This window comes from Labeo rohita, chromosome 16 (genome assembly GCF_022985175.1).
Source record: "Labeo rohita strain BAU-BD-2019 chromosome 16, IGBB_LRoh.1.0, whole genome shotgun sequence".
Lineage (NCBI taxonomy): Eukaryota > Metazoa > Chordata > Actinopteri > Cypriniformes > Cyprinidae > Labeo > Labeo rohita.
Genome location: NC_066884.1, coordinates 4,069,538 through 4,141,626, shown reverse-complemented (window position 1 = coordinate 4,141,626; position 72,089 = coordinate 4,069,538). Strand labels below are relative to the sequence as shown.

The following is a 72,089-nucleotide window of genomic DNA, read 5'->3' as shown; positions in this document are numbered from 1 at the left end:
TAAAAAATGAATTTATTTTATGTTCTACATTATATTTTTTTTTCTTTACAATTTATATTTAAAAATGTATTTTTTATGTAATTTTTAGTTTTTTATATTAAAACATTTTTTCTATTTTTTTTACAATTTGTTCTAATTGTGTGTATCTGAAAAAGACTACAAAATGAGCTTTCAAATTTGATCCTAACATGACTTTATCCTAACATTTTAATTGTGACTGTAGTCTGTATTTTTTTACAAGTTATATTTTAAATTGTAATAATATTTTAACTGTAAAACTCTGTTAAAACTGTAGTATAGAATTAAAATATATATATATAAAAAAAAAAATTTTTTTTTTTTTTTAAAAAAATCATATTTTACGTTGAAATTTGGATTTTATTCTAACATTTTAATTGTGACTGTAGTGTAAAAAATATTTTAAAATATTCTACATTGTTTTTTATTTTTCTACTTTTCCTTTTTTTAAAATTTATATTTTAAATTGTGGATGTATATATCTGAAAACAAGACTACAAAATGAGCTTTCAAAATTGAAATTTGCATTTCTTCCTGACTTTTTTATAGTAATTATAGTAAAAATATTTTTTTACCATTTATATTTCAAATTGTGTGTATATTTCTGAAAAAGACTACAAAATGAGCTTTCAAATTCCTTACTAACATTTTAACTGTGGCTGTTAAAACTAAATTATTGTTTTTCTCAATTTATAAAAAAAATTTAAAAAGTTTTTTTCCTAACATTTTTACTGCTATATATATATATAATTATTTTATAGTATTTCTTTTACAATTTATATTCAAAATGTAATAAAAATTCAAAATATTAGTAATTTATATTTTACAAAAAACTATAACATTTTTTTCTTTTTGTGCTTTACAATTTGTATTTAAAATTGTAAAAAAAAAAGTATATATCTGAAAAAGGATTACAAAATGAGCTTTAAAAACTCAAAATTTCAGTGTTTCCTCATGACAATTTTACTGTAATTTTAGTGTAATTAACATATATATATATATATATATATAATATTAATTATAATAATTAATAATTTATATCTAATATAAATATAATTTTTATATATATGTATATGTATATATATATATAGTAATTTAATATGTATTTTTGTACATACGTTTTTGAGTTTTTTTAAGAATTCATTTTTACTTCTTTATTTTTTATTTTGCAATCTGCTTGACAGAAGGACACAAAATGTTTGCAGTAACAGTTTGTATCCTGGGGTTGCTCCATATGAGCACTGCCTGCAGCTTGGTGAGTTTGATTTTAATAAATTGCTTCTTTGCTTATGATGTTTGTAGCTGATTATTTGCTATGAATAACATCGAAACACAATTGACTAAATTTGTTTCTAATAATTTTAAACTATGTTGTGATCTAAAGGCTTTTGCTTAGATGCTTGAAATCAGTTCTATAGTCAAATATATATATATATATATATATAAGCATGAACATTTGTTATAGTTTTATTATAGATGGGATTTTGTTATCAATAAGCAATAATGATCATTTTTAATATTTATCTCTTTTCATGTGATTGGATTTCCAGTCAGGTAAGCATACTGTCTGTTATAAATCTGTTTAATATGCATCATCTGAAAATACATCAGACTGATTGTTTTGCTTTTCACCCTCACAGGCGTCTGTACGGACCTGACTTCTGTCCAGCAGGAGATTGTGGATGTGCACAATGCCTACCGAAGAGCTGTGGTTCCGTCTGCCAGCAACATGCTGAAAATGGTAAATCACACTTTTGGATTTTAAACCTACATCTTAGTGAACTGCTGTCATACACTAAATGGAAAGTGTTTTGTGTCATTTATAGAGCTGGAGTGATGCAGTGGCACAGTCAGCTCAATCCTGGATTGATCAGTGTAACATGACACACGGACCACCAAGCAGCCGCATGATTGACGGTATGTTACCCACAATTACAGTCAATACATTTATTTATAGTGCACTTTTTATAGTACATACTGTTCTGAGCAACTTCAACAAGAATAGTGGTTATAAAAACCCTCAAACAGCAAGCCAGAGATCAAACACTTATTCAAGCACTTCAGTATTTAAATACTTAATCATTTAGAATATTGGATGTATCTGTGTGTGTGTTTTATATATGTGAGTGTGTATGTATGCGTGTGTTTACATTGTACATTGAAAGTTAAACAGTTCTTTTAAAATCTGTAGATAACCAGAAATACCTGAATAAATATTATACACCCTTTCTAGGTCACTAATCTAATGGAAGTCACCAAAAAATAAATAAATAAATAAATAAATAATAAAAGGTAATTGAGACTTTATTTCACAATTCAGATTATTTCCCCTGCAATTCTTAATTTATTTCTCACAATACTGAATTTATCTCACAATTCTGAGAAAAAGGTCAGAATTGCAATATATAAAGAGATGAGAACTTGCAATTCTGAGAAAAAAGAATTGTGAGATAAAAAGTTGCAATTACCTTTTTTATTCCATGGCAGATTCCAACAAAAAAAAGTGAGATGAAAATTCAGAATTCCGAGAACAGTCAGAATTGAGAGTTAAAAAGTTGCAGTTACCTTTTTTATTTTTTAATACATGACAGAAAAAAAACAATTGCGAAATGTAAAGACAGAATTTGTGATATTGAAAGTTGCAATTAACATTTGTATCTCCCTGCCCCCATGATGGAATAATGAAAATACAAAATAAATAAAACACACATAAACACTATTGCGAGATTACCTTTTTTATTTTTTATCAAAACAAAAAAAAAAAAAAAAGAAAAGTCAGAATTGTGAGATGTAAAGTGAGAATTCAGGAAAAAACTCATAATTGTGAGATAAAAATGTTGCAATTACCTTTTTTATTTTTATTGCATGGAGGATTAAAAAAAAACAATTGTGAGATGTAAAGTCAGAATTCCAAAAAAAATCTGAATTGAGAGAGAACTTTTTTAATTTTTTATCCCATGGCGGAAAAAACAACAAAAAAAAAACAAAAACACTGAATTGTGAGATGTGGATTCAGAATTTGATAAAAAGTTGCAATTAACTTTTTTTTTCATGGCGGTATTAAAAAAAAAAAACACAATTGCGAGATGTAAAGTCAGAATTGTGAGTTAAGAAGTTGCAATTACCTTTTTTATTTTTTATCCCATGTGGAAATAAAAACAAAAACAACAACAACAAAAAAACACAGAATTGTGAGATTTGAAGTCAGAATTGAGAGAAAAAATTGCAATTACCTTTTCTATTTTTTATTCCATAGCGGATTACGAAAAGGAAAAAAAAGAAAAGAAAAAAAAACAAAAACAAAAAAAAAAAAAAACAGAATTGCGAGAAAAAAGTCAGAATTGTGAAATAAAAAGTTGCAATTAACTTTTTTATTTTTTTCCCCATGATGGAATAAAACAACAACAACAACAACAACAACAAAAAAAACAAAAACAAAAAAAAAACAAAACACAGAATTCCGAGATGTCAAGTCAGAATTCAGAGAAAAATGTCAGAATTGTGAGATAAAAAGTTGCAGTTACCTTTTTTTTTTTCTTGACAGAATCAAAGAAAAACAACAGAATCGTGAGATATAAAAAATTGTCGGAATTCTGTCTTTTTTTTCCTAAAAATTTTAAATTTCCAAAGAAATAAGAAGTCACAGTTACCTTTTTAATTAATTAGTTAATTAATTAATTAATTAATTAATTAATTTTAATTTTCAAATTATGACAATTAATGACACTAAGTCTCATTTGGATACTTAAATCAGTCATAACAAACATAAATATTAATGTATATATAATTAATTTTTAATTTTTTGTGGTCAGTTCATCACAAACAAAAAAGTCATACAATACTTCTTTCGACTTCAACACTAGATCGTTTTATCAGTTTTCACTGTGCAAATTTTTTATTTTTTATTTTTAATTGACTTGAAAAGCATTTTTGTACTATATTACTGTCAAATAAATATCACTTGCTTCTATATTTTGTTAGGATTTTTTTTTAAAAAATGGCTTAACTGTCCAAATATGTTCTGGGGCCACGGTATATACGACCAAAGCAGTTTAGATCTGAGAAAACAGAAGATTTCTTTGATGCAGCACACATGCCTATAGACCCAATATTTATACAGGAGGATTATGCAAGCGAGTGATGACGTGCTGACTAGTCCATACAGATGAAGGACAAAACGCTAATGTGTGTCAGTTACTTACAGTGCATTCTAGATGACGAACAAACCATTACAGCACCAAAAAGAAAGAAAATTTGTTAGATAAATTCATTTAAAAATGGAAAAGATTCCATCAAGTTTGCAATGCATAGTTCAAAATACATGTAAACATTTCTGAAAATCAGTATGGAAAATTCCTTTGTATTTACACAGTACATCAGGCCCTATTTTTACAGGCTTCTGTGTACAAAATAACAAATTGTCCATAAAATCATTAAAAACAACACATTCATTTCAACCAGCCTGCAGCCCACCAGATGCAGTGCTGTAGTTTCCCTCATTGAATGTTTTCTCTCTAATGGACAGGATATGAAATGGGTGAAAATCTCTTCAAGGGCTCTGCGGATTATTCATGGACTGATGTGGTAAACGCCTGGCACAGCGAAGTCAACAATTATAAATATCCCACAGGATCCACCAACGGTCAGCCTATTGGACATTACACACAGGTGATTATTCAGCTGAATTTCTTAACTACGTTCAGTCATACATTTATGAATTGTTTTGTTTTTAGTAAAAATCCAGTAGCTTTTAGTTTACATCAGTCATGTACTATGACTTGCTACTTGTTATTGCATGTCAAAAAAGGGGAATTCATTTTCATATTTCAATATTTCTCCTTCATTTTCCCAGGTAAGAATAATTAAATGTAAATGTATTTTGACAGCTTGTAGGAGCTCTTTACAGGGATACTTCACACAAAAATGAAAAATGTTGGTAACCAAATAGGGAAAAAAATATATTGACTCCACCGGCAAGTGTTTGATTATATTGTCATTTCTATGTCACTTATGCACCCCTGGTGAAAAAAGGAGTATGTTTTAACATACTTTAAAAAGTCTATTGCTTACTTATTTTAAAAATAAAATACTTTAAACAAATATACTTAAGTGCAAACTTAATGTAATGTTTTTGGACTCGTAATTGCATGTTTTGCAGTTAGTTAACCTTGTAGAGTGCTTTTTGGACCCACTTAAGTAGGATTTAAGTACATCTTTATTAGGGCTGTCAATTTAATGCGTTAATTAATTAGTTATGAAAAATAATGCAATCAAAATGTTTTAGACCTGTACGTCATCTTATATTTCATACAGCTGACTGTTGACAAATGGACCTGGACAACAAAACCAGTCATTAGAAACAATTTTTTGAAATTGAGCTTTATATATCATCTGAAAGCTATACATAAAACTGTAAGATACAACTATTTTAAAATCTGGAATCTGAGGATGCAAAAAAAAAAAAAAAAACGAAATATTGAGGAAATCGCATTTAAAGTTGTACAAATTAAGTTCTTAGCAATGCATACTACTAATCAAGAGTTAAGCTTTGACATATTTATGGTGGGAAATTTACAAAATTTTTTCATGGAACATGTTCTTTACTTAAAGGAGAAGTCCACTTCCAAAACAAAGATTCACATATAATGTACTCACCCCCTTGTCATCCAAGATGTTCATGTCTTTCTTTCTTCAGTCATAAAGAAATTATGTTTTTTGAAGAAAACATTTCAGCATTTTTATACATAATGGACTGATATGGTGCCCGGATTTTGAACTTCCAAAATGCAGCTTCAAACGATCCCAGATCCCATAGCGTAACGATCGATTATTTAAAAAAAATAATACAATTTATATACGTTTTAAAGTCAAACACTTGTCTTGTCTTACTCTGCCTGGACTGTTTTTTTCTGGTTCATGACAGTTAGGGTATGTTGAAAAACTCCCATCTCATGTTCTCCCTCTACTTCAAAATCATCCTATATTGTTTTTCCTTTTTTGTTAAGGGTGTTTGATCTTCTTTGCATGTTCACTTTGCAAAAACTGGGTCGGTACTTCTCTGCAGCGACGTAGGATGATTTCGAAATGATTTTTGAAGTTGAGGGAGAAAATACAATTGGAGTTTTTTGACATACCCTAACTGTTTTGAAACAGAATACACAGAGCTCAGGGAGAGCAAGACAAGACGAGCGTTTGAGATTAAAAAGTATTTAAATTGTATTTTTTTAAATGAAAATAACCAATCGTTTCACTAGATAAGACCCTTCTTTCTCGGCTGGGATTGTTTACAACCGCATTTGGGACCTTTTGGAAGTTCAAAATCGGGGCACCATTTCAGTCCATTATATGGAGAACAATGCAGAAATGTTTTCCTCAAAACAATATTTTTATGACTGAAGAAAGAAATACATGAACATCTTGGATGACTAGGGGGTGAGTACATTATATGTGAATCTTTGTTTTGGAAGTGGACTTCTCCTTTAATATAAAAGAAAAATGTATAATTTTGACCCATACAATGTATTTTTGGCTATTGGTACAAATATATCCGTGCTACTTAAAAGTGGTTATGTGGTCCAGGGTCACAAGAGGTCAGAAATTCTGAGGAAAAAAGTCAGTGAGAAAAATTGTCTGGGTTCTGATTTTTTTTTTTTTTTTATTTTGAAATTCTAACTTTTTTTATTATTATTATTTTACATCTTAAAAGACTAAGAAGTCACAATTACCCCTTTTAATTTTTTTTCATGAAAGTGTACTCAAAGTGCACTTAAATGCCCTTTTAATATTAGATCATCTGTACAGTTTTTTGAAAATAAACTTTTATGATTTAAAGTGCATTCAGTACAAATCAGCACACTTATTTTTCAACAGAAATGCAATGCATTTGTCTGTAGCTTTATTAAATGCCACATTGTGAGATGGAGGCGTCTCAATCTAAAATAATGCTTGTGTGTAGGTGGTGTGGTACAGCTCGTATGAGGTCGGCTGTGCCGTAGCTCAGTGTGGAAGCTCCTACTTCTACGGATGTCATTACTACCGCGCGTACGTTGCTGTTCTCTATGATATTTGAACGTTTTATTCCCATATTTGAGTGTTTTCCTCATTTCGGTCTCCATTTCTCTTTCTTCCACCATTTCAGAGGGAATTTCAGAAGAGTCTCGCCGTACTCTCTGGGTGATCCGTGTGCCTCCTGCCCGGACGACTGTGAAGACGGTCTGTGCAGTAAGTGCATTTCTGTTTTTGGTTTCAAAATGATCCCAAACGATGACTTGGTCACGGTTTGCATTGCTTAATGCAACTCTGAGAAGATATTATGCTTTACTGACTTTCAATTCTCTCTTTTTCTTTTAGCAAATCCCTGTCCATACATCGACATGTTATCCAATTGCGATAAATTGAAAAAAATGGCCACTTGTGACCACTCCTTTGTGAGCAAGTTGTGTCAAGCCAGTTGTCTGTGTGAAGACAAAATCGTTCCTGTTGCAAGGAAATGAAATCTTCTATGGCCACATCATATGAAGTACGGCCCTTTTTGGATAGTTGTAGCACATCTTTCCTATAATGTGAAATATATATTCTAACTTTTCTTTCTTTCCATTTCTATTCTTTTTATGTGAAATCTCAAATATGATGGTTATTAAAAATAAAGGGTATTGTACTTTGATAATATGATGGAAAAGACCAGTCTGCATTGTTTTGCATTATTACCTCAACCTTTTTTTCAGTAAAGCTTATACAATCACATATAAGTAAAGCTGTTTGTGTTTTATAAGCCTTGTATACTCAGTGAAAACAATAGCTGGAGAAAGCACAATACTGTGAAAACAGGATACGTCACAAATGACGGACTGCTGGCAGAAAAACATTTGGGCACTGTATTCTCTACAGCATAGTGTGCTGAAATGTGCATGTTACGGTCTTTTCTGCAACACTGCTCTTTAATCCTGCAGTTTATAATCACAACACTTTATTAAAATCATTGCAATGCATTGCATTAGGGTTCACAGAACCATACAGTTGAGGTCAAAAGTTTACATATACCTTGGAGAATCTGCAAAATGGTAATTATTTTACCAAAATAAGAGGGATCATACAAAATGCATGTTATTTTTTATTTAATACTGACCTGAATAAGATATTGCACATAAAATACATTTACATATGAAGAGTTCAGATGCAAAACCAGCTAAATCCATCTGCCGTATTTCTTTAAAATGAGCATTTCTTTCTGGCTACTTTGTATAGGTTTCTCTGTAAGTACTGGTACTTCTGATTGGGCTGAGGCTGGAATTTAGCGAGTTTAAAGTAAAAGTATTTGATGGACGTATGTCAGGAGCATTCACTCAGTATCATTATCTCATTTTTGTCCAAGATAGCTTTTAGTTGGTTTTGCATCTGAACTCTTCATATAGTCTACAAGAGAAAATAATAGTTTCATTTATAAAAATTACCCTATTTAAAAGTTTACATACACTTGATTCTTAATACTGTGTTGTTACCTGAATGATCCACAACTGTGTTTTTTTAGTGATAGTTGTTCATGTCAACAGTTAAACTGCTTGCTGCTCTTCAGAAAAATATTTCAGGTCCAACAAATTCTTTGGTTTTCAGCATTGTTGTGCATTTTAACCCTTTCCAACAATGACTGTATGATTTTGAGATCCATCTTTTCACATTGAGGACAACTGAGGGACTCATATGCAACTATTACAGAAGGTTCAAACACTCACTGATACTCCAGAAGGAAAAAACGGGGTGAAAAAGGGGGTGAAAACTTTTGAACAGAATGAAGATGTGTACATTTTTACATTTTTCTTATTGTGCCATTTTTTTTTTTTTTTTCATTTAGTGCTGCAAAAAGCTACAAAAGATACTTACATGTTTCCATGTAATATGTTATTTAGGCAAAATAAGAGAAATGTACACATCTTCATTCTGTTCAAAAGTTTTCACCCCCTGGCTCTTAATGCATCATATTTCCTTCTGAAGAATCAGTGAGCATTTGAACCTTCTGTAATAGTTGCATATGAATCCCTCAGTTGTCTTTAGTGTCACAATATGGATCTCAAATCATACAGTCATTGTTGGAAAGGGTTCAAATACACAAAAATGCTGAAAAACCAAAGAATCTGTGGGACCTGAAGGATTTTTCTAAAAAACAGCAGGCAGTTCACCTGTTCAGAACTAACAAGGAACTCATGAACAACTATCACAGCTTTGGCTCATTAAGGTGACAACACAGTATTAAGAATCAAGCGTATGTAAACTTTAGAACGGGGTCATTTTTATCATTTCAACTATTATTTTCTCTCTTTAACTATATGGAAACATCATTTATGTAATACATCTTATTCAGCTCAGTACTAAAAACATAACATGCATTTTGTATGATCCCTCCTGTTTTGGTAAAATAATTAACATTTTGCAGATTTTGCAAGGAGTATGTAAACGTTTCACCTCAACTGCACGTCCATATTAAATCAGTAAGTCATGAGAGGCTGTAGATACAGTGCTTTCACTCTGGTTAAAGGGTGTTTTAATGTAGTGTTTACTAGTTAGTTATTAGATTACAGGCACATATTGTTTTTTACAGTGCAAATGTACATGATGTTTCCTGATATGAGAACATTTTTGTAATAACCTGCTCATCCAGCAGGTGCCTCTATTGCACACTACATGAACAACATGAACGTTTCGTGCTTCCTGTCAGAAATTTTTAGAATACTCTCTTTTCATATCTGCTGATGATCTGTGTTCAGTGTGCTGGAAATGTGTATGACCGCACATCCGTGTGTTCTGTGTTCCTCGAGCGTGTGCAACTTTCACCTGCTTGAAAGCTACTTGTTGAAATGTGCATGTCACGTGTATGAGAACACAATGTGAGGAGGCGGGCTTAAACTGCTCAGGGTGGTCAAACAACAAGCAGCCTTTCATGTGTCACACACACACTCCAGACTGGATTCGGTGCTGGGGAAACAAAAAGGGCAAAATCAGGCAGTCATGTGCGCCCACAGTCTCTCCATTTCCATTTATAGTTATACAGTTGCCGAAAATGTACTCACCCTCAGGCCGTCCAAGATGTTGATGAGTTTGTTTCTTCATCAGATTTGGAGAAATGTAGCATTGCATCACTTGCTCACCAATGGATGCTCTGCAGTGAATGGGTGCCGTCAGAATGAGACTCCAAACAGCTGATAAAAACATCACAATAATCCACAAGTAATCCACACCACTCCAGTCCATCAATTAAAATCTTGTGAATCAAAAAGCTGCGTGCTTGTAAGAAACAAATCCATCAAGACGTTTTCAAACCTTCAAACCATCATTTTCAGCCAAAATGGGTCCATAATCCATAATAACACTTCCTCCAGTGAAAAGGTCACATCAAAATTCACATACATATTTGTTTAGAATGTGTTTCTATCATATTTGGGGTTTTATACAAAAATGCACACTAGTTTACTAGATATTCTCTATGAACTATAAATGTGGCCACAAAGTACATATTTTTAATGCATGAATATTTATGTATAATCTCTACAAACTGAACTAATATACTGTGTCTTTTGATGTAGTCTATTTTAACACACTTTAACATCCTAGCTAACTCACATTTACTACTAGATGTCATCTTTTCATATTTGTTGAGATGATTTACTGCACAAATAACAGATTTTTCACCACATTTTTTGAGCATTAAGCAACAGCGGCAAGTTGTTAACAGCCATCTGTTTTGACATGCATGCATATTCCTCTAAAAGCACTTTTAATTGTTATGATTATTAAGTAATCTGTATAAATTCAACTACCTTACTGCTGCCTAATTTGATGACTTAGAAGCAAAGCATCTGGTTAGCAATACTTGTTAACTTGCTGTACATCAATTACTATGAATATATAAACATACAGCTAAAATTGCTAATATTTTGGGATGTACGGTGTGATTTTTTTTCTTTTAATTTATAGCTTCTAAAACAACTAGCTCAAAAACAATGACAAAACACACTTGTCTGGAGAATTCACTTTCATTATACAGTATACACTACAAGTCAGTAAGATTTTTAATGTTTTTCAAAGAAGTCTCTTCTGCTCACCAAGCCTGCATTTATTTGATCCAAAGTACAGCAAAAACAGTACAATTTTGAAATATTTTTACTATTTAAAATAACTGTTTTCTATTTGAATATCTTTTAAAATGTAACTTATTCCTGCGATCAAAGCTGAATTTTCAGCATCATTACTCCAGTCTTCAGTGTCACACGATCCTTCAGAAATCATTCTAATATGGTGATTTGCTGCTCAAAAAAAAATATTATTATTATTATTATTATTAAAAAAGAGCTGAGTAGTTTTTTGTCAGGTTTCTTTGATAATTCAGAAGAACAGCATTTATCTCAAATCGAAATCTTTTGTAACATTATAAATGTCTTTAATGTATATGTATAATGTAATGTATAATGTTACAAAAGCTTTTTATTTCATATAAATGCTGATCTTTTTTAATCATCAAATAATCCTGAAAAAAATTGTATTAAAATTGTTTTAAATTGTACTAAACTGTTTTAAATAATAATAATAATAATAATAATAATAATAATAAATGTTTCTTGAACTGCAAATCAATATTAGAATGATTTCTGAAGATCGTGTGACACTGAAGACTGGATTAATGATGCTGAAAATTCAAGGAATAAATTACATTTTAAAATATATTCAAATAGAAAGCAGTTACTTTAAATAGTAAAAATATTTCACAATATTACTGCTTTTGCTATATTTTGGATCAAATAAAGGCAGGCTTGGTGAGCAAAAGAGACTTACAAATCTTACTGTTCAAAAACTTCTGACCTGTAGTGTAGTTGCCTTTTGCCTGAATGTATTACAGAATTCACACAAATTAAAGTGTGAATCTAAAACCAACATGCTTGAGGGAGGGGAAAAAATTAGTCTAACTGTATTAATAACGTGTGACTCTCAACAGTTATTGAGATAAAGTAAACGAGAAGCGAGTTTCCTGTGAATTTCTCTATGTGACAAGTTGCCCCGGTCTCCTGCAGCATATTTTCTGACATGTATGCACTTCCATGTAATGCTTTATCTGATCATGTGTGTGGTGTGCGCGGCGTTTCGGAGCAGCGGCAGTGTATTTTACCGATGTGAAGTCAATTCAGCAGATGGCAGTATCTGTCAGAGCCGTGTGAGCGCCTCAACAATGACACTTGCAACATCGCAACACTGAAACATTCGAACGCGGTGCGCGCAGATACAATGTATCGAACCCGACAGATGCTGCCGAGCCGAAGCCGAAGCAGAAACGCCGACGAGAATTAAACCCGCGATGGCTCTCCATTTCTCTCTCACGTCTCTCGGGGAGCTCCAATCGCTCGCTACTCGAACCGACAGCTAATACTGCCAGGGACAGGCGGCTGTGTGCGTTACACGGAGCTCATGGCGGAGTTTGTCGCCGAGAACTGCGGGGTCTCATCGCCGAGCGGTGGCGGTGGGAAATCCGCCCAGCCCGATGATGATGCGGACGGCAGAGCTGCGAGCGAGGTGTCGGTCTCGAACGGGGACTGTGGACTGTGTCCACCCGAGAAGCAGGGGCTTGAGACGGCCAACGCGTCTGTGGTGCTGGACGGCAAAACTGGAATACCACGGAAGGCCAGTATTATTAAGGTAAACGATCAATGCATCGGCGTTTTTGACTCTTTTGTGGGCTCGTTTTGTGTCAAACCTCGCCCTGATGGACGACTACATCCACAGGTTTGGGGGTTTATGTTATGGATGCATTGAAATCACAGCCTTCAGTGAACATGTCATTGCTGTTTCCTCCACATCGTGTGTTCTTGTGATTTCTTGATGTACATCAGTCAAGATTAACGTTTGCATTTATTCCTTTCATCTAACTAGCGTCTTCGTGTTTTAAATGACTAGTTAAGAGGTGTATCTGTGGTTCACAGGTCAACTGTTCACATGCTTCTAATCCAGTTTTAGTTTCAACTGCTCATTATTTCTGGTAACAACCTCAATAGCTATTGGTACTGAAACAAAAAAGCATCTAACCCAACTGATATCTTTTCTTATGCCACAACTGATTGCTTTTGTGCTTACTAGTAAAAGTGGAGTATGCACCAGCAACTAGTTGGGAATTTGTTACCAGAGCATTGCAATAGTTAGTTATCAATAGTTAGAAAAGGAATATGTGCTAATACTGTAATGAATGTTGAAATAGCCTCACACGTCACATTTTATGCCAATACATGTTGAAATGGACTCGTGCGTCAAATTTAATGTCAGTTTTAATACCAGTGCCGTTCCAGACTTGTTTAGTTCAGATTATGTCTGTAATATTGAATCATGGGTAACGTGAGCCCTCGTGTGTATGCCATGATTGTAGGTGAAAGGGCTGCAAGTCTGTGAATTTTTGAAGCGTAAGTGTTTATTGGGGGTTTTTATGGTTAATTTAGCAGTTGCACGTCTTCTTCAAGGCAGCTGCTGCTTTAAGTGTATTTTTACAGTCTCTGGTGAGAGGCAAATTCACCGCCGTGCATTTGAAGTCTGGGATGAATTATTCCAGTGAATCTTCCAGTGGCCTCTAGCGAATTTGTTTTGAACGTTATTGGGAAATTTTGACCGTTTACTGTAGAAAGCTGTGACAGGAAATATTGCTCTACTTCCCCATGTTGACTGTTGTGGCACCATTTTGTCAGTTCCATCTAAAGACAAAGACTTTAACCAGTACAAGTTTGCCCAAACAGACGGACAGATGACATTTATATGTAGGTCATACGGTTGCCGAAACAGAAGCGGTCAGCCGCTGTCGCTCGGTAGCTTTGAAACAGCCTGTTCTTTTACTCTGATTTAGTTTTGGTGGCTCGGTAATGTTTGTATTTGTGCCATCTGTGGTCAAAGTCCTGTGCTGAAGCTGGCAGAAGGCTACAATGTGACAAATGTCGAATGGCTTGTTTAGAAGAGAGTTTAGATGTCGAAAAGGAAATGCTTTCCCTAAAGCTAAATTTGTTTTACTCAAGTGTTGCTTTTAGTTCCTGTACCAACTACAGTGTTTCCTGTGGAAAGATTTTTCAAGTGTTTCTCAGCTCAGTCAAACCATGTGGTTAGAACGATCATCTCAGGTGAACCACAGAGACGTGAACGGCCTTCTATGAGCATCAGCAGACTCAGTGTTTCCTACATTGTTTTTACAACAGGAGGCCTGTTTTGAGTGTGACAACTTGCTTAACAGTGACAGTTCTATTTTTTAGTTATTTCTTTAATTAAAATGCAATTTATTTAGGGCTGCACAATTTGAAGAGAAAAAAATCTCTACTTAATTAATTCATTTATTTGACCAAAAATGTTATATACATTCTCTATAATTCTCTGTTTTAAAAAATACATCATAAATGTAAATACATGTGATGATTATTATTAATAATTTATTATTATTAATAGTACTACTAAATAAAAGTACTAAATTTAGTATTTTGTAAATATTTTTAAATACTAAATAAATATTTTGTATTGTAATAAAAACATTTAATATTTGTTTATTTTAGTATTTAAGAAAAATTGTGATACTCGGTTTACAATTTTGTAAAAATTACAATACTAAAATTTTGGACTGTCTTGCATTTCATTTTCAAAACCAAAACTATCAAGCTTTTATTTAGTAAAAAAAGCACTTCTCTTTTGTTGACAACAGCTAGTTCATAACACTTTTCGAACTAAGGCACTGTTTCAGTTTTATTTTAATCAATCGTGCAACACTAAATTTATTTCAGCAAAACTTTGAAGCTCCATTGCAGAAATGTATTTAAAACTACATGGAAAAACCAGTATGATTTATGGTTTACCAAGTGGGCAAATTTTCATTTTTAACCAAGTATTAATTAATGTTTGTTGATTCATTTTGAGTCACTTCTAAATTAATCAAGAATTGAGTCAACTAACCAGCAGTTCAGTGAGTTGTTTGAGCTGATTCTGTGGCAGGGAGTTCAGTTTGGTTTGATTCAAACTGATTCACCAGTAACTGATTCAGTTAATCTAGTGGCTTCCTTTTCTGATTCTTGCAATGTCTCAGTTTTAGGGCAAAGCCCATCTGTGTTCACCTAAAGATATTCAGCAGACTGTAGATGTTCAGCAGGCTGTAGATGACTGTAGATGTTAAACCTGCTGATAGATCTACAGTACAATAACCCAGTGACAGACATACTGTATATAGGTGTGAAAGAACAGTATTGAAGCCTGTGCTCTTTTGTCACTGTTGGCGCTGAACTTTGAATCTCACTCCTCCAGCAGATAGATAGTGAAGGTATTGACATTTGTGTCTTGTAGAGTCCAGGAAAGCTCTGACTGATCTTTACCCTCACAATAGCCTGTCAGGATGAAGAGAACAAAGTATAGACTGTATCATTTTCCTGCAAGTTCTCTTTCTGTTCACCCTTGACATTTCCTGCTTTCCTGTCTCATCTGAAAGACTTAAGAATCATTTTCAGTATGTGCACCTGAGTTTTTACCAAAACATTCGGATGCATGTAAAATGCCACATGGAGACTTGCAATACATATATAGTCCAACCATAACACAGGCCCAGTCTTAAATTAATCAGACGATCCATCTTATTTAGTGGTCTAATTAAAAATCCTTATCAGCTAGACATGATTGTTAATATTCAAAGCATCCCAGAGAAAAAAGGTTAAGCAAAGCTGCTGATTAATTTGTGTGTCATCAGCATAGGATGATTCAATGTTACGTCGTCTACAATTATGTTCAAACTCGCTGAGATCTGTCATGCGCTGTTCTTTTTGCCATTTTAATGATAGGGATAGTTGGACAACAGACGGGAAATGACAGGGAGAAAAGAAGGAAGCAGGAAATGAATGACACAAGCCAGATTCAACTTGTGTTGCCCACATAAGCACCTCTGATAGTATTGTATTTCTCTCTTTTGTTAGCCGTTTTATTTAGAGCAGTGGCTCCATTTTATTTGATAAAAATACAGTAAAAATTGTGAAATGTTATTGCAGTTTAAAATGACTGTTTTATATGTGAGTATATTGTAAATTGTAATTTATTTCTGTGATGTAAAGCTGAATTTTCAGCATCATTAGTCTAGTCTTCAGTGTCACATGATCTTTTAGAAATCATTCTAATATGCTGATTTGCTGCTCAAGAAACATTTCTGATTATTATCAGTGTTGGAATTTTTTTTTTTTTTTTTTTTTAAGGATTTGTCGATGAATAGAGTTCAAATGAGCAGCATTTATTTGAAATTGAAATTATTGTTATTTTTAGGGTTTTCTCTGTTCAAAATAACTCCAAGTTGTTTTTCTTGATATATTTTGCTATATCAAGATCACAAGACAAATATGTCTTGATCTCAAGAAAGTAAGACAAAATAATATGGGCTTCCATATGTTTGAAAACACTTATTATTACTATTTTTGCATTTCTGTTTAATCCTGCAATGATCTTGGAAAACATCACTGCTGTGTTATCTGGCGAATGAATCAGCGCTGCATGTTTTCACATACGATTTCACACAGTTTCACCTCCATACTGGCAACTGACATGTGAATGGAGTTGAAACGCTGCCCAGTCATCAGAAATATACTCCTTTTTTTGGTTCTGCACATGTAATGTACTGCACATGTATTAACTTCCACATCTCCAACAAGATCCATCATGTTAATTTAATAGCAGTGGTAGTTTACGTACGGTAAATGCTGTCAAGGCTGTCATTATGCCAATTTTCTCTCTGTATAAATTGCAATTTAACTTTTATAGATGCATTGTGGCTTTCAAGAACCGTTCGAATTGGACACCGCAGGAGCTTTTGTAAGCATGCAACATAGTCGTTTTCTACCAGATGCACTTTGAACAAAGAATCAAAATTAAGCGCAATTTCTACTAGCAGCAGAAAGCGAATAAGCAAATAAAAACGTCCAGTCGTGTGCATTTCTATGCTGCAGGTACAGCAGATCTAGTCAGAACCTATGAGAAGTATTGTTAATGTCCTAACGTGCGGTTTGGTGTAACATGTTTTCTTCATTGCTGTCAGAGGATGTGGTTTCATCATTAACGGCCGTGTTCACTCAGGTCTCTGAGAGGTGTCAGCTGCATTAAGGCCAGGGCCGAGTTCAGATTTAGAAACTCTAACAACATTAAATTGCATAGGTTAAGTGTGAGGTTATGAGGAAATTAGTGTAAATCTCTAATTTGAGATTAAAACAATGACCTGACAGTAATTTGAGGGCAGCCCTGTTACTATAATGAGTTGCTATTTTTACTCTTCAGCGGTAAACACCCTCGTCCTTAATATAAAATGCTACAGACTGATAGCAGGTGCTGATGGGAGTGTTGTTTTTACACATTATCTCTGCTTTGTTTCTATAGAGCCATTATTCTCTTTTGAGTAAAACAGCAGTTTTAAATGGCTGTTTTGCTGACGTGAGGCTTGTGACAAAGAGATGATTCAGACCAGTCTGTGCCCTTAAAACACTGGCTGTCGGCCTTTTTCACATGCGTTCAGGAGAAGTTGTGAAGATGGAGATGGTCGATGATCAGCAGCTGAAATCAGTCACGATCATGCATCAGCACACCACAGATGACAATATTTATCACAGGGAAACTTTTGAGGCATGTTGCATGAACTTTTGGCACTCATTTAGCTTTTCAGATCCAAGATTTGACATTAGAAATTAGCCTAGAGTATGTTTATATAGAAATATATGGAATATTATAATGGGGTTGATTAAGGTTTTTTTAATGGTTTTGAAAGAAATGCTAGTTAATGTTAATTGCATTGAACTGACAATTTATTTCTTTTTGTGCATTTTGGAATTTTGTTTTTACCCACCATTTACACTTTTGATCAAAAATGGCTGGACAGTTCTTGTTGCTGTATTATGACCAAATTTTGGATTCAGCTGGTTTTCTTTCAATTAGCACAGGTTTTGCATTTTCTATTGAGAACTGATTGATTGTATGCCTCATTGGTCTCAGTGAGCTCTTCACCTCAGTTTTTGAATGAACATTGACAAAATTATCCATAAATAATGCCTTTTTCACTCAAAAATTAAAATGCATAAACACAGATCAGTGAGGTCTATGATAATCAGTTTCAAAAAGAAATACAAAACGTGTATTAATTAAAATATTGTGTAATAGTCAAAAATTTGCATACTCCTTGCAGAATCTGCAAAATGTTAATTATTTTACCCAAATAAAAGGGATCGTACAAATGCATGTTATTTTTTTTATTTAGCACTGACCTGAATAAGATATTTAACATAAAAGATATTTACATATCGTCTGCAAGAGAAAATAATAGTTGAATTTATAAAAATGATGCCGTTTAAAAGTTTACATATGCTTGATTCTTAATGCTGTGTTGTTACCTGAATGATCCACAGCTGTGTTTTTTTGTTTAGTGATAGTTGTTCATGAGTCCCTTGTTTGTCCTGAACTGGACAAAGTTAAACTGCCTGCTGTTGTTGAGAAAAGTCCTTTAATGTCCTTCCTTTTTTAGTCCTTCCAATAATGATTGTATGATTTTGAGATCCATCTTTTCACACTGAGGACAACTGAGGGACTCATATGCAACTATTACAAAAGGTTCAAACGCTCACTGATGCTCCAGAAGGAAAAACCATGCATTAAGAGCCAGGGGGAGAAAACTTTTGAACACAATGAAGATGTGTAGATTTTTCTTATTTTGCCTAAATAACATATTTTTGTCATTTAGTACTGCCCTTCAGAAGCTATAGAAGATACTTAAATGTTCCCCAGAAGACAAAATAAGTTTGATCTTAAAATTCAAAAAGTTTTAACCCCCCGGCTCTTCATGCATTGGTTTTCCTTCTGGAGCATCAGTGAGCGTTTAAAGCTTCTGTAATAGTTGCATATGAGTCCCTCAGTTGTCCTCAGTGTGAAAAGATGAATCTCAAAATCATACAGTCATTGTTGGAAAGGGTTCAAACACACAAAAATGCAGAAAAACCAAAGAATTTGTGGGACCTGAAGGATTTTTCTGAAGAACAACAGGCAGTTTAACTGTTCAGGACAAACAAGGGACTCATGAACAACTATCACTAAACAAAAAAACACAGCTGTGAATAATTTAGGTAAAAACACAGTATAGAATCAACAGTAATGTTATGAAATATTATTATAGTTTAAAATCATTTTTATGTGAATAAAATTTAATTTATTCCTGTGATGCAAAGTGGAATTTTCAGCATCATTACTTCAGTCTTCAGTGTCACATCCTTCAGAAATCATTCTAATATCCTGATTTGCTACATTATTTCTTTTTAAAATTCTTTGATGAAACTTTAAAAAGAACAGAATCTTTTGTAACATTCTAAATGTCTTCACTGTCACTTTTGATCAATTTAATGCATCCTTGCTGAATAAAAATGTGAATTTCTTTCAGAAACAAATAAACAAAAAACATACTGCTCCCAAACGTATTAATCATGTAGTAAATTTGTTCATTCCATCCATCAGCCACTAGCAGTGTTTTGTTGGTGAAAGCGCCGTTGTGTCCGTTAATAGGTGTGGTGCGCATTAGAAAGGTCAATGTGCACTTTGTGCTAAACACTTGTGTGTTAAACGAGTGAACTCAGTGCTAGGTCCGCCACGTTGTTCATGGTCTATTCATTGGTTGTGGCGTCATTCAGTCTTGCTCTTTATGTAAGCCACTTGATATGGATTAGATAGAAACCAGGCCTAATAGGCATTGCAGAGACGGATAGCGGTACATGCTCATCTATCACCGGAGAGGAGATCTTAACTAGGTGCTGCTGTGAACTGAGGTCACACATTCAGTGCCATGTACTAATGCCTCTTGCTGTATGTGAATAAATCAGTAGCTTGAACTGCTATTTATATATTTGACACCTTTTTATAAATGCACGGATTGTGCGGCCATGTTTCTTTGGCCAGTGATGCTTAAATGAAACATTTATACATGTGCTGGAAATAAATGTCCAGATCTGTTTTAAACAGCTTCTGAAAGTAGTTTTTTGTTTTTATGAGAAAAAATTCTTTTTTTTTTTTTTAAAAGACTGCGAAAATAGGGTGAATCTCACACACAAAGTCATATTTCACTTCAAAATCAAGAAAAGAAAAATAATATTTTTTCCAAAGACTATTAAGCTGATTTTTTTTTTGTAATATTGTAAAAAAAAAATTTCATGACTTTCAATTAAGTACATTTCCTTCCAAATTCTCCTAAGTCAATATTTTATTTATTTTTTATTTTTATTGTATTTCTGGTTATTCTCAATCATTTCTTATTAGAATATTTTTTGTATTATAATAAAAAAGAGTGTTTTCTTATGTATATTGGCTTAAAAAAATTGTAAAATATAGATTGATTTATTTTATATCAAATTTACTTTTGAACTTGATCAAAATTATAAAAATATGTAAAAAAATATAAATATATATATATATATATATATATATATATATATATATATATATATATATACATACATATATATATATATATATAATGTGTGTGTGTGTGTGTGTGTGTGTGTGTGTGTATGTTTATTTATTTTATGTAATGTTTTTATTAAAAAAAATCTTTAAAAATAAATATGAAAACAATTTGAACTTGGTAAAATATACATTTAAAAATAAATAAATATGAAAACAATTTGAATTTGTTAAAATATATTAATTAAAAAAATGGTAATTGTTTTTTGTTGTTTAGATGGCAATTGATTCTGTAATCCTAACTTTTATTTATTTTATATAATTTAAACTTGATAAAATATTTGTAAAAATTGGTAAAAACATCTTAATTCTGTAATCCTAATGTGTATTTATTTTATATAGTATTTACTAAATTAAAAAAAATAAAAATGTATAAATATAACAAATAATTAGAACCTGATAGAAAATATTAATAAAAATGGTAAATATAGATTAATTTATTTTATACACTATTTACTTTTAAACTTGTTAAGAAAAAAAAAAAAGTAAAAATGTGTAACAGTACAACTAATATTGCATTAATATTAAATTATTTAAATATTATTTACTTTTAAGGATTCTTTTATAAATATAAAGTTCAAAAGAACAACATTTATTTGAAATAAAAATCTTTTGTAATACTATACATTTTACTGTCACTTTTGATTAATTTAATGCGTCCTTGATGGGGGAAAAAAACCGATTAATTTCTTTCCTAAATAAATAAATAAATAACCCACTGACCCCAAATTTGAATAGTCATCTTAAATTAAAGGCATTACAATAAATGTCACCGTGTTGTATAAATATATTTCTACTATATATATTTACTTTATTTTAAAGCATTTTTTTATACATAGATATACACTTCCTTTTGCTTTTTGGTGTAGAAAATGACCCGTTCTTGACGGGCTTTGTCAGATTCACCCCTAAACGTGTCTTTACCCTGACTAAACGCACATGTATTCTTATTCAGCTTGTGAAGAACATACATTATAAAAGCCTGCGTCGGTTCAGAGGATAAAGAAGAGCCGCCCGGCATGGTGCATTCGGATTTGATTTTCATATTCATCAGGGAACACTTTAATTGGACGCTTTCTTCACAGGGAAAGCGCTTGTGTGCGAAAAGGGACAGGCGTGATTGAAGTGCAATAGCCACCCTGTCAATTCTTTACTCTGTAATGCAGGACTTAATTAGCAATCCGTGCCACCATTATTGAGCTGAGAGGAACACTTCACATGTTTTATGAGCGTCTCGAGAAGAGCCCTGCTGCTTTGCGGTGTGCGTGGGAGGTTAAAGCTGGATCATGATTCACCGGACGCGTCCCGTAGTGACCGGCTGAAGATCCTTTAAGCTGAGAATGCGCAACTTTGGAAAGTTTTTGTCCTCAGATGTAGTTCATTTGAGATCCCTGTCGTGAAGGTCATTGAAAAAAAAATCCCCTCAGATGTGAAACTGTTGGATGACCAATATTGATTTTTGTGATGGATTATGCTGTGCATTTATAGCGGTCAACCGTTTTGGTACACAAATGAACTTATTTACCCAGTGCATTTTTATTTTTGGTATGTGCATCCCTGTATATAAACTGGCCAAAAAACTATCTTGTTTTAAGTTTGAAATGATGGAAAAAAAAAATTCATATGAATTTTCATCATCTCACAAGCATATCAGTTGCTGAATTGTAATTTTAATTAATTTTATATTTACTGAATTAGAAATAAATAATTTGAAAATAAATATGGAAAAAATAATTTTTAAAAATCATAAAAAATAGTTATTTAGATAGCAACTTTATTCTGTAATCCTAACTTGTTTATTTTATGATATTTACTAACTTAAAAAAAAATGTTTAAAAATAAATAAATATGAAAAAATAATTTGAACTTTATTTTAAAAAAAAAGGTAAATATAGATTCATTTATTTTATGTAATATTTACTTTTGGTAGGGAAAAAGTAGAAAAAATACATTTAATTATTTTATATAATATTCATTAAAAAATAATAAAACATTTAAAAATAAATAAATATAAAATTTAACTGATTGAACTTGGTAGAAAAAAATGATCAAAAATTGTAAAAAAAAAAAAAAAAAAAAAAGATGGCGACATCTAATTTATTTTATATAATATTCACTAAATTAGATTTTTTTAATAAATATGAAAAAATATCAACTTAAATACTGATAAAAATAGGTAAATATAGGTATTTATTTTATATAATATTTACTTGATAAAAAAATGTTTATTAAATTTGTAAAGAAATAGATTTATTTATACATAATATTTACTAAATTAGAAATAAATAATTTGACATTAAATATTAAAAAATAATTTGAACTTGATTTAAATAAATGATAAAAAAATATATATATATATAGATATTTAGATAGCAACTTCTTTATTCTGTAATCCTAACTTGTTTATTTTATATAGTATTTACTAAATTGGGGGAAAAAAAACTGTAAAAAAAGATGTATTTATTTTATATAGTATTTACTAAATTAGAAATAAAATATTTAAAAATAAGTAAATATAAAAAGAATTTAAACTTGGTAAAAAATATTGATTAAAAAATTCTGTAATCCTAATTTGTGTTAATTTTATATAATATTTACTAAATTAGAAAAAAATATGTATGTATATGTAAAAAAAAAAAAGATAAAAAATAGTTTCCACTTGATAAATATTGATAAAAAAAATTGGAAAAATAAATTTATTTATTTTATATAATATTTACTAAATTAAAAATAAAATAAAGAAAGAAAGAAATATGAAAACAATATAAACTTGATAAAAAAAAATTGATTTTTTTAAGATTTATTTAGATAGCAACATCTTTAATCTCTAATCCTATTATAGTATTTTTCACAAAATAAAAATAAAATGTTTGTTAAAAATGAATGTTTGTTAGATATTTAAAGATTTTTTTAATTATCTAATTGCTGACAGTAGATGAAAAATGATTGTAGCATTTGCTTTTATTACTTAGGCTAGTACTTTTTCGTATACAATCTGCTTACTTTTTTAATGGTCTGACTAATAATTTATTTCATTATTTATTATTAAAACTGTCATGCAGAAACAGTAAACTATTAATTAAAGAAATGTCAAAATAAAAGACACATCAGATGAACAGAAAAACTTAGCAATAATTTAAAAATGCCAAATATCCGGTACATTAAAATGTTGTCCATTTGGTTTTGGCACACAACTGTAAATGTTTTACAGTTTCTACCGCACTGAGGTGTTTTCCATGTGGACGGTTGCAAAAAAGTGAAGTTGGTTCTGAGAAGAGCTTTTGTTTGTTCATGCTTTATTTTTCTGTTGTTATCTAATGCATGTTTAATTGTGGCTTAGGTGTCCAAATACTTTTCAGGGTCACTTCAATGCCCACATCGCTGGAGAGGCTTTTAAAGCGATATTTCCCGGGTTTGTTGTCATGTAATTGTGATTAATGTGTGGAGTGTATTAGAATCCAGCAGATGTCAGCCCTTTTTCTCAGTAAAGCACTACAATCCGTACAGCAGTGTAATCACAAAAAATGACATATTGAAGACTAGCGGATAAATAGCGTCTCCGCGGTGGATATCTGCGAGGGACATGCAGTTCACAATGGGTGCAAAAAGGCAGAAAAAACGACTTTCAATCCATTAGGGACTTATAATCAGGTGGGAACGGCGAATGGTCTCTTATCAGACAAACACAGGAAATTTTGAGGCAAAAATACACTGGAAATCCCTCTGTTGGATTATCTTAATGACTTTGTCCCACGTTCTCTTTAATCCCTCAATTAACATGTGTGCGCTTTTATCTTGCAAAAACTTTCAGTCGCGTGTGTTTGGGGCGACCGAGGAGCTGGCAGCGAAAAGAGCGACAACCAGCTGCTTGTGAATCATTTATTTATTTGCAACCTGATTTGAAACGCTTAATTGAATTATGATCGCACAGGGCATTTCCCTCAGAGTTATTTTTGTTTAAGTAACTGAACTGTTTGTTTGATGCTCTTTTAAATCCATACTATTAATTTTTATTGCATGGTTCATAAGAGAATAATATGAAAGAGTTTTTTAAGGAAAGAAATCACAGGTGACTAGAGTAAATATTTGGACAAAGTTGTAGTGTCATACTTTCCCCACTTTATTAATCGTAGTGCATTAAGACAATGTTTTGTACAAGTTTATTTTATGTAATAATTTTGAACTTAATTAAAAATTTGATAGAATTTGGTACAAAATAGATTATTTTATAGTTTTTAATAAATTAGAAATAAAACATTTTAAAAAATAAATATGAAAAAATAATTGTAACTATATAACATAAAAAAAAAAAAAAAAAATATATATATATATATATATATATATATATATAAATTGATAAAAATAATTAATTTATTTTATATAATATTTATTAAATTAGTAAATATTATTATTAACTTTATTTTATATAGTTTTTACTAAATTACAAGTAAAACATTTAATAAATACATATGATTTTTTTTTTACCTGATAAAAAATATTGATAAATTAGAATTAAATTAAATAAATTTGATTCATTATTTGAGATAATATTTAATTTAAAAAAAATTACAAATTTGAACTTGATTTTAAAAAAAGGTTACAATAGATTAATTTATTTTAGATAATATTTTCTTTGGAACTTGCTAAAATATAGATAAAAAATTGGTAAAAAAAAAAAAAAAAAAGATTAATTTTACATTTTGTATAATGTATACAAAATTGGAAGTAAAACATTTTTATACATATTTTTGGATTTCTTTTTTATCATTCTATAAATCAGACAATACTGACAATATATATATATATATATATATATATACAAAAAAAAACATATTTTTGTAATAAAATGTTATACAAATCAGATCAGTGATGTATCAACAAACATCTAATTACATAAAATTAATTTTGAGACAGCTGTTGAGAAAACAGCTTTTAAATGTATGTACTGTAATTAAAATCTGTAGATGCAAATAGATAAACTGCAATTAAATAAATGCTAAAATGTGTATTTTGGATGACCAGTTAGAAACAAAACAGCCCAATGTCACAAAAGAGCAACTCTAAGTTTGAGGAATAATATTAAGATTATGCCTAATATGATACGATGAAATTCACAAAATATTCATTTAATGTAATTCAAATCACAGAATTCCTAAGCACCCTTAACTGAATTCTTATTATAATAATGTCATTTGACAAGGAATGTTGGCTTTCATGTGAACCGTAATCAAATTGTGTGCATTAAAACAATGAAACGGCTGACTTGATGCCAGCAGGCCTGAAAGGATCTCATTATGTAACTGGCCAGAAATAGACTTTTTAACGGAAATAATAAAACGGCTGTTGAGACGCTGAGGGGGTTTGTACAGCATTGTTTTTTCTAGCCCGGGGAAGTGAGGGCGTCCCTTACTCGTCGTAAGGAAATCCTCGGGAAGGACGCCTCGCCTGGAAGACAGAAACCTCCCCCCACTGCGTTCGACCACACCTAAAGGTCACCACGTATCAAACCTCTTCCCCAACAGGACCTTCCGCATTTTTGCCCAGATCAAGCAGATTATAAGTCATGCGGCTCGGCTTTTTCTGTGAATGTTTAGGTAGGACTACACTTAGGGAGATTCCTTCAGGTTCTCAATCTAAACTTTTTCATTAGTCCTGTTTGTTTACGCTGGTTTCGCTTTCAGTGCTGCTTGGAAAAGGGACTTTTTTAAAGGCTGTCAAACAGTTCATTGCCAAACAAATGCCATGTGACTAACCGCTCCAGAGCCGCAGGAGAAATGACGTCATGATTGGCTGATGGCAGCACAAGAACACAGTCCTGGATCCTTCACTAGTTGCTATCCTGAGGCGTCAAAGGCTCTAGACATAGAAAATGTCATACTTTTTAAGGGGACATTGGATGAACTTTTGTACTTTTTTAGGTTTTTTTGTGCATTTAGTTTCTGGCCAGCTCAAAAAGGCTGAAAAAAAAACATGCAGCCAGTTTCTTATGGGCTGTCTGGAGTGTGAAACTGTGTCATCCAGCGAACCGTTTCAATTTGCAGCCGATTTCTATTTAGATAGCCAGCTTTGAATTAGACCACCTCCAAGCCATATATGGATATATTCACGTGTCTTGTTTTGACACGGCCAATGGAACAGAGGGGGCGGAGTGAGCAGTAGCTCATTATAATTTAAAGTGACATGCCAGTGCTCCACGCTTTTCTTTTTGGGCTCCTAACTTAAAGGAGAAGTCCACTTCCAGAACAACAATTTACAAATAATTGACTCACCCCCTTGTCATCCAAGATAAGCCGCGTTTAAACTGCATTTTGGAAGTTCAAAATCGGGGCACCATATCAGTCCATTATATGAAGAGAAATGCAGAAATGTTATCCTTAAAAAACATAATTTCTTTACGACTGAAGAAAGAAATCAACTAAATCAACTTAAAAGTACAAGTCATTTCAACTCACTTTATTGTAGTGAGGTGAAATTATTTTAATTATTTTATTATTTTAAAATTATTTTGAAATTACTTACAATTTTAAGACAGCTGCTGAACTTTTAAGTTGAAACTGGTGAAAACTTTTTACAGTGCAGGGGAATTTTGTTTTTACCTTTGTAATAGCATTTTTCTAACTTTATTAAAAGTATGTCACCTTTTGTCAAATGTTCTAAAAATTATATTTTTAGGCATTTTAAAATTGTATTACAACATCAGAATAAGAACAAGTAGAATAAGTTACCAATCAATTAAAACAGTATTAACAAAATTAATTTGTACTACAGAGGTGGCACAAAAGAACACAAAAGTCATTTTCATATGTTTAATGAGGCTCAGAGGTGGCATGAGTGCAATCAAATTCATAAATTCATGTTGTGATTAATGTTTTAAATATACAATTTTGAATTCAGAAATATTAAATGATTTAAATAACTGAAAAGATACTTTAAAAATGAAATAAAATCTGCCAGTAGGTGGTCAGTCACTGAATTAATTACTGAATCATATCATTCATTTGATTCATTTGAACAGCTGATTCATTCAGGAATAAAGCAAGTGACTGTCTTTATGAATGGGAAATTGAATCATTGACTCACTAGATTTGTTTAAAAGCGCACATTAGTTCATAAACGAAACGCCACTTTGTTTGAATGCAAATTGAGTCTGAACCCATGTTTCAGACTATTTTTGATGACGAAATAGAGCAAAATCAGGCAATAGGCAATATGTTATAGTCAGACAATGTAAGTCACTTAATATTAACTTCTTGTTTATTTAACTGTTCTATTTAATCAATATCTCATTTACAAACGCCCTTAAAAATCATTAAAGGCTGTCACTCATCTTAGTTCATCGCAATCTCACAAAGTTCCATTATAATCAACGAAGCTCTGTACACTGCACAATCAGTCTCTTATTACACTCTCTCTACACTTTGTTTATGAAAGGATTGGTGAGATATGTCTGTGATACATTACTCAGTGTTGCAAAAACACATAGAAACCTTTGAAGCTCCGCTTAGCAGACCACAAATATGCTGATCGGGTCAGTTGCACACAGTGCTCCTAAATATTTTTTCATAGTCGCACGCAGAAGTTTTCAGTGGCAAATCTGACTGAAATGGTCGCACTGTAGAGCCCTGCATGCACTGAAACAGGTTGCTGTGAACAGAACTGTTTTTGACAAGGTAAAAAGGGTGTTGTTTTACATTTTAACCAAAATTCAATCAATCAAAGTTTGTTAAAGAAGTTTCATGAAGACACTAAAGAATAGTACCAACTTGTGGAAAATGGGCATCAGATGCCGCTTTAAGAGCCTTCGAAAAAATAAAACAATAAAATAAAACTGACCACTAGTAAAACATTTAAAATAATATAACATATTATATATTTTGAGTGGTTGTTTACTGGCCGCTATTATTTTTGACTGACTGAGCATGCATTAAATTAATCAAAAGTGACAGTAAAGACATTTATAATGTTGCAAGGATTTTAATATCAAATGCTGTTTTTTCAACTTTATATTCATTAAAATACCCCCCCCCCCCAAAAAAAAAAAGTCTATAAAAATATGAAGCAGCTCAGCAGTTTTCAACCCTGATAATAATCAGAAATCCTTCTTGAGTGGCAAGTCAGCATATCAGCATATTAGATTGATTTCTAAAGCATCATGTGACAATTAAGACAAATTCAGCTTTGCATCACAAAAATAAATTACATTTTAAGATATATTTGAATAGAAAGCACTTATTTTGCATTCAAATAATATTTCACAGTATTACTGTTTTTACAGTATTTTCATCAATTAAATGCAGCCTTTATGAGCATAAAAGTCTTTAAAACATTACAAATCATTCCAACCCCAAAGTTTTGAATGTTAGTGTACCACCTTTAGTCTTTGACTTGACCTAGCCAAAGTGAATTTCAACAAATGGGGAAAAAGAACTATAAAAAGTGAATAAGATATTCTTAGTTCTGAGCCGAGTGCCGTTTGAAGAGACCTGAAGCGACTCCAGCCTCAGATGGTGGTCTGTTTCTGCCAGAGGCTGTTATTGGTTGTAGATGTGGTCGGCGACGTGTCATATCTGACATGTTATTTTTGTCGCTGTCTAAAAAATTATTGTTTTTTCTAGTCAGTCATTTCCTGGAGATGTCAATCATTCAGCGTAAGTGGAGGAGGTTAAAGCGTGAGATAATATTTCGACTGATTCCTCAAAAATCTTTAATGTTTTTTTTTTTTTTTAATAAGACATGAAGAATGTGCATTATGTAACAGTTGACCGCTGTTTCTCCAGGGCCTCCTGCTCCTCACACAATACCCCGTCAAGTCTAGCAGAAACACACTTTTGTGCTGGATAATTAACTACATATACATAGATTTTCCGACTAAATATTTACTAAAATGGCTGACTGCTTGTTAGTAAACTCTGCTTTTCTGGCAGTTGGAGTGGTGTGAGTGTGAAGTCAATTAAACTAGATCGTAGGACACAAAAAGGAAATGCATATTAAAAAAATGACTTTGCACTCTTATTAAATGCAGTAATCCACTTTTGAAGTGATGGGGTTTTCAAAATAATATATATAAAAATATATTAATAATATATGTAATATGATTATAATTTTTTGAAAAATATTGTGTTTGAAAAGGATTTTTGAAAGCTCATTTTTCAGTAATGGCATTGACGTTTTATGATTACTGTGGGCTTATTCCCTCCAACCAGATTTGGGTTAACCTCCAAAGCTCAGTTCTTTCCAACAGGAAGGCACGTTTCCTTTGACCCAGCTAGAATAAATTTCCAGTGGACCAAAGCCATTGACATTCGCATGGGCCATTACTCTCAGTAAGTGCTGCGGCTCCAGCGCCTGTGCGCCATCATATTGAGAGATGGTCGTATGGACGGAGGCCAGATTTTGGCCTGACCTCTCAGGGGACATGAGGTTACCATAGAACACTGGGAGTGCCTGTGTTTGTTTATGGTGAAAACCCACTGAAGTTCTGGTGTTTAGAAACAGGTAGAGCGCCACTAGAACAGCAATGTTCAGGAAATGTAGTGATAATTACGATATCTGGATTTTAGAATGTTTTGGTATCATGTAAACACAACGATTATGGATAGTTAAAGCTAAGAAGTTTAATATATTGTTATTTTATGTGTAGATACATCCCAGAGTTCTCTACTTAAACTGAATTGATGTATGTTAAACATGTGCCTGTCACAGCTGATGCAATCTGTTATATAAGGGACTCATGTGAAACTCAGTCATACTGTCAGTGTCGTGTCTCTGTGTCTCTTGGGGTCAAAGTCCCTGGAGCAAACTGTACGGTTTCTGCTCAACCAAAAATTATTTGACATATTCTGAGCATTACATACGCTTAAAGATGGGTGATAAGACTAAAATATTCTCAGTATTATTTTATGCATTAACTATATCAATGTATTTGTATTGTTTTGTTATTTTATTCATTAATATTTGATTACTCTTACTTCATTGTGGTATGCAATCAATGTCCAATTTTCATGATCCAGTCAATTTCAAATAGATAAAACCTTCATTTTTCCTCATTGATCAACTGGAAATAAGTCACTGTACGGAAGTTGTGTGGGATTTAAATAACCATGTGATGCACGAATGCCTATTTCAGGATAATCCTATGAATTCAGTACTTTATATAACACAAGCCACTACTAAGTGTGCAGGTTTTGTTTTACAGCTTTGCATACTGCTGATTCTTTTGGAAACGGATGAATTCAAAACACATTAATGTAAATGGAATAATCCACTGTATAAATAAGTGGTTTTCACAAAATACAGATATATGGATATTATGAAGTTCAGGTCGACCCATATGTGTTTTTCAGGGCCAATGCCAATACCGATTGTTACAGATTAAGAAGAACGATAACCAATATTTTGAACCAATGTATATGTCTGCTGTAAAAATTTAAATTAATGCCAAAATTAAGAATAACAAAGGATCTGACAAAAAACTTTAAATAGTTTTATATTATTTTGCTTTTTTAAAAATATTTTTTACGTTTTGAAAATTACAGATACCAATGCTTAATATCTGCTGCAATAATCTGCCAGGCTGATAATCGTCAACCCCTATAATAAAGTGATATGTTAGCATCTCGTCTTTGTCAGCAATATTATGAGTTTATAAAGTCTGAAAGAACAGATCTAGTAGACCAATAACCGATATATTGAACCAATATGTATGTCTGGTGTAACAATAATAATTAATGTCAAAATAAAGAATAACAAGGGCTCTAACAAAAACTTTCTTTAAATAGTTTTAGATTATTTTACTTTTTTTTTTTTTTTTTAATATTTGTAAGGTTTTGAAAATTACCGATACGAATAACCATAAAAGATACTTAATATCGGCTGTGATAATCTGCCAGGCTGAAAATCAATCAACCCCTATAATAACGTGATATGTTTGCATCTCGTCTTTGTCAGCAATATTATGAGTTTATAAAGTCTGAAAGAACAGATCTAGTAGACAGATAACCGATATTTTGAACCAATATATATGTCTGGTGTAAAAATAATAATTAATTTAATTTAAATAAAGAATAACAAGGGCTCTAACAAAAACTTTCTTTAAATGGTTTTAAACTATTTTCCTTTTTTTTTTTTTTTTTTATATATTACATAAATTACTGATACCAATAACCATAAAAATGCTTAATATCAGCTGCGATAATCCGCCAGGCTGATAATCGGTCAACCCCTATAATAAAGTGATATTGCATGTTGACTTTGTCTAAAAGAACTTGGAAGTATATATTGTAATTTAAACTGTGCACTTTGTTTGTTTAATAATCAGGCAAAAAACAATGTGATAGAAATAGTGCCAAGAAGATTTAAACTTATATTGCATTTTTCTTAGGCCAGTGAAGGCTTAACTGCTCTCTCATGATGAAACGGTTGTAATTATTTTCTTAATTAAGTGTGGTTTAGTTCAATATTTTCCTGCCTCTAGGCTCAGGGTGGTATAAAAGTAAAGGACACTATGCTGTGTTTCGGTCACAACACCAGCAGTGATTACAGCACATGGCAACAAAGATGATGCAACAGGATAAGTTACTCCTTTAACATATTTGAATATGCAAATTGAGCAGTTAAAGTCAACATGAAATTCCTGTACTGCACATTACTGGTCTTAAATATGCAAAGTATGTGCATTATGTAAAGTATTATGTAAATTTATATTCATGCTAAGTTTTATTAAAACAAATTATAAACCTCACAGATGTCTAATGTTCAATTCGGGTTATTAAAAGAATGTTTATTTTCAGTATTTAATAAATGCTTATTTAAGTAGGCTCAAATTAAAAGTTTATACAGTTTGTTTCCTATAACTCCTATAACTATAGCTTGTTTTCTGAAAGTTTGTTTGAAAAATTATTCTGAAAAGTCAAAAGTGTATGCCTCTTCGTAAATGTGTTCATCATATTATACTCTCGTTGTCAAGCAGTTCAATACTGATGATAAATTGCTTTATTTTCCAGGATGGTTCCAGGCGGTGCAAGGAAAGGAAGAAGACAGTGTCGTTCAGTAGCATGCCAACAGAGAAAAAGATCAGCAGTGCAAGCGACTGCATTAATTCAATGGTGGACGGGTCTGAATTGAGGAAAGTACGCTCCAACTCCAGAGTCTACCATCGATATTTCCTCCTAGATGCCGACATGCAGTCTTTGCGGTGGGAGCCGTCCAAAAAAGAGTCAGACAAGGCCAAGATTGATGTAAAGTCAATTAAAGAGGTGCGAACTGGTAAAAACACAGACACCTTCAGGACCAATGGAATTTCGGATCAGATTTCCGAGGATTGTGCGTTCTCTGTAATCTACGGGGAGAACTATGAATCGCTCGATTTAGTCGCAAATTCAGCCGATGTAGCAAATATATGGGTGACTGGACTCAGGTACTTGATATCTTATGGAAAACACACTCTTAACATGATTCAGAGCAGTCAGGACAACATGCGTGCATCCTGGCTGGGCGACCTCTTCGATGAAGCGGACATCATTGGTGGAAAATGCATTAGTCTTTGTTCAGCCATACAGCTGATCAAGAAATTAAGTCCAGGACTGAAAAATGTCAAGATAGAGCTGAAGTTCAAAGAGTTGCACAAAGCGAAAGATAAAATCGGTTCCGATGTGACCAAGGAGGAGTTCATCGAAGTCTTTCACGACCTTTGCACAAGACCAGAAATCTATTTTTTGCTGGTTCAGTTCTCAAGCAACAAGGAGTTTCTTGACACCAAGGACTTGATGATCTTTTTGGAGGCAGAGCAGGGCATGGCCAAGGTGAGCGAAGATATCAGCGTGGAAATTATCCAGAAGTATGAACCCTCGAAAGAGGGGCAACTCAAGGGATGGCTCTCCCTGGATGGGTTTACCAATTACCTCATGTCACCAGACTGCCACATCTTTGATCCTGAACAAAAAACAGTATGCCAAGACATGAACCAACCCCTTTCTCACTATTACATAAACTCTTCCCACAATACCTACCTGATTGAGGACCAGTTCAGGGGTCCGTCGGACATTACGGGCTACATCCGTGCCCTGAAGATGGGGTGCAGGAGCGTGGAACTTGATGTGTGGGACGGGTCCGATAACGAACCGGTCATTTACACGGGCCATACGATGACCTCACATATTGTCTTCCGCAGTGTTATTGACATCATCAACAAGTACGCTTTCGTTGCCTCGGAATTCCCTCTGATCTTGTGCGTGGAGAACCACTGCTCCTTGAAGCAACAGAAAGTCATGTTTCAGCATCTGAAGAAAATACTCGGAGACAAAATCCACTCAGATCCACCCAACCTTGAGGACAACTACCTTCCATCCCCATCAGACCTAAAGGGAAAGATTCTTCTGAAAGGAAAGAAACTAGCAAGCAACTGCACCGGCTCCGAAGGCGAGGTGACGGATGAGGACGAGGGTGCGGAAATGTCTCAAAGGATGAACAACGAAGGTGGTGAACAGCAGACGGTTGTTCAACCCAAAAAGTTCCAGCTTTCCAAGGATCTGTCGGACTTGGTAACCTTGTGCAAGTCTGTTCGGTTTAAGGATTTCCAGACAGCTTTCCAGAACCAGAAGCACTGGGAGCTCTGCTCCTTCAATGAGGTCTTCGCCAGTCGGTGTGCCACTGATCAACCTGGCGAGTTTGTTAACTACAACAAGAAGTTTCTAGCAAGGGTTTACCCGAGTCCAATGCGAATCGATTCCAGCAACATGAACCCGCAGGACTTTTGGAAGTGTGGCTGTCAAATAGTAGCAATGAACTATCAAACGCCAGGTCTCATGATGGACCTCAACATTGGCTGGTTTAGGCAAAACGGGAACTGTGGATACGTCCTACGCCCGGCGATCATGAGGGAGCAGGTATCTTATTTCAGTGCCAATACTAAAGACTCAGTCCCGGGAGTGTCTCCACAGCTCCTTCACATAAAGATAATTAGCGGGCAGAATTTCCCTAAACCCAAGGGCTCAGGCGCCAAAGGCGATGTGGTGGATCCCTACGTTTATGTTGAAATTCATGGCATTCCTGCGGATTGCGCAGAACAAAGGACTAAAACGGTCCATCAGAATGGCGACAACCCCATCTTTGACGAAAGCTTCGAGTTTCAGATTAACCTTCCGGAATTGGCAATGGTGCGCTTTGTTGTTCTGGATGACGACTACATTGGAGATGAGTTTATTGGTCAGTACACGATTCCGTTCGAATGCATTCAGCCAGGTTTCCGCCACATTCCCCTCCAGTCGCTGACGGGCGAGCTGCTTCCGCACGCATGGCTCTTCGCTCATGTGGCCATTACTAATCGGCGTGGTGGGGGTAAACCTCACAAAAGGGGGCTTTCGGTCCGCAAGGGTAAAAAGGGTCGGGAATACGCCACTATGAGGATACTGCTCATCAAGGCTGTAGATGAAGTCTTTAAATCTGCTGCACAGCCACTTCGGGAAGCCACTGATCTCCGAGAGAACATGCAGGTGAGATAACGCTTGCCTCATTGAGAAACAAAGTCGTGACTTGTTTTCACATGAATGGCATAACGGTTCTGTGTGAATGCAAAGATAAAGATGAATATTGCAAAATCATTTCAAATTGATATTTGATATTTAATTTTAAGCAGCATGCCATCACTGCAAAAAAAAAAAAAAAAAAAATCTGAAAATTTATTTTATATATATAAAATATATATATATATATATATATATATATATATATTCTTTAATTAATTAATTGTTTTTATTTTTTTTAAACATCATACCAGTCCTTGGTGTAATAAACAGATAAACAATAAAAAAAAAATGCTTTTACGTTATATTCATTATGGGTCTTATATAGAAGCTGTTTCTGCCACTGTATTAAAAAAAAAAAAAAATTCTCAGAATTGCATGATACAAACTCACAATTCTCACTTTTATCTCAGAATTGTAAATGCGAGTTATAAAGTCATAATTGTGAGATATAAATACGCAATTCCGAGAAATGAAGTCAAGATTTGCGAGATTTTTGTGATCTCTTGATAATGCAATTGCGAGAACTGGCAATAAATAAACTCGCAATTCTAAAAACATCAGCTTTTCCCCCTCAGAATTGGATAACTCACAATTCTGAGGAAAAAAAATGGCAAGGTATTAACTTGGAATTAAATACAAATTTTTATATCCAAATTTTGACTTTATAACTAAGTTGTGAGTTTATATCTTGCAGTTCTGACTTTATAACTCGCAATTGCAAGTATATATCTCACAATTGCGAGAAAAGAATTGTGAGAAATAAACTCGGAATTGCAAGAAAGTCAGAATTTTGTCTTTATAACGCTTAATTGCGAGAACTCGCAATATATAAACTCGCAATTCTAAGAATATATTTTTTGTTCCCCCTAAAATTGGACTTTTCAATTGCAAGTTTGTATCTCAATTCTGAGGAGAAAAATTGCAAGACATAAACTTGGAATTGCAAGAAAAAAACAGAATTGTGAGATACAAACATGCATTTGCAACCAAAAAAGTTGGAATTGCAAGTTTTTATCTCAAATTTAGACTTTTTTCATGCAATTTCAAGTTTATATCTCCCAATTTTGGCTTTGTAACTCGGAATTGCGAGTTTGTATTATGCAATTCTGAGTAAAAAAGAACTGGGAGATGTAAACTCGCAACTGCAAGAAAAAAATTAGAATTGTGAATTTTTTTTTTTTTTTTTTTTTTTTTTTTTTTTTTTTTTTTGCAATTCTGACTTTTTTTCTTGCAGTTCCGAGTTTATATCTCCCAGTTCTGACTTTATAACTCACAATTGCGAGTTACAAACTGTCTTGCAGTTTTGGCTTTATAACACAATTGCAAATTTGAATTATGCAATTCTAAGGACATATCAAAATTTTTTGTCTTGCAATTCTGACTTTTTTTCTTTGCAAAGTACAAACTAGTTACAAACTATCTCTAATTCTGGCTTTGTAACACAGTTGTGAGTTTGTATTATGCAGTTGTGAGAAATAAAAATTCAGAATTGTGAAATTTTTATTTTGCAATTCTGACTTTTTTCTTGCAATTCCGAGTTTATATCTTGCAATTTTGGCTTTGTAGCTCACAACTGTAAATTAATATCTTGCAATTCTGAGAAAAAAGAAACAAATTTTGAGAATTGTGAGTTTTGTTTTTTGTTTTTTTTTTAATCTCGTAATTCTGACTTTTTTCTTGCAATTCTGATTTTATATCTTGCAATTTTGGCTTTATAACTCACAATTGCCAGTTTATGTCTCGCGATTCTGACCTCATTTATCAAATTTATGTCTTGCAGTTCTGATTTTATAACTCGCAATTCCAAGTTTATATCTCACAATTTTAAGAAAAAAACTCAGAATTGCAAGATGTAAACTAACAATTGCAAGAAAAAAAGAATTAGTGAGATAAAAGGTGAAATGAAGTGGTGGAAATGGGCTTCCATAGTCTTACTTGTAGGTTGTTTAAGAAAAATCTAATGTCCTATTTTAGGCGATTTTTAGGTGATATATGACCTGGACAGGTTTTGGACAAGATTCCCCCATTCAGTATCTGCAAAGTTACACAAATGTCACGACTCTGCAAATGTTTAGTTTGCAGCTTGCCAAGCCTCTCCAACTGTACTTCAGTGTGGCAAGAGTCTCCTTTTCATAGCGTGAGAAAGTTTTTCAAATGCAACTTCAGAAAGTCAACCCTGAGAAGGAAGCGCCGCTTAAAGGATGCTTCTCTTCACAAGGCCAGGAGCATTTGAACTGAAATCGCTCTGGCACTGATAAGCAAAAACTGCTGATTTTAATCAGCTGCAATTCCTCGAAGTTGCACAACCTGTTGAACTGGCACAAAACACACCTTGAAGTTTTTACGCAGACCCTATTTTAGCCACGGGAACTGAAAATATATTCATATATAGGCTACAGGTAGGAGATCAGCCAAATTCCGTTTAATATTTGATGTGGAAAATGTTACGTAACGCAGGGTTAGTTTGTCCTAACCCTGAAGAGATTAGACCGTCTCATGGATAAAAGGGGTTGGCACTACTATAACAAGACAGCACTGAGAAGATTTTGAAGTGAAAGTCAGGAAACAATCAGGAAGCAATCTTGTCAGAACGACCTTGAAGGATCAGAGCGAATCGAACGAATCTTTTAGTGCAGCTTCTTTATATTAATGCTTTGTGGGAGGTACATCCTCAGTTATTTTACATTTAAAGGCTTTAAATCAGAGAACGGAGCAGTGTGCATGCTCCTGCTTTGCTGTTTGCTTTATTTCAGCATAAGCTACTCTATTCGTAACACACTGTACATTACGGGTGTTTTAATCGCTCTGTTGACATTGCATTCCTGTGAACACAGTTCCAGGCTCTGTGATGCTTCTGCTGCGTTCAGTAGTTGTCTCTGTGCGTCTCTGTTAAATACTGTGTTTTAAACTCACTAGACGAGCCATTGCAAGAAAAATGACGTCTTCCTCCCACACTCAGAACAGTGCTTTTGTAGAAGACACACTTACAGAAACCACTTCCTATCGCATTTCTTGTTCATGGACGTTCACTATGGGGAAGTCTGCGCGTTGTTACCCTTGGGTTGGTTTTTGTTTTCTCGTCATCTCCCACAATTAGGTCACCGGTTGTGTTCAGAATAGCATGCTACTATAATGCTCATGCTATTTCGACTGCGTGCACATGTATGTGCATACACCGTATATTGCATACAGTGTCCCATAATGCAATGAGCTCAACTTTTGCAGTGTACTGTCAATGATGCTATCAGCCTTGGTTCTTTTTCTTATTAACTGATTGGACTGTGAGAGTGTAAATTGTTTAAATATTGTATGTATTTTTGAGATTATAGCTATAGTTAGCATTTGGTGAATTAAATATGCAACCTGATGAGCTCATGTCACTTTAATAAATCATTGTAGCGTTTGAAAATACACACATGCAGTATGTTAGTATTCCATTTCGACCATAATAGTGGCCAGCAAATATTGCAGTTTATCATTTTTAAAAAATATATATATTTGGTTAGGGTGAAAAAATTAATTGTGATTCAATTGTGATTTAAAATGCTTAAAAAAATCAAGTCATCAGTCAATCATTGTGCCTATAAATAATATTAATAATAATAATAATAATAATAATAATAATAATGATAATGGGAACAATAAAGAAAAGTATAATAATTTTTTAAAAATTCAAATGTGGGCAAATATGTGAAAAACAATACATTTATTAATATTAAAATTATTAAAATAAGTATTTTTTTACTACTGTTGAATAGTACTACTATTGCTGAATAAAACTATAAAACTCATTAAATAAAATAAAAAAAATTACCTTTGTATTATTTCACTGTAAAATAAAATGGCATATGTAAGAATTACATATTACAACATTCATTTTTATGGTTGTCTTAATTCAATAATAATAATAATTATTATTATTAATAATAGGAAAAATAAAGAAAATAAAAAAAGTACATTATTAATATTTAAATTGTTAAAATAATTACTACTGCTACTCCCAAATAAAAAATGTAAAAATTATAAATAAAAATTAATTAAAAAATACTTTTGTATTATTCCACTGTAAAATAAAATTAAATATGTAATGACATGGGTTTTTTTCACGGTTCATTCATTCATTTATGGTTGTCTTAATTTAATAATAATAATAATAATAATAATAATAATTGAAAAAATTAAGAAAAGTAGTAAAATAGTTAAATTCAATTGTGGGCAAATGTAAAAAAAAAAAAAAAAAAAAACAATTTAATATTAATATTAAAATTATTAAAATTACTACTGCCACTGCTAATGAATAAAATATACAAATGTTTTTGTATAACAATTTTACTTGTTGTATTATTTCACTGTAAAATAAAATTGAGCATGTAAGCAATAAATCACAGCATTAATATTTATGGTTGTATTATTATTATTATTATTATTATTAATAATAATAATAATAATAATATTACTAATTATTAAATTTTAAAATAAAATTAAAATTAAATTGAGTATGTAAGAAATAAGTTGCAAAATTTATTGGTTGTATTAATAATAATAATAATAATAATAATAATAATAATAATAATAATAATAATAATAATAATGGGAAAATCATGAAAATTTAAGGGAAAATATATTAACTTATGTATAAAAATCAGTTAAATAAAAATAATTATTATTATTACTGAATAAAGAATGTTACATGACATAAAAAGACAACTTTTGTAATATTTTGCTTTAAAATAAAATCAAGTATGTAAGAAAAATTATAATTGTTTTAATTAATTTACAACTGCAAAATTACAATATTAATATTTATTTTTCAAATGTTAAACCTTTAAAAGTTTTCACAGAAGACCGCAGGGTTTCAGTTTTGTTGATAAGCACTTCTCATTTCAAGTACAGGAAGGTGCTAGGGTATGTTGCGTTCCTTAAATGCAAAGTGAGCCAAAGTCAGAGCATATTTAATGTGAATCGAACTGCTCTGGGTCACTGCAAACACCGTCAGATAACGAGCAGCTCGCGTGTAAAAGAACACAGTGCATATTTTAATTAAATCGAAGCAGTATCACAATTTCGCTTTCATACTGATTAATCGTCCTACACGTCCTACATTGGTGGTAGATATCATCATAAACAAAGACAGTGTGTTCTGTTCTGCAAAACATTTATGTGCACGCTCACTCTTTGACCTACATGTCTTTCACAGAATGCCATTGTGCCATTTAAAGAGCTTTGTGGTCTGTCTGCGGTGGCCAACCTGAAGCAGTGTATATTAGCGCTCTCCCCGCGTCTCATCGGGACGGACAGCAGCCCGGTTTTGCTGTTTAACCTCAAAGATCAGTACCCCACCGTGGAGGCCCAGGGCCTGCTGCCTGAGGTCTTGAAGAAAGTGGTTACCGCTTATGAGATGGTGAGTACATTTCTTAAGATCATTTTTCAAACTCCATTGGCAGATTTGTTGTTTTAAGCCTAAATGCACTTCATTTTAAGATTTTAAATTCTCAAGCACATGTTTATTGATTTAAGAATTTTTAGACGTTTGTACAAAAATACGTAATAAATTCATTTCTGCAAGTGAATTTGAGGATTTTGATGGAAATAAGATTCAAAATGACTTGGTAAATGAATTAGTAGCTGATAGCATAATACAGTTACAGTTCAAGTATTTAATAAACAAACACGTTCAATCATGTTCAGAGCTTTCTGAGCATTCATGTAGGCACACATTTAGTTTGCATGATTTTATGCATCCTGAAGTTAAAATCATCTTTGAAAAAAAAATGTAATCATATATATTAAAATTTAAAAAAATATCTATTCATTCTTATATGTTTACATTTAGATACATTCACTTCAGGACAGACAAAAACATGAATCAAAATGTGACATTTATTATATACATTTCAATGCAATTGAAATGCATTAAAAAATAAAAATAAAGCATCAAGGTTTGTTGTGATTTTAGTTACTGCACAGTTTGGCCAGAATTCTGAGATTATATATCAATATGACTATAAAATATTATTATTATTATTATTATTATTATTATTATTATTACTATTATCAGTATTATTATTATTAGTACTGTTATTATTACTATTAATAATAATAATAATAATAATAAATAAAAATATTAATAATAATAGAAAAACTAGTGAAAATTATAAAAAAAGATTACTAAAATTCAAATGTGAGAAAAACAAAACATTATTAAAATTAAAACCATGAAAATGTATAATAATAATAATAATAAGAAGAAGAAGAAGAAGAAGAAGAAGAAGAAGAAGAATAGGAAAACTAGTGAAAATGATAAAATGATAAATGATAAAAAATGTACTAAAATTTAAATGTGAGAAAAAACAAAACATTAAAATTAAAACCATGAAAATGTATAATAATAATAATAATAATAATAATTAGTATTATTATTGTTAATATTATTTTTATTACTATTATTGTTATTTATACTTCTAAATAAAAATAAAGAAAATAAATAAAGTACAATAAGAAATATTACTTTTGTAATATTTTACTGGAAAAATCAAGTGTGTAAGAAAAATATATTTTTTTTTTTACAGTATTTATATTTATGACTGTCTTAATTTCTAACATTAATATTTAATTTCTGTTTTTTTTTTTCAAATTTACATTAGAAGCAAAATGACTTAAATGTTGCAGTAGTCTAATATCTCTCAAAATTAAGTTTTTAAAATGTGAAATTTAAGTTTTTGCTTGGGTAGAAAACAAAAAAAAAAAAGAAGATTATTTTATTTTTTTTAATTATCTAATTATTCAGATTGGTTCTCATGTGAGTCTTGATTTAAGAACGTGTACATATTTGTACTGGAAAACAAGACAAAAATACTACATAAGAAAAGGGAATTTTAAGGGAAATTTTGAGGGGAAATTAGTTTGAAAATGGCCAGTAAATGCATTGGTAGCTCAATTTAGTCCAGAAATTTCCTGAGCTTTCTGAGAAATTCTGCAGGCACCCTTTTAATTTGCATGATTTTATCTAGCCTGAAGTGAATAAAGATGTTTTGGATGCATGTTGACTCAGATTTGATGAGTTGCGATGATGCAACCATGAATAACCCAGGTCTGTGTCCAGGGGTCATGATAATGAGTCGCAACAGTTTTTGTTTTTGCTTATGTTTGAATAATCCACCATCGCAAATTGTAAATTCAAACTCCTGGCAAAACTGCCCGGAGAATAGCCGTGTTTTGCAGTTTGATGAGCAGGAACAGAATTCAAATCTTAAAGCTTGTTTCAGAAAGAACGGCGGAGCAGAGCAACACAACACAACACATCCGTACGAGACCAAATTCCTCATATCAGCATGGCAAAAATTGGCTTATTTATTATCGCATTGGTCTTATGAAAAAATCAGCATTGTTGAAACAGCATTGCAACAACATTTACAAGAACATGTAACATGCTGTTGCTGAAATCTAAAGAGCAAAGTGTTTGTTGTCTGATGACACACATGTATGAATGAGCTGAGCGATTTGCACATCCTTGAGGAAACGCAGCACCAGTTGAACAAGGGGTTGCTGTTGTCCTCCTCCCGGTCCCCCGCTCTATAAATACCCCCTATAGTGGTTTGTCTGCCACCAGGGCTGCAATTTCTCCAGCCATTAGTAATGTAATGACAGTGGGCATGTCAGTGATGAGACAGCTGCTGCAGCTGTGTGTGCATGAGGCCGCGGCTCGCATCTCTGTCACAGCTACGACCAAAAAGCTGTGGTGTGGCCTAGTGATTAAAGATCTAGGGATGGAAAGCCAGGAGATCAGGGGATTTTAAATGGGTTTCCAGCCTATAGTGCATACATTTTTCTAGTTACCCGCTTCTCTGAAATACAATTCCATTTTAAAGTAAGATTTTCTGAAATGTTTTTGAAAGACGTCTCTTCTGCTCACCAAGGCTGTATTTATTTCATGCAAAAATGCCGTAAAAACGGTAATATTGTGAAATATTATTGCAATTTAAAATAACTGGTTTCTTTTTGGAGATCTGTAAAAATGTCATTTATTCCAGTGATGCAAAGCTGAATTTTCAGCATCATTACTCCAGTCTCCAGTGTCACATGATCCTTCAGAAATCATTTTAATATGCTGATTTGATGCTCAAGAAATATATATATTTTTTCTTTTTTTTGAAAAATTCTCTTACTTCTCCAAGGCTGCATTTATTTGATCAAAAATACAACAAAAATAGTAAAAATCAGAAATGTTATTGCAAATTAAAATAACCAATTCTTATTAGAAAATATTGTAAAATGTAATTTATTCCTGTGATGAAAAGCTGAATTTTCAGCATCATTAGTCCAGTCTTAAGTGTCACATGATCCTTTAGCAATCATTCTAATATGCTCATTTGATGCTCAAGAAACATTTCTGATTATTATGAATGTTGAAAACACTTGTGCTACTTCCTATTTTTGTGAAGACAGTGATAGTTTTTTTTTCCAGGATTTTTTGATTAATAGAAATAAAAAAAACATTTAATAAAAAAAGCATTTATTTAAAATCTTTAACAACATTATAAATGCTTTTACTGTTGCTTTTGAATAATTTAATGCATCCTTGCTGAATAAGAGTATGAACAGTAGTGTGTCAACCAATTAATTCCTTTCAAAGCACTGCTGTTAAAATATTAAATACAAAAATACAAAAAGAAGAATAATTAGAAAAATTTAGCTCATTAACATCACTTTTTTGACTAAATTGGTTAGGCTGATCCATCCCTAAACTTTTAAATGTGCCCTTGCTGAATAATTCATTTATTTTATTCTGTTTTAATTTCTTTAGAAACAAAAGTATTAAATGTACCAGATCATCTGAGTCTTCTCACCAGGGCTGCATTTATTTGTTCAAAAAATGCAGTAAAAACAGTAATATTGTGAAATATTATTGCAATTTAAAATAACTGGTTTCTTTTTGGATATCTTTAAAAATGTAATATATTTCTGTGATGCAATGCTGAATTTTCAGCATCATTACAAAATGATCTTCAGTGTCATATGATCATTCAGAAATCATTTTGATATGCTGATTTGCTGCTCAATTTCTCATTATTTTAAATGTTGAAAACACAAGTGCTGTTTCATATTTTTGTGAAAACGATACATTTTTTTCCAGGATTCGTCAATCTGTACAGTTAAATAAAAATGCAATATGGAATCGTGTCTGTGGATATTGAGCTGCAGAAATACTATTTAAATATGAATCTCGCATGTTTTGTTTTGCACAGAATTTGTTAAAAATTAAATGGAATTTGAAAAAAAAAAAATGCATTAAAAATGTAATTTTTCTGTGAACTTTTAAAACACTGCTGTTAAATTGTGTACGTTTCATGATTTAAATTAATTAGACATGCTTTTTGTATAAATTTAACTGTATGTTTTGTAATTTAGCCATCAAAACAAGGTCTACAAAAAATTAAAATGGAAAAAAATGGAATTTGGAAAAAAATAAAATGGAATTTGGGGGGAAAAAACTAAAGTATTATTTTCTTACAAATAAATAAATAACCATTGAACTGTAGTGTATGTCTACAAATTCATTCCATTCAAAACACTGCTGTTAAAATATTAAATAAAAATTATAAAAAAAGGAGGAAAAACTAGACAAACTTGTTCATTGACATCATTTATCCGAATTGGTTGACTTGTCAAAGCATACTGATCCATCCCTAAACTGTTTAATTAAAAATAAATAAAATAAAATAAAATAAAATAATGAATTGTAAAAGGTATCATATATACTGGATTGTCTGAGTTGGTTCTTGTCAATAAATGTGTCTAAATGATTTCGTAGTGAATTTATCCGAATTGTTTTTTGGATGATTTGGAGGCTAGTTTGGTAGCTTAATTTAAGTAGATTAAAATGCATTCATGAAAACTCAGCCTTAAGTTACTCCAAATGGGATTTCTGCTATAATGTGTGCACTGTAAGTAGCTTTAGTGTCACCTAACTAGATTTTTTGACAACATTTTAATTTGGGGACCGATTTTCACATTAACTAGTTGCTTATTACCATACGTAGTACTAGCATATTGGCTGTTTGCCTTGCACAAGCCAAAATCTGGTTCTTTCAGTGGCTGCCAATGAAGGCAAACCCTACATGGGTCTCATAGTAGAATGGTGTGAAGAAATATTTTTGACACTTGCGTACTGTTAGCTTTCCTAACTGCATGTGTCAGGTCTGGGCAACCCTCAGCACGTGGCGAGGCCGTCAGAAAGTGTGCGCTCCGACCCGACTTCCTGGAAAGTTGCCACAGCCTCGTGATTGATCTCTGCGAGAGGTTTCTGAGCATGAGCCATCAGAGAAAGACGCTGGCGCGAAACTATAGCAGCTGTTTCTTCTCTTTTGTTGGCGTGGAAAGATAATCTGGCCCCGACAAGTGACCTTGCCATGCTTTTGGACGCCATAGGGATGTACGATTCAATTAAGAGTGTGCCGCTGGCAGTGCTTTACATTAAATTTCAGCTAATCCTTTTCTTTTACATCACAAGGGCTAGTAATTGCTCAAGACCACGAGGTCAGCTGATTCACTGTCATAGAAATTATACCACAAACACATTGCGAAAATCATAATTTTGTAACTTAGACATGCATTTCTGTACTTCCAAATAAGGCTAAAAGAAAAACCCTTTTAATCAGCTGTTCTTAACATTAATAATAAATGTTTCTTGAGTAGCAAATCTGCATATTAGAATGAATTCTGAAAGATCATGTGACACTTAAGACTGGAGTAATGATGCTGAAAATGATTTGCTGAATAAATTGTTTTTTACAATATTTTTTTAATCATCAGGTTGCAATAATTTTTATCAAATTTTACAATATTTTTGAATGTTTCTTGAATCAAATGAATTGATCAGGAATTATTTTAAGTTGCAGTAATATTTCCGATTTTTACAGTTTTCACTGTATTTTTGATCAAATGAGTGTAGCCTTGGAGAGCTTATGAGAATTTTTCAAAAAAAGCAAAAATATATATTTCTTGAACATCAGATCAGCATATTAAAATGATTCCTGAAGGATCACGTGACACTGAAGACCAGAATAATTATGCTGAAAATTCAGTTTTGCATCCCAGAAATAAATGACATTTTCACATATTTTCAAATAGATATAAGTTATTTTAAGTTGCAATAATATTTCAGATTTTTGTACTATTTTTACTGTATTTTTAATCAAATACATGCAGCCTTGGAGAGCCTAAGAGACTTTTTCAAAAAAAAGAAAAAATGTATATATTTCTTGAGCATCAAATTAGCATGACACTGAAGACTGGAGTAATGATGATGAAAATTTAGGTTTGCATCACAGAAATAAATTACACTTTACAATATTTTAAAATAGAAATCAGTTATTTTAAGTTGTAATAATATTTCTAATATTTACTATTTTTACTGTATTTTTAATCAAATAAATGTAGCCTTGGAGAGCTTAAGAGACTTTTTCAAATACGTAAATAAATATAATGTTTTTGGAGCATCAAACGAGCATATTAGAATGATTTCTGAAGGATCATGTGACACTGTAATTTTTACTGTTTTTGCTGTATTTTTGGATGAAATAAATACATCCTTGGAGAGCATAAAAGACTTAAAATGTTTGCACCATAAAATATTTATCATTACATAAAGTATTTGCTCTACATTTCTTAAGTAAAGCATGCTTTTTGATTTGATCAACCGTCATTTCAACCAAACAGCCGCTGTTACGAAATGGATTCAACATGTTAAATGCAGGAAGTTTCAACAATTAAAGCATGACTTAACATTTCCCACCCTGTTATGTTTTGTAATTGTAAACTCTTCCCAGAGGTCTTTGTTTTTTATGATACGTGCCAGCATTTCAAGAGTCTAAAGGTCAGAATGAGCATATGCATAATCTGCACAAATAAACTTAAACAGAGGCTCGAGATGGAGATGAACTCTGTTGGATAATTATAACAGAGCTCATTTACATAGAGACATATTACATATACGGTAGCAAAAACATTAATTAGCATTATTAAAACTGTTTATTTGTGCAGGCCAGAGAGAGGGTGAAAAACAACATGTAAGAAACCCAGACTACCCTTATTAGTGAACTTCAGCAAAGAAAAAAGGATATAAAATACCCTTTAATAAATGCAACTACTTTTTCTTTCTTGAGTCTCATAAGAAAATTTTTTGTTTTTAACTAGACTCTGGTTTCGTGATGTGGTTGGTGTTGTGGCGCTGCAGGATCTGTAGCCGCTGGCCTGTGCCGAGATGTCTGTCTGAATTAGTTTTCGCGTGTGTCTGAATGGTCGTCTGGCGTAATTAAATGTAGGAATCTGCTCACCTCATTAGAAGGGTGTGGGTCCACGTTCAACAAAAGAGCAGATCTATTACATAATCTGTCCCACTTTCTGTCCTGCTATGACTTTCCTCATTAGGCAAGCTTTGCACAACCAATTCAGCAACCATGTACTTCCTGTTTTGCATTGTAGATACTAATCTTATGTTATTCAAAAGGTTAAAAATAGAGTTTTTCCCATCAGACTCCATCAGGCCAGTTGTTGCCCTTTCCCTGGGGTTGAAGGATGGATAGATAGATAGATTTAATAAATTAAAATTTTAAACATTTTTTGTATTTTTCATAAAACTTTTATAAGAGTTTAGAATTTGGTAAAATATCTGTAAATTATACAGCTACTAGCTACTGTATAATTTACTGTAAAACTCCATACAGGTGTATATATTCAGGCATAAATTCTAATTTAAAACTAATTTATTTTATTTTATTTTATTTTATGTATTTATTTATTTCTGTCTAAATACTTTATTTTGTTTAATTTTTATTTTATTTTTTTTGGTGATTGCAGTGCATTTGTTGTTTTATATTCAGGCATAAATTTATAAACTCAACTTATCTTGCCTTTTATACAAAAGTACCACAGGATACTATTTTATTTTAAGTTTTATTTGAATTTCTTCTTCTTCTTCTTCTTCTTCTTCTTCTTCTTCTTATTTATTACTATCGGTTTATTTTATTTTGTTCAATTTTTGTTAGATTCCAATGTACAGAATACACATGTATTTTATTTCATTATTTTATTGCTGTCTGTTCATTTTTATGTAATTTTATTATTTATTTTTTGTGTGATTGCAATGTGTTTATGTTTCATATGATGCCTGATATAATTTGCAATAATACAATTATTTTACAATTATTTTATTATTATTTATTTTTATTGTATCTATTTTTATTTTAAAGTACAGAATACAAATTTATTTTATTTTATTATTTTATTGCTGTCTGTTTTTATTTTTCAGCAATTGAATGCATTTGTTTTATATGACCTGATACAATTTTTAATAATATCTATAATTATACATCTTCTATATGATCCATATACAGGCATAAATTATAAATTATAATAATATTATTTATTTTTACTTTATTTTTTGGTGTAGTAGTGCAGAATACTTATTTATTTATTTGCTGTCTATATTTTATTATTTTATTTTTGTTTTCAACTAATTAAATGTGTTTGTTTATATTATCTTCGATATAATTTTTTAAATAATATTTATAATTATACACCTACTATTTGACCCATATTCAGGCATAAATTATAAACATGAAATATAATAATACTATTTATTTATTTATTTATTTTAATATTTTATTGCTATTTATTTTTACTTTATTTTTTTGGTGTAGTAGTGCAAATACATATTTATTTATTTATTTATTTATTTATTTGCTGTCTATATATTTTTTTTTTTTTTTCAGATAATTAAATGTCTTTTGTTTTATATGACCTTTGGTATATATTTTTTAATTATTTGACCCATATTCAGGCATAAATTATAAACATGAAATGTCTTCTTGTCAATTACAAAAAAATAAAGAAGAAAAACATTCTAATTCTTAATTTTATTACTAGTAATTTAATTACTATTTATTGTATTTTGTGGGCGTTTTTTTTTTGTTTTTTTCACTTTATTTTTCTGGTGACTGGAATGTATTTACGTTTCATATGACCTCAGGCACAAATTCATTTTATTTTATTATTTTATTTTATTTTATTTTATTTTATTTTATTTTATTTTATTTTATTTTTATTTTTATTATTATTGTTGTTGTTTTTTTTTTTTTTTTTGCTTTTTTAATTTTATTTCCTGTATGACTGGAATATATATTTGTTACATTTTCTTATGACCTCTGAACGTACACAAGTATCTGCAGGCTACAGGCTACTGTGACACACTACAAATGAGCTGTCATCCGATTCGTACAGCAACCACACAGATGCTCATTACTTGTCCCTTTCTCCCATGTTCACAGATGATCCAGACCAGCCGAACCCTGCTGGAGAACTCAGAAGGCGTGTACGAGCGAATACTGCAAGTCCAGAAAACAGGTAAGAATGAAAAATCGTATGAGGCGAGCGAGAGAAAGACACAGTGTTCCACAAGGGACGGGTGATTCTTAGAACACAGCCGATCGACGCGGCCCTTCGATCGCAGCTCCCTCTGAAATAGAAAAGAAACACAAGTGCGTTCATACTAAAAAAGCTCAAAGAGAAAGAACTAATTATGCCACGGCATGTTATATAAGACTCATTGTGCGTATCTCTTCACCTGTGTGATGTCCTGCTTTTCAAACACCGTTCAAGTAGGGGTTTTTGACTCTGAATAGTGTCATCCGCTCTGTGTTGTCTAATTAACGGGATACTAAAAGGGTAAACATCTATGGCCTATCAAAGCCATGCAATCAATGTGACGCCAACAGCTGCACGGTGTAATCACCAAAGATCGGGCTCAATTGCATTTGTTTCAAAATGAAAGAGAAAAGCCGAATGCAAAAGAAAGGCGGCGTGTTTTATCAAGCATTTGTGCAATTTTAAGGTGCATCTGTGGCCTTTTGAAAATGCATTGATTTTTTTTTTTGAAGTGCACAATGTAGTTTCACTTCTGATCTCACAAATCAAATCAGACGGAGGAATCCAAATTTAATCTAAAAAAATTAAACATAACCAGGCAAATGATGCTATTTCAAGTTTTGTTTTTTTACAAGTGAGGCAAAGCATGAAGTGAAAAAAAAAGAAATGTACATCATTCCTGATGTGATTCACATTTCCTCATTTTCCTGTTGCCTTTTATTTGTTTATTTCCTACAGTGTTCATAAAACCTTGTGATGCAGAGTGGAAAAATTGATAATCATTTTGTTTTTTTCTGCATCTCATTTGTGTTGCTGGGAGACAGTGATTGGCAGCTGATCGATGTGGGAGGTTGGCGGTGTGTTTCATTGATCGCAGCTGATGGAATCTTGGCACAGGAAGCTGTTAGAGTTCATTAGATGTTCTCTCGATGAACAATCATCAGGGCCGCGCCCAAATGCACACACCACCATTCTGTTTTGTCAAGCCAATGCTAAATCAATAATTTTGTCGATTTGATTCAATACGACGTGTCATTTTCTATCCTGTTTGGCATGGGCAATCTTGATGCACAGCAATTATTAATGCTTTTCAGTTGTTACTGTTGCACATATTTAAGATTGGGAGTTGTATAAATTCTTAAAGGGATAGTTTTGTCTTGAAAACTCTCAGATGGATTGGCATAATGTACGTGACATGTTATTGTGTTTGGTTTGCTGCTGCTGCGGCAGAGCAAGTACCGACTTGAGACTTGCTACTGCCAATACATTCACAACATGCATCTGTGAGCGTGTAAGAAATACTGTTGCTGCACATATACGTGAAATAACCTCCATATAGCATACACGAGTCACCCCGTAGCAGATCTATACAGGTGGAGCTGGGGAAGGTGGAGGGTTTCTGAAGCACGCTGCAACTCAGGGTTGCCAGGTTTTCACAACAAATGAAAAACTAGCCCAAAAGTAGCCTAATCGCGTTCCGGGGGGTAAAATACATGGGTTTCCCTTGTAAAATTAGCATTACGTTATCGTGGTCACTTTAACCCGTGGAAAAGAAAAACAACCCGCGGCAAGAGTGTTGAAGTAGCCCAAATTACGCGGGAAAACCGTGGACTTGGCAACATTGCTAGTCATATATTTGAATGTTGAGCAACGAGCTCACTGGCTACTGATACAGGGGAGAACCAACCATCTGTGCCATGTCATAATAATGTCATTATATCAGATTAAGTTAGACCTATCGGACTGCACCATCTAGAGTTTCATGCCAGAACTTTTTATTTCACCCAAAAATGTAAATGTGCTGTTAATTTCCTCACTCTCAGTACATCTAAGATGCAGGTGACTTTTTTTCTTCAGTCGAACAGTAAAAAAGATTTCTATCTGAAAGCATGGTTTTGGTCATTAATTAAATGCAAGCCTTTTTTAGAATTAAAAAAGCATATCAAGAAACTTAATGTTAACATATAAAAAATGAATACGCGTGGCTCCTGATGATATATTGAGTAAGGCTGTGCCTGTCGCAATGACAACCGTGCCACCGCGGGGGTCGTTGCCACCGGCAGTACTGCATGTGACGTCACACAGTCTATAACAATCATGAAATACAGTGTTTCTGCAACAGTTATTCTGCCGTGGCCGTGTTTAGTGTCCCTGCCGGAAGCAGCAGTGAGCGCAAGTGCCTTCGCAGCTGCTGGAAGAAATCCGCGTTCAAATGCAAACAATAGGCTAAAGCTTGTAAATCTCTGGGAAAAGTAATTACCATAAATGTGTCGGGGGGGAAATAATCACGTGCGCTGACATGCAGTTGGATCGTTCATTTCTCTTTACTGTTGTCAAAAATGTTTAATTCTGACGTTGGTATTTATTTCTGTTCAAAATCGTGATTCCTTCATTTCTAAAAATAATAAAATTGTGGCAAAAAATAAAATCAAATTAATTGATAAAATCTGAAAAATTGCCCATGCCTAATTCCATCTTTCCTACAATGCCTGATAAAGCAGGGAAACTAATTCTGCTGCTCCAAAAGCACCTCCTGCTGGCAGAGATTGAATTTGCATTTTCAGTCAGCTCGTGCTGTTTTTGTTCAGACCAATGCGAAAATCGACTGATAATTTTACGCAGCAAACACTTAGAGCAATATGTCAATATGAACCAGTATAAATATAAAACTGCACCTACATCTTGGATGGCCTGAGGGTGAGTAAATTAACAGCACATTTTCTTTTTTGGGCGAACTGTCCCTAGCGAACTAAGTAGCAAATGTTAACACAAAACTTAGTTCTTCAAATCATACTGCTTTTGTTCTAAATGATCGGACTTGCACCCTTGCAAATGCTGAGTTACAGCTTTAGAATGATCTATCTTTACATTTTCTGAAGAAAGCGTGAGTGTTTCTTGCCTTTGCAAAACTCCACATGATGCAGGAGTGTGGGTGGTTGCCAAGACATGGCATATGTTTGCTAAGGTGTTCTGAGAGGTGGTTACCATCTAAATAGCAGCATTATATTAACTTAGAGCAAGCGAACAACCACTAAGAACAAGATTACTGCATAAAAAACACACAAAGAACTACTCAGAAGACCATAGCAACATGCAAACATCCACTTGGAACACCTTGTGAAGATGTACTGTAGTTCATCATTAAACTATTCCTCAGCTGCTTTCATCTTTGATTTCCTCTGCTTAACACTCTAATTTTTCACCACTTTTAATGCAGTTTAACATCCTGCGTCAGAAGTGAGACAAAACCACAAAGCTTTTATTGATTTCCCCGAGTCTGTGGCCACATCAAATATTCATCCTCTTTTGTCCCAGCACGAGCGCACAGAGAACGCCTTTGTCTGATCTGCAGTAAACACTGTAAATCAATCTCCGCGGTTTCTTGCCTGTCTTAAAAAGCCCATCTCCGCCTGGCGCACGTCAGGGTCCCACATGAACACATTAGTTAATGTGGATGAACAGCCCACCGGCGGTAGCTTTACTTCTCTTGAGGTGTGGCAGAGATGGACCGATGGAGCTGTACTAGGAGCTCGAGCTGTTAACTGTGAATTGGAAGAAGTGGGTCAATACTTGCCCGTTCCCCCGTGGAATCCAGTGGAAAACTCCGTCATCGACAGCCCTGAATAATCAAAACTGGCCACTGCAAAAGACCGAGCAGGTATTGATCTGCAGGCAGAGTAAATAACATGCTGCCTTTTGAGTAAAGCAGTACCGGTCAGTGCTCCAGGCGATTTAAGAGATCTATGGGGTATATACTTTTGCTGTAAATATTTGAAAATTTGTGCACTAACAATCACCCTGATGCCAGCGGGAGCTGTGCTTTAAATTTGATGAGTAAATCAAATGCATGGCTTGCATGTAGACCTGTTTTCTGTAATTAAAATAAAGATGGAAGCATTAGATAAAAAATGTGAATTAAGTTAAACTGAAAAAACATTAATGAAAAATGTTTAAGTTTCCTTGAACTAAATTAAATACGTAAAAAAAAAAACTAATTCTAAACTAATATTAAAGAATGCTTTAGAAAAATATTTATATTAAATGATAAAAAATAACATTGCATCTAAGCCAAAAATGCATGCAAAAAAACAAACAAAAAAACAATTGTAGCATACTATACAGTTGAGGTCAAATGTTTACATTCCCCTTTCAGAATCTGCAAAATATTAATTATTTTACCAAAATAAAAGGTGTTAATACAAAATGCATGTTATTGTTCATTTAGTATTGACCTGAATAAGATATTTCACATTGTTTACATATAGTCTGCAAGAGAAAATAATAGTTACATAATAATAGTTATAGGGTCATTTTCGTAATTTCAACTATTATTTTCTCTTGTGGACTATATGTAAATTAATTTTATGTGAAATATCGTATTCAGGTCAGTTCTAAATAAACAATAACATGCATTTTGTATGATCCCTCTTATTTTGGTAAAATAATTATAATTTCTGAAATTCTGAAAGGGGGATGTCAACTTTTGACCTCAACAGTATACTGTGATTGTTTTTGAATTATCATTAATAAAAAACTTTCTACCAGCAGGGGATAATAACTAGCCCAAAGTGGACTAATTTAAAACCTTGGTTTCCATAAATATAATTGATGGTCCTGAAAGGGTCCCAGCTTGACACAATGTAATAAAAACATGACACTAAGTGCAGAACTGAAAATACAGGGTCAAAGTGGCTGACAAAAACGCTTATTAAAACAATTATGATTATCTGCAGGTTGAATAGAGAAAGCACATTTCTGTGTGTTTTAAAATTGAGTTGGCCCATACACAGTAATGAAGCTTTATGTTTTGAATTTGCTGTTTTTTTGCAACAGGGATGAGTATGCAAGAAAAAAAACATGATGCAATGCAATAATGTATTTTGCAACATGGAATTAAGCTATTTTCTGTTAATGTGCGACACTTCTAAATCATTATCCATTATAGATAACTACACGAATGTGTACAGTAAACGCTAAAAATATTTGTGCTACAAACCAGCGAGTTTGTTTGTTGCAATAAAATAATGTGACGAAAAATGTCATGCTTTATAAAGCAGCGCAATGTACATCTCTAAAATAACTAGTGAATTACACTGAAGTTCTCGCACATACATACCACAAAATCAGACTTAATTAGCACGGGTATATTTGTAGCAATAGCCAAAAATACTTTTATGCAAAATCATTAGAATAATAAGTAAAGATCATGTTCCATGAAGATATTTAGTAAATTTCCTACCGTAAATATATCAAAACTTAATTTTTGATTAGTAATATGCATTGCTAAGAGAATTTTTCCTTGATTTCCTCAATATTTAGATTTTTGTTTTTTTTTGCACCCTCAAATTCCAGGTTTTTAAGATAGTTGTATCTCGACCAAATATTGTTCTATCCTATAAATCTAAATAAATAAATAAAAATGATCCTTATGACTGGTTTTGTGGTCCAGGGTCATGTTTAAATTACAAAAGGCACTGGCTCTTGTGCTTAAAATAAGGTGTATACAGTGTGTATTGATGATAATGTACTCATACTCAGGCCTTTCAAGATGTAGATGAGTTTGTTTCTTCATCAGAACAGATTTGAAGATATTTAGCATTCTATTACTTGCTCAGCGATGGATCCTCTGCAGTGAAAGGGTACCGTCAGAATGAGAGTCCAAACAGTTGATTAAAACATCATAATAATCCACAAGTAATCCACACCACTCCAGTCCATCAATTAACATCTTGTGAAGCCAAAAAGCTGTGTGTTTGTGAGAAACAAATCCATCATTTTGACACTTTTTACTAAAAAACCAAACCATTGCGTATGAATCCATAATTCATAATATTGCTTTCTCCACTGAAAAAGTCGTCTGAATCAGAGAGATCTGCACAAATCTAGCACTGTTTACAAGCAAATACCATCCAGAACAGTTCAAAACAAATATGTGACTTTGGAACTTAAGTAGCACAGGTATATTTGTAGCAACAGCCAACAATACGTTGTATGGGTCAAAATTATCAATTTTTCTTTTATGCTAAAAATCATTAGGATATTAAGATCACATTCCATTAAGATAGTTTGTATATTTCCTACCGTAAATGTATCAAAACGTAATTTTTGATTATGCATTGCTAAGCACTTCATTTAGACAACTTTAAAGGCGATTTTCTCAATATTTCGGGTTTTTTTTTTTTCCTCCACCCTCAGATTCCAGATTTTCAAATAGTTGTATCTCAGCCAAATATTATAATATGCAATATACATTAATGGAAAGCTTATTTATTCAGCTTTCAGATGATGTATAAATCTCAATTTAAAAAAAAATTATCATCACATTATGGTTTTGTCTGTATTATGGGCTCATATTTTGTCCAGAACCGACAGTTTAAAGTTAAAACATCTTATCAAAACATCTTATAAACATGCAACTTTTCACTTCACAAACTGTTAATTGATGGACTGGAGCTGTGTGTATTACTTGTGGGTTATTGTGATGTTTTTATCAGCTGTTTGGACTCTCATTCTGACGGCACCCATTCACTACAGAGCATCCATTGGTGAACAAGAGATGTAATTACATACATCTCAAAATCTGTTTCAAACTCATCTTGGGTGGCCTGAGGATGCACATTTTCAGTTCTGGGTGAACCATTCCTTTAATCTGTTTATGCACAAATCTGTGCATCTAAAAAGCATGCATGAAAATGTTTTGATGCACCAGCATGCTGCCATTGAAGTCTCTCTCGTTATTACGGTTGACAGGCTGTGCATGAAGCATAGCTGTGCGGCATGCTAGACTACAGGCATTTGTGTAAAATGAAGTCATTTAAAGCACATAAAAGGCTAGGAAGTGATGCGCAGGTGTCTTAGAAGCACGCCGCCGCCTTCGCACATGCAGTGGTGCGCTGCGGCGTTCTTTCATGCTGTCTGCGCTGTGTCACAGAGCTCGCATCCACAGAGGCGCCGCGCGTGTGGAATGACAGCCCGGGTTTTCCCACTCTTCCTACAGTATGTTGCTAGGCAACCCCTGCCACGAAGAGCCGTCGGAGCACCATTGGCCGCTTTCCCCGGCACGATCACGCATCATTAACCCGACAGCACCTCTCCTTGCTTACCGCCGTCAAATCCGAGGGGCTCGCAGACGCAAGAGCCCACCACCACCGAGGTTAACAGAGTGTGAAAGTAACGTCAGGAATGAATACAAATCATCTTGAAATATGCTCGTGCGGCTCGCCGTAATGGCTTCCCCCTCTTGAGCATTATTGCTCTATTTGTACAAAGTCAAACACTGTCTCCCTAGGCTTGTGTGCCGCCTCATTGGCCAGCGATCTGCATCTAGAGAGCGCTGTTTAAGCCGCGATCTCCTTTTAGAGAGGGTTTACAGCTGGGGGAGCGTTTGCACACCTAGATATCATGGCAGAGGATGCGCAACAGATGCGCGTTTATAGGTGGATTAACTCTCGCACGTTCTCGCTAATGTACACAGAAAGACAGAAACAGCGCAGGGTTTGATAGACGTTCCCATTGTTAGTCATTCAGGTGTTTTTATAACAGTATTTATCCTAATTCCTTCTCATTTCTTAACTGTGCTTTGCAAAGTTGCTGAACACCAAACATGCAAGTTGATGCATGTATTCTGATGTTTCTGCTGTTCAGTTTAGTGTTCCTAAACCAAAAAATTCCATTGTAAACATGTCACTATCCAAAAAGGACTAATAGTGCAATACAAAAAGAAGCTTAATAGTCCAGTTGTCCCTTTTCCCCCCTCAGGAGAGAAAATGATTTTCAGGGAAAAACAATTTAAATTTTCAGTCTGTTTCTCACACAAACTGCTATTTTCGAATTATGTATACTTTTATAGGATTATTTTTTAAGAATAATTAGTGTATGTTATACTTTAATTTATAGATTATAGTCATTATCAATTATTGTAGTATCTTAGCATTTTTTATAGTTTTATAGTATTATTTTATTTTAGTATTATTAGTTAGATTTATATATAATAGTTTTACTTATAATTTGTAGAATTTTTTAAATAATGGTTTGAATTACATTTGATTTTCCGTATTTTAATTTGTTTAATTTTTATTGACTTTGATCTTTCACTGTTTGTGTTAGTTTTTTATAATAATTTTAACATAACCTCTTTAAATAGAATTAAAAATTTGTTTGTTCCCCAGAAAACACAATTATAGTTTTTAATTAATATTTAAATGAATATTTAAATATTAAAATTTATATATATATATATATATATATATATGTATGTATGTATATGTGTTTTTTGTTTTTTTTTGTTTTTCAGTTTTAATTTTAATTTAATTTTTAGTGATTTTTTTTATGTGCTTAACATGTTTTTATGTAACAATTTTAATATAACTATTTTTAGTATTTTTTTATTTCAATCTGTTCCTCTCAGTTATATACATACATACAATTATATTTTTTAATGTTTAAAATGAGCTTTTAGTTTTATATATTTCAGTTTTAATTTTAATTTCATTTTTAATTTTTTTTATGTGCTTAACATGTTTTTATACAACAATTTTACTATTAACAAATTTAATATTTAATATCTATTTTTAATAATTTCACATTTCAGTGTGTTCCTCACACAGTGTTATTCTAGCATTTGTTTTTTAATACAATTATAGTTTTTAATTAATATTTCAATTAATTATTTTTTATGTGGTTAACATGTTTTTATACAACAATTATTATTTTAGTATTATTTATATGTGATTAGAGTTTATTAATATTTTGAATTAGCTTTTATTTTTATATTTTTCAGTTTCACTCTTTTATTTTAGTTTAATTTGTAGTAAATTTATTTATTTATTTATTTAGTTTAATGTATATTTAGGTTTAATTCATTTTTATTTCAGTTTTAGTTTAGCTTTAGTATTTTTTTTTTTTTATTATTACTTCTTTTAGTTAGTTGCCAAGACACCATTTCTAATTTTTATTTAGTTTTCCCTCTTATATTTATTTTATTTTATTTTATTTCAGCTTCATTTCAAAAATCTTTTTAATAGCTGTAGTTTAAGTAAATGATAATAAACCTACACTCAAAACAATTATATGACTTCAGAATATAGTCATTTGGAATTTTAATTTTCTTTTATGGTACTTTTATGTCAGAATTGTCATTTAGATTATTGTTCAGATTCAACCGCAATCAATCAGTCTGACGAACTTTAGCAAATCCTGTGCTCAGTTCTTCTTCATCAAGTGTTCATTGTAGATTTGTTTCCTGGCAAGCTGATCAAAGTTCTGGAAGTGGCATTGAAAGCAGCCAGTCAGACTGAAACTGGACTGCATTTTCACTCGTATCTTGTCATATTTGCGTGCCACGTGCATCATATTGTTGGTGCGGTGCACCAAACTGTCCCTAAAAAGAGATGTTTCCTCTCCTCAGTGTCCGTTCTTCAGATCAGTGCAAATAAAAGAAAGACAAAGACAGAAACAGAACGATGCGGTTCCTGGGTGACAAATCTCTTCTGTGTTCTCTGCCTTGATGCTAATGCAGGCTGAAAGGATTCGTGTCTGTCTGTCTCCTGCGCCCACGCGCGCATCTTCTCATTGCTGCTTCCTCCCTTCTTTCTCGTCTTCCTCTCTTTTTGTTTTAAGTGTGTATTAGACCCCTGTTTTCTGGTCGCGTCACAAGCGTTTAACGTCCTCGTTTGCGCCGCGTGGCTCAAGGAGAAACTAGACGCTCGCAGTTTACCGCAACAAGCCGCCAGTCAGGACGATGAAAACGCCAAACACAATGAGAGAGATCTGCTGCGTGTGACACAATAGGCCCCATCCTCGTGTCTCCCACGAGGCTTTAATCCGAAACAACAGAATAAACTGGCCTGGTGGTGGTGTTGAGATGACAGGAAGTGAATGCGTTTGTTTGAAGCGTGTGCCCACATCCCATAGTTTCTTTGATCCTGGTTACTAAAGTTGTCAAAGCTTATGAATGCATGTAAGGCTTGACTAGTTGAGGCTGGAGTTCAGATAGCTTGTAAAATCTCACATTGGCCACAAGCCATCCTTCTTGTTTAGCCCTATGGGTGAGTTGTGCATGTTGAGCCAAAACTAAATTTTGGACTCTATTCTTGATGTGTTTGCAATGATTTTAGAGAGCATGATGTTTGAATAACATCTCTGATTTTAAATGCAAGAAAATTTCAGTTTTCAAGTCTTTTCTGCTCACCAAGCCTGCATTTATTTGATCATCAAAAACAGTAAAATTTTGAAATATTTTTACTATTTAAAATAACAATTTTCTATTTGAATATATTTTAATTGCAATTTATTCCTTTGATTTTAAAGCTGAATTTTTAGTATCATTACTCCAGTCACATGATCCTTTTGAAATCATTCTAATATGCTGATTTGCTGCTCAAAAAACATTTATTATTATTATTTGGAAAATAGCCTAATATATTTTTTTTCCGAAGAACAGCATTTATCTGAAATATAATTTTTTGTAACATTATAAATGTCTTTATCATCACTTTTGATTGATTTAAAGCATCCTTGTTAAATAATAGCATTAATTTCTGTAATTTTTTTTTTTTCAAAAAATCACAGAAATGAATTACATTTTGAAATATATTAAAATAGAAAACAGTTATTTTAAATTAGAATAATATTTCATTATTCATTACAAAACAAATATATTTGTTTTTACTGTATTTTTGGTCAAATAAATCCAAGCTTGGTGAGCAGAAGAGACTTCTTTTTAAAAGAAATCTTACTGTTCAAAAACTTTTGACGGGTAGTGTAAATGGAAATAAATAAATATTTTTCTTTGTTCATAGTTTTTTGCTGATTTTGTTCTTAAATTAACATGTTCAATCTTTGTCACAATGGTTGTTTGATTGAAGGCATGATTTCTCAAATTTTTAATTGCAAATTGCAAATACATAAATGTTAAAATTTACACTACTGTTTAAAACTTTATGATCAGTCCATTTTTTTTAATAAATCAATTATAATAAATTAATAATATTTAGCAAGGATGCATACAATTAGTCAAATGTCACAGTAAAAACATTTATAATGTTGCAAAAGATTTATATTTTAAATAAATGCAGTTTTTTTCTGTTCTAAACTTTTTATTCATGACAGAATCCTAAAAAACTGTATCAAATTTTTAAATTTGAAGCAGCACAACTGTTTTCAACATTTATAATAATAAGAAATGTTTTGTGAGTTTCAGCATATTAGAATGATTTCGGAAGGATCATGTGACACTGAAGACTGAAGTAATGATGCTGAAAATTCAGCTTTGATCACAGCAATAAATTACATTTTACAATATATTAAAATAGAAAACAGTTATTCTAAATTAGAATAATATTTCAGAACATTCCTGTTTTACTGTATTTTTGGTCAAATAAATGAAGTTTTTATCACCAAAAAGATAAAAAAAAAAAAAAAGAAAAAAAAGTGGGTAGTACTTGAAATATATATTTAAATATAAATATTAAAAAAAATAAAATAAAATAAATATAAAAATTAAAAATAAAAATATATTTATTTAATTAAAAAAACTTAAAAATATTGTACATTTTTGTCTCTAATCTGAACTTCTGAATCTGTCATTTCAGCAATGGAGTTCCATGAGAAACTGCACGACATGGCGATGAAGGAGGGACTGAAGGGAAGAAAACTCCACAAATCCGTGGAGAGCTTCACCTGGAACATCACGATTTTAAAGGTGATCACAGCTGAGACTTTAAACGGACGTTTAGCACCTGTGAAACATTCTGCTCCCATTTGAGATGACGATTTGCATATATTTTACCCTAAGAAGATTTTAACATTCAGACGTGCTCCTTATGATTTAAGATGCTGTGATGTATCGCAGTTAACATCTTGAATATTTAATGAATATTAATAGTTTCTCAACCAATGTGGCAGTTTTGGGACACTGACTGTTTAATTCGGGGGTTGTACAACCTCCTGTGGAATAAAAAGCAAATAGCCTGTAATAGAATTCAGAACAGCACCGTTAACTAGATTTGCATTTCCTGAAGGAAATACCTCAGTGCTTACACAAGGCAAACAAAAAAAAAAAAGTGTTAAAGGCTGACTATGTTTAGGTGTTAGACATTTGGTTAAGCATAAATAAAATCCTGCTGGCAGCTATTGATTATTAAATAGATGCAAGAAGATAATCAGTATTTAGTATGCAAATACATGCAAGGAAGAAGACCAATCACAATTACTGGATATGCATATATTCATTCATTATATTCAATTCATCAAGGTAATTAAAATTCATTTTAAGCCAAGTTAAAAACTAGTGATAGACACATCAACCAGGCTTATTTAACCATGTGAGATTAACCGTAGTTTCATTTTTGCAAGTACTTAAAAATAAAGAAAAAGTATAAATTTTTTTTTAGTATTTATGAATATTTTGAAGTAACTTATTTAATATTTTGATTTACGTTTTAGTCATTTTGTAAAGTGCTTGTCAATTGTATGTTTGTACAATATTTTTCTTAATTTTGCATTATTTACCAATCCATTTTGTAAATTTTCCATTTTCAATATTGTCTTAAAATTTTTATCAATTTGTTATGTGCTTTTTTCAGTTTTATTAGTTTGATATTTTATATTAATATTTTTCTTTAGCTTTTTTACAGTATTTGTCGCTAAACTTTTTTTAATTACATCAAATACAAACGTTTTTACAAAATACAAAATATTTTTCTTCAACGTTTTTTTTTTTACTTTTAGTAATTTTGTTAGGTGCTTTTGTCAATTTTAATATTCTTTACAAGATTTTCGTAATTATTTGTCTATACTACATTATTTGTCAATAAACTTTTTTTTTACTATAAAAATATAAATATTATAGTATTTGAAGTCAATTTTTATATTTTCAGTAATTTTATTTAAATTTTAGTTTTTATGTTTTGTAATTGTAGTTGATTTTCTGTTCTTTTGTCATTTTAATTAGTTTCAAAAATATTTTAGTACTTCAACCTAAACTTATTAAACTTGACACCCATTTACATATTCATTTCACTTTAGCATTTATTTATTTTAGTAGAATGATAGCCGATCCTTATGACCTTAGAACAAGTAACAAAAAAATAATGGGCATTAGAGCATGATCTGAGATAGATTCCTCATAAAAAATCAGCTGAAGTTACATGCACGGATAAGAACAGGTCTATGCATGAACAAGAAAATATTTTTGCAAGAATACCTGTATGCGGTTATTAGTGATTGAGACCCCTTGTCTCTGCTTGTGTGTGTTTTCAGGGCCAGGCCGATCTGCTGAAACACGCTCGGGCAGAAGTGCTGGAAAACCTGAAACAGATCCACTACGCCGCACTCACCTGTAACCTGGTCAAGGGCGGAACGGGACCCTCGTCGGGGTCGGGCTCGGGCTCCAAGGGCCGCCGCAGCCTGGACGTCATCCCGGAGACCGTCGCGGAGAAGGCGGTCGGGGAGGACTACATCACGGACGAGGAGAACTGAGAGGGTGCCGAAGCGTCCCGCCAAATCCCATAAATCCTCTCCCAGGGTCGGCGTGTACCGAGAGCCGCCGGTGGCCGGAAACGCTTCAGAACGAAACGGAGCGAGCGAAACCAAGGCCTCCTCTACGTCCCGTTCCCGTGTCCATCCGTCCCCCGTCCGTGTCTCTCCTCCTCGGCGCCGCCGGTCTCCGGGGGCAGGTGGGTGTCGACGAGGCCGAACTTCGCTCCAGGTCTTTCTACAAGCACAAACTTTTGAGTATTAGGAGGAATTAGAACTGGAGCCATGAATGTAACGAGACGTCGTGTGCGGATGTGTTGGAGGAAGGAAGAAAGCTGTTTACAATAAAGAACTACTCCGTGTTCTGTCTGCCAAAATAGTATGTGTGTGTATATACAGTATAAATATATGTATGGAGATCTGTTACCTTTTTTGCTATGTGAACTTTTAATGGATCAGATTATTTTGTTAAGAGAAATGGATGTTTTAAAGAGCTCATATTTTATTTGCTTGTACAGAACTTGAGATGTGGATCTTATGAGACGGCCCCGGCCCAGGCCCTTCGTGGGCTTTTTTTAAATTATTTGTATAAATGCAGGAGGATTTTGAGGATGTGGTTCAAGAGAGAATCTAGTTTTAGATATTACCAGCAGCTACTGTACATGTGAATAGGTGAGAGTCTCTGAGACGATTGTTGCTTCTCTATGGCCACGTGCACAATGCAAAGTTGAAATGCATTTACATTTATTCATTTAGCAGACGGTTAAGCAATTTACAAATTACAATTCCTTAATTTGTCATTTTGTGTGTGTACAGAATACAGCACTGAACATTTTGCATAACATGTCCCTAAAAAAAGATAGATGAATGTCAACAGTTTAACCCAGTGGTTCTCAACCTTTTTGAAGCCAATGCCCAAAATTGTTCAAAACAATATTTGGAGGAAAAATATATTAAAAAATATATATATTTTACTCAATCTAAAATATATTGGAGTATGGTTTATAATGCCCTAAATATTTATTAATTTAGAATTCAATTTTATAATTACTATTAAAATTGAAATCATCTGAAGGCCTCACTTAATTTGATAATGTTTGTAAATAAATATTTCACTAAAAATTTGTACTTAAAAAAAAGGCATGCCTAACATAAATAAATAAATAAAATGACCTAAATGCGAAAGCAAAATTAATTAAAATTATTTTTAATCATTAATCATTATAATAATTTGACAGCCCCTCTTATTTTGTAAGATTAACAATAACAGTTTTTAAAAATGTGTTGTATTTACAATTTTATTAACCCAGTGGTTCTCAACCTTTTTGAATGGAAATGAATTTTTTGGAGTTTTGAAGGAAATATATTTAAAATATATATATTTTACTGACAATTTTTACTCTATAAAATATATTGGTTTATTATTAATTAATTTACAATTAAATTGAATAAGTATAATTAAATTTGAAATCATTTGAAGGCCTCACTTAATTTGAAGGATTAAGGATTTAAAAAATATATTTTAAGTAAAATTTTTACTTAAAAAATAAATAAATAAATGAACCTAAATGTTTTATTAATGTAAAATGGTCTAGAATTTAAAATTAAATAAAATTATTGATAAACATTAATCATTATAATAATTTGACAGCCCCTCTTATTTTAAAAGATTAACAATAAAGATTTTTAAAAAACATGTTTTAGTTGCATTTTTTATTTAGCAGTATAAAGTATTTTTGTAAGTATTTTTGAGTATGGCACCCCAATATATTTGAAAATTAATTCTAAGTAAAATCTTGCTTAAATTTAAATTGGAAAAAATATATACATTTATAAATTGGAATAAATAATAATAATAAAATCACTATAATTTGATGCAAAGGGGATAAATTAAAAAAAAAAAAAAAAAAATATATATATATATATATATATATATATATAAATGAAAATGTAAGAACTTTTCTATGACTAGAATTTCAAATTAATTACAATTTTCAAATTAAAATCATTTGAAGGTCCCTATAAATTTAAAGGATTAAGGATAAGGATTTTTTTAATATTAATATTTTTTTTTTTTTTTTTTAAATAAAATATTTCAGAGTAAATAAATAAACGCATATATTCATGATAAAAATGCCCTAAATGTTTTAGGCTTGTATTCATTTAATTTTTTTTTTTTTTCCAGATTTAGAAATTTAAAATGAATTCAAATAAACATTACAAATCTTTTTAAATCATCTCGAGGCCCCCTTGGACATTTTACCTACACTGAGAATAACTGCTTTTACCAACTTGCCGTTAGGTATTTTTAAAGAACGTCATATTAGTTGCCTTTAAAATGTCATATTTAATATTACTTGCTATTTCTTAAAACCACAATTCACTCATTAAATTGCTAGACAATTTTAAAGTAATTACAAAGTTAATCCTACATAAAATTGTTCTCATTAAATGAGTGACAGCCTGATTTCCCTGCAGGGTGCATGTGGCCTTTGAGAGCAGACTGAATACTGTACGTCAAGTGTTACGATTAAAGCTTCTCATACATTCCTGGAAACGAAGTAGTCCGTGTGTGTGTGTGTGTGGCTACTGTTCAAAAATGATTCTGCTTTGTTGCTGAAGTTCTGTCTTACATTGCCTTTTTAACCCGACTTCTTCTAGTTGCTTCTAGTTTGTAAATGTTTGTTTGCGGCTCATTCCGTCGGTCTTCTCATTGTGCCAATCTACTGTTGGACCCTGTGAACCACTTCCATTGGATTTTACACGTTGTGACCAGAGATTAAACTGGACATGAAAAAGAAACAAGTTTGTTTATACATTTCAGTGCTGTTATTGTGTATTTATAATTCTAGTTAACCATTTATACCAGTCAGGAGTGGATGATAGTTTCTAAGAGAATATCAGTTTTGTTTAACGCTGTCAAGACCCAATGCTCTGAAATAAACCATGTTAATTACATTCTTGAACTGTTTCAAGTTTCTTATTGCACTCAAACCCGAATATATATAATAGTTTGGGGTTTGTAAGGTATTTATAGTAAATGCTTTTGAAATAAGTCTCTTCTGCTCACCAAGCAGAAGACAAGATTAAAAATACAGTAAAACAGTTATAATAATATAATAATAATAGTTATAATATATAAATGCATTTTAAAATAACTGTTTTCTGTTTAAATGTATTTTAAAATGTAATTTATTCCTGTGATCAAATCTGAATTTTCAGCATCATTACTGTAGTCTAGTGTCACATGATCCTTCAGAAATCATTTTAATATGCTGAAACATTTCAGATGTTTTCAAAAATCTTTCTGACACAGTTCTGACAATTCTTTCTTAGAATTGCAAGATATAAAAACGATATTTAAAAAAATATTAACTTGTGATGCTGAGAAAAAGTAAGCATAGCAAAATAAAAACTAGACATTTTTTCCTTGTAATTATGAGAAAAAAAGTTTCTTTTCCCATCACAAGAAAAAAAAAATATTTTGGAGGATTTTTTTTTTTATTATTATTATTTAATAAAATATTGTAGAGTATTGTAGAGCCTAAAAAGTTTAGATAATTGATAAATTATATATGTGTGTGTGTTTGTTTATTTATTTATATTTATTTATATGTATGGTTTATTTATTTATTTTTATTTATTTATTTATTTATTTTTCTGGAATCTTTGAATTTTCACTTTTGGTCAATTTAGTACTGAAATTTCAAAATTACCACCACAGAATGAAAAAAAGAAAAACTTATTTCACAGTTCTGACAATTCTTTATTAAAATTGCAAGATATATAAAAAAAAAGATATAAAAAGACAAACTTGCAATTCTGAGAACAAAGTAAGAATAGCAAAATATAGACTTGGCATTCTGACATTTTTCCTTGCAATTGCAAGAAAGAATAAATTAAAAAATGTATTCTTTTATTCTTTTTATTCAAAGAATAAAAATTAAAAATAGGTAATTGATAAATTAGTTAATTGAGGCTTTTTTTATAACTGATAAACTAAGGTTAATCGAGAATTATATAAATGCAAAATTGCGAGAAAAAAGTCTGAATTGTGATATAAATAGTTGCTTTTACTTTGTTTTTACCCTTTGGTGGAAACAAGCTTCCATAAATTACTGCATCCTTATGCTTAATAAAAACGGTAACACTTTACAACAAGGTTCATTAGTTAACATGAACTAAGAATGAACAATGCTTCTACAGCATTTATTAATCTTAATGTTCATTTCAGCATTTACTAATGCATTATTAAAATCAAAAGTTGTGCTTGTTAACATTGGTTAATGCACTTTGAACTAACATGAACAAACAGTGAACGACTGTATTTTTATTACCTGACATTAACAAAGATAAATAAATAGTGTAATAAAAGTATCATGAACTATTTTAACAAATAACGCCTTACAGTAAAGTGCTACCACAAAAACATTGTCTTACTCATTTATTTTTTAAATCCTACTGACAGAACTTTTGAATTGTAGTGTATATATTTACGTACACTGGATTTACAGTTATTCTGTAACATTTCATAAGTTGTCCTTTCAGCATAAGAATGCGTCCAGGTAAGACCAACAAAGAGTCAGTGAAAGCAGCGTCTGTCGTGTACATGAAAGATCATTAAATCATGGCTCTCTGGCGCTCGCTGGACTCTAAAGTACACAGTAATGACACCTGAAAGAGATGATATACACTCTCTACCTCTGTTTACCTTCCAGCCATTAGATGAATCACGCTTGGCTCTCGCTCACGAGCTTGCGTAATGGCAATCGTAATAATGATTGCGACGAGAGTCTCTGGTGTTATTACCCAATAGATCTCTCTCAGACGGCTGCGTTTGAACACGGCCCATCCTGAGAGATCTATAGCAACCCCGGAGAGCCGCTACAGATTTTTCACTCGATGACATGACTGAAGGCATTACTATTGATTACATTACAATTTGTGGAAAGCCATGGAAAAACCCCAGGGACATCTGGGACTGTTGCTAAGGACACCTGGGATGGTTCAACTCAAAATGGGACACGGATACACTCCATTTGAAGTCATTTATATTTCATCCACTCTAATGTGGCATTAAGCGGAAACTCTTTCACAAGACCTGACATATCTGTTAGAGATTTTTAGAAACAAATGTGAAAAACCCCAGACCTTAAGTAGCACGGGTATATTTGTAGCAGTAGCCAAAAATACACTGTATGGGTCAAAATGATCGATTTTTCTTTTATGTCAAAAATCATTAGGATATTAAGTAAAAATCATGTTCCATGAAGATATTTTGTAAATTTCCCACTGTAAATATATCAAAACTTAATTTTTGATGAGTAATATGCATTGCTAAAAAACTTAATTTGGACAACTTTAAAGGCTTTTTTCTTAATACTATGATTTTTTTTGCACCCTCAGATTTCAGATTTTCAAACAGTTGTATCTCAGCCAAATATTGTTCAGATGATGTATAAATCTCAATTTAAAAAAAAAATAGGATTGGTTTTGTGGTCACATATTGAGATTACCAATAAAAATACTATTTATCAGAGATTTTTCTTAGTAATGATATCAACAACTACATTTCAGTGGGGGGAAAAACTTTAAAAAATCTGCATGAATTTGAGAAATGTTTTAGTATGTAGTGTCTCTTTTGCTTTAAAGGAATAGTTCACGCGAAAACAAAAATCTCTTAAAAATTAGGCACCCAAAATGAGTTTCTTCATGGGAACAAGAAAAATGTAGCATTGCATGACTTGCTCACCAGTGGATCCTCTGCAGTGAATGGGTGCCGTCAGAACGAGAGTCCAAACAGCTGATAAACACATAAAGACATAACTTTAAAATTCTTGCTTCTTGCTAAAATACCAGTGTATAATCTATAATAAAACCCTTACATATTCATTTAGAGCTGTTTGGACGGTTTTCACTTGTAAACAGCGCTTAATCTGAGAATCAACACTACACAAAATGTGCACTAAATAAATTGTAGACCCAGCGTTTACAATTACCAATGCCAAGTAAAAAAAAAAAAAAAAAAAAATATCAAAGAAAATTCAGTTTCCCAATAGCGATTATGGCATTGTGGTGACGTTCATGTGCACTTATCTAATAAATGTGATCGTTGCCTGAAGGCAGAAGAAGCCACAACATGCACGCTGACGGTAAATCACTGCTGTCGAGGCTTCAAAGCTTCACAGTCCTCCCATTTAGGTTTGAAGTTTTAAAGTGATAAAAAAATCTACTTTTTCTACCTCACAGAAGTGTCTTGTTAGATTAGTTAACATTTGGATTAGAAGACCTATCATGCCACTTTTTACAAGATGAAATCTAATTCTCAGATGTCCCCAAAATGTGAAGTTTCAGCTCAAAATACCCCAGATTATATCACTCTGAAAATGCCTATTTTCAGTGGAAGCAGAAACACATTGTTTTCATGCATGTCTCTTTAAATGCAAATGAGCTGCTGCTCCCCGCCCCCTTTTCCAGAACAAGGCTGTGCCTTTATAGCTCCTACCTCAGATACTCTACTAAAAAACCTCAGTTTGGTTTAGATCGGGGTGCTCAACCCTGGTCCTGGAGAGCAAGATAGGATGAGCGTTTGAGATAAAAAAGTATTTCAGTTGTATTGTTTTTAATGAAAATAACCAATCGCTTCGCTAGATAAAACCCTTCTTCCTCGGCTGTGATTGTTTACAACTGCAAAGTTCAGCTCCAACCCTGACCAAATACACCTGAACCAGCTAATTAGGATCTGAAGGAGCACTTGATAATTACAGACAGGTGTGTTTGTTTAGGGTTGGAACTAAACTCTGCAGGAAAGTCGATCTCCAGGAACAGGGTTGGGCACCCCTGGTTTAGATTATCATGTCTATCGCACTGAAATCATACGTTTTAAACCATATTAGTTCAAACTTCTTATATACGGTTTTGTAAGCGCACACATATGAAGCACATGCACTAAAAGCAGTTGTCACATGGCATGTGAGTAAGTTTATGTCAAAAACACACAGGAGTTACGAAAAACAGTCGGTTATGTTGTTGAAGGTAAACAGTTGGGAAAGAAATCATGTTTATATTAGATCTGTGTGGCAGCAGCGTAATATACAGTAAATAAGTTAAAGGAGAAGTCCACTTCCAGAACAACAATTTACAGATAATGTACTCACCCCCTTGTCATCCAAGATGTTTGTGTCTTTCTTTCTTCAGTCATAAAGAAATGGTGTTTTTTGAGGAAAACATTTCAGGATTTTTCCCCATATAATGGACTGATATGGTGCCCTAATTTTGAATTTCCAAAATGCAGTTTAAATGCGGCTTCAAACGATCCCAAATGCAGTTGTAAACAATTGCAGCCGAGGAAGAAGGGTTATTAAAAACAATAAAACTGAAATACTTTTTTCATCTCAAATGCTCGTCTTGTCTCGCTCTCCCTGAACTCTGTGTATTTTGGCTCAAGACCGTTAGGGTATGTCAAAAATCTCCAATTGTATTTCCTCCCTCAACCTTAAATAAAAGTTTCAAAATCATCCTACATCGCTGCAGAAGTTCCGACCCAGTCTTTGCAACGTGAACATGTAAAGACCAAATACTCTTAACAAAAAAGGAGTTTTTCGACATACCCTAACTGTCATGAACCGGAAAAAAACAGACGAGTGTTTGACATTAATTTATATGACATTAAAGAGTGTATAAATTGTATTTTTTTTTTATCGTTTCGCTAGAAAGTTGGGATCGTTTAAACTGCATTTTGGAAGTTCAAAATCGGGGCACCATATCAGTCCATTATATGAAGAAAAATCCTGAAATGTTTTACTCAAAAAACATAATTTCTTTATGACTGAAGAAAGAAAGACATGAACATCTTGGATCACAAGGGGGTGAGTACATTATATGTAAATTTTTGTTCTGGAAGTGGACTTCTCCTTTAAATCCACTGCTCTGGGTTGTTCTTTTTCACGTTTTCTAGGTTGGTACTGTAGATGCACCGGGGACCCGATTATAGCACTTAAACATGGAAAAAGTCAGATTTTCATGTCACCTTTGAAGTTCCTTAGAGTTGATGCCTAGGGTTCAAGATCTGCATAGGATCATGCTGCATAGTGGACAGGACATGCAAAAGAACCATTCAACAATCACAGAACAAGATATACAAACACTGCTGAGAACATCAGCCCACGTCCAAGCCAAATACCTGTGTTCAAGTGTTTAGGCACAAACAGTCAAGGTGTTGGCGCACGAAGGCCTTGTTTGATTCATGTCATCTTCAAAATCAAATTAAACAGAGTGGTTTTAGTTTTTATGTTGTTATATTGCTCTCTGGGCAGCTGCAACAAAGCAAAAGAAACAATAAAGCACAAATGAGGCTGTCAGATGGAAGCCAAGCTAGATGCATTTACTCACATGCCCGCAACAGCCATTTCTGCAAAGCAATCAATCTATTCCCTGCAAAACAACAGAGTTCATAGAGTTCTTTCGCACAATGGATGCAATATCATTTTCATGGCAGGCTTCGTTCTGAGTGAATCTGAAGCCGGCGTATTGACTCCATCACTGACCTCTAATTCACTGCAGCTTTGATCTACATTCACAATCAGAATAAAGAACTCCCTCAAGTCTAGAGCTGTTTTGACTTGCCGGATGAAAATGTTATTGTTCTTTCATAGTTCAGGAGATGAGATGATTTCTTAGTTGTTTCAGCTGTTTTTTCTCACATGCATCTGCTAAAATTCATTTGGAGAAATGAACACAAATTAGGCAATTATTCACGTACAGTAAAAGTACTGAGCTTTAAAAGGAAGGCTCTTAGTTTGTGTTTGGAATTCGTAATTAATTACAAACTCAGGTGCATTCAAGTCACACAGGTTGGAGCAAAACGGCAAGATGGCCTTTTCTACAAAAAAAAAAAAAAAAAAAAGAATTCAGCAAGCTTTGAAGCTTGAAGCTTTACTTCAACAAAATGATTGAACTGTTACATATTCTATTGTAATTGTACAGAAGGCTTACTCTCATATTTTGTACATGCAATTTTGTTAATTTTATTGTAAATCATTTTAAAAAAATATTTGAAAAATTTCAACGGCCAAAATATATTTATATATTAAAACATACCATAAAATATTTATATTTAATATATATTTTCCTAAAATATGT

At 32.4% G+C, this 72,089-nt stretch overlaps 2 protein-coding genes across 2 annotated transcripts in view; both read left to right on the top strand.

Moving 5' to 3' along the window:
• LOC127178986 (cysteine-rich venom protein ENH1) overlaps positions 1 to 7,686 on the top strand; it is a 7,923-nt gene extending 237 nt beyond the window's left edge. Inside the window, exons 2-8 of the mRNA XM_051132216.1 lie at positions 1,203 to 1,277; positions 1,659 to 1,759; positions 1,845 to 1,935; positions 4,544 to 4,686; positions 6,974 to 7,059; positions 7,157 to 7,239; positions 7,369 to 7,686. Coding sequence (XP_050988173.1) covers positions 1,214 to 1,277; positions 1,659 to 1,759; positions 1,845 to 1,935; positions 4,544 to 4,686; positions 6,974 to 7,059; positions 7,157 to 7,239; positions 7,369 to 7,511 — 711 coding nt within the window. The 5' untranslated portion in view covers positions 1,203 to 1,213 and the 3' untranslated portion in view covers positions 7,512 to 7,686. The remainder of the gene's footprint in view (positions 1 to 1,202; positions 1,278 to 1,658; positions 1,760 to 1,844; positions 1,936 to 4,543; positions 4,687 to 6,973; positions 7,060 to 7,156; positions 7,240 to 7,368) is intronic.
• Positions 7,687 to 12,099: 4,413 nt separating this feature from the next.
• LOC127178984 (inactive phospholipase C-like protein 2) lies at positions 12,100 to 65,914 on the top strand. Its single transcript, XM_051132213.1, has 6 exons — positions 12,100 to 12,693; positions 32,529 to 35,015; positions 40,246 to 40,449; positions 49,376 to 49,451; positions 61,064 to 61,173; positions 62,733 to 65,914. The coding sequence occupies exons 1-6, from the start codon at positions 12,466 to 12,468 to the stop codon at positions 62,949 to 62,951; spliced, it is 3,324 nt and encodes a 1,107-aa protein (XP_050988170.1). The 5' UTR covers positions 12,100 to 12,465; the 3' UTR covers positions 62,952 to 65,914.
• The last annotated feature ends 6,175 nt before the right edge of the window (positions 65,915 to 72,089 follow it).

Excerpts from the sequence above, each read along its gene's own strand:
- LOC127178984 (XM_051132213.1), top strand. The coding sequence starts at position 12,466 with ATGGCGGAGTTTGTCGCCGAGAACTGCGGGGTCTCATCGCCGAGCGGT. Across the intron at positions 12,694-32,528 it reads GGAAGGCCAGTATTATTAAG|GATGGTTCCAGGCGGTGCAA; the intron begins GTAAACGATCAA and ends TTTATTTTCCAG. Across the intron at positions 61,174-62,732 it reads GGAACATCACGATTTTAAAG|GGCCAGGCCGATCTGCTGAA; the intron begins GTGATCACAGCT and ends GTGTGTTTTCAG.